The following is a 60,948-nucleotide window of genomic DNA, read 5'->3' as shown; positions in this document are numbered from 1 at the left end:
AAAATCACAAAGGTCATTGGAGAAAAGTTAATCATGAGCTAACCGTGAACTGGCTTATTGTGTTATATCGTGTCTTCCTCAGGCTGGCCTATCGTGCCGTGGCCGAGTGGTCTTAGGCGCCTGGCTCTACATGGAAAGTCCGGGGTTCGATCCCCGGCCGCGGCACCTATATATGCCCATGAGCAAGGCAATTTAATCTACAATGCTCTTTTATCCTGCTTTCAAATACATGGAAACGCTATATGCATTATTGGTAACTAGATGTGCACTTGTTAAAAAAAAACTTTATCAGATGAGATTCATACATACATAATATAATAGAAGTCTAATTAAGGTGATCTAGACCGCGCTTTCTGATACCACTCTTCATTCTTCCTTTATTTTTCTTCCTTAACCCCCCCCCCCTTTCTCATCACGGATCCCTCGCATTTAATTACCCCCCCCCCCCCCAAATGCAAATTTTTATGAAATAGTATACTTTCCCCGGATACTTACTCGCGCGCACACAACTGCTCTATTGGAGAGATTTTCTTCTGTTTTGTATCGTGATCAAAATTCTAATGAAGAGGGGGGAGGGGGGGGGGGGGAGGCACTTCCCATAATTCATACCCCTTCATTAAACCGGGCCCATTACTTGCCACTATCATCATCACCACCTTTTTTCACCGCAGTGAAAACCCTATCACTTCAGGGCATAACTAGAGCGCATTCCCATGCCGGAGCGTCCCGAGCCGGAGCCTGTCTCTTATCCGTCATTCTACTCCCTGGAGTCCCATTCATCTCCTTATAATTCTCCGCAGTATTAATGATTCAAATAACGATGACAGCAAAGATGTTTCCCTTGAGATATCATGATAGCCAGGGTATGTTGCTGGGGGTAGTGTCTGCCATTTTCCACAAGAAAGATTGGATTTATTCAATTTTTTATAACTGTATGATTGAGTATATGCATTCACGTGTGTGTAATGAGATTGTCTGTGTGTGTATCTTTCATAAAAATAATGATTTTAAGAAAAAATACATTATACATAAAAATTATGTAAAGCATAATCGGATTTTTTTCTAGTAAAATACTCAATTCTGACAACTAAAGAGAAAGCAAAATTTATTTTTTAGTATTATTTTCAACCCCGATAAATATTAATGAAAAAAGAAGGAACATTATGAACAATATATACATGCAATCATAATAACAATTATTCAATAAAAATATATTTGCAATATTCACGTAAATAACGAAACATATAGAAAATAGTACTCTCAGAAGAGTTAAAGTAGAATTGGGGAATGGTGATGATGGTCATGATGATGATGAGATAATGGAGATGATGATGGTGATGACGATGATGATTGTGATGGTGATGATTATAATGCTGATGGTTATGATGACGATTATCATTATCTTCATCATCATCATTATCATCATAATCATCATCTTCTTCATCATCATCTTCATTACCATCACCATCAACATCGTCGTCGTCGTCATCATCATCAATCTTGGTCATCACCATAACCACCACCACCATCATCATCATCATTACCATCATCATCATCATCATCATCATCATCATCATCATCATCATCATCATCATCACCATAATCGTCATCATCATCATCATCACCATCACCATCTTCATCATCATAATCATCATAATCATCATCACCATCATCATCATCATCATTATCATCATCACCATCATCATCATCACCATCGCCATCTTCATCATCCCCATCACCATCATCATCATCATCATTATCATCATCATCATCATTATGGTTTTTCACCGTACATCTATAGATTGCGATATATTTATCCCTTCAAGCTCACTTTACTTGACAAAGTTGAGGAAATAAAGTGCGCTCTCTATTGATTGAAACAGTGTGGTATATGCTGGGATCAAGAATATTGCATGGGAAGTTGTGTGATCGTACACCTCTGGATTAGAACTATATAGGAATACATTCGTCTTTACAGTTGTTACGAGTATGGTGATTTTATGATAATATTGACAAATAATTAGGTAAGTTATTGATTCTTTTGTGATTATAAATATATCATTAGTCGTTCTGGAGTCATACCGGCTTTATTAAGTGCATGACGTAGATGCTTCAAGTTGAAAAACATTTCATTATGAGAAACAAGGACAGACGTAACCATACTGTGTTTAGTTTATATAGATGTTATAGTAAATCTATTATGTTTATTAGCATACTGTGCTTGCATGTAATTCGTTTTCTTCTTGAGGCAATGTGATACATTTAGTAATTTTATGACCAATAGTTTCGTGACAAAATACGGGAATGATAACCTGATGGTAGTGTTTCCCCCAAACAAATATGGGCGGACACTATCTTTCTGTGATTAACAACGATGATTCGTGTCCGGTTCGTGTCCTATTTAAGCTTAATAGAAAACTGAATTAAAGAAAATATAAATATGCATACAGATACAGATATTATCATGTTCTTATTATTAATCTATTTCTTTATATCTGTGGAATATCATGAGAGAATTGGTTAATTATCACGCCGACAGGCAATAAAGGTGGTAGTCTCTTTCGTTCCCCTTTCTCCGTGCCGTTCTAATTAGTATCTTCCTTGATAGTAATGCCTCAGTTGTTTGACGCACGCTATACTCCCTGCAGACACAGAGAGAGAGAGACAAAGGGGGAGAGAGGGGGAGAGAGGGGGAGAGAGGGATGAGAAAGAGACAGACGTGGAGGGAGGGGGAGAGGGGAAGAGACATTGAGATAATTTAATTGTTTCATTGTCTATAGAATAACTCAGGAAGACTGTTGTTATTTTCCTCCTGCACACCAAGCTACAAACATGAGCAAATACACCCAGTTCTACAACAACAACAGCGATGTCGACGAGGGAACGGAGAGCGACCTCGGCATGCAAGGGAGTGCTGTACTCGTCCCTGATGAAATCAATATGAATGGTTATGAGAATCCTCGCTATGAAGACGACAACCAGCCAGATAATAACTCAAGTGTACACCAATGCAGCAATGGAAAGGTAAAATGACAGAGGAGGTTAAATTGATACCTCTATGAATATATATCTTCATTGTAAGCCAATTTGTACCAAAGAGTTTACTAAGTGGATTGAGAATGCAGCCTCGGTGGCGTATATCTAGACGTTATAGCGCCCGGAATGACCCTCCCCCCTCAATCCCAAGATGACCACTTAATCTAGGAGAGTGGATGAGAGAAGTGATCAAGTCATATTTTCAATCGATTTAATTCAGTTCAATTCAACTAAAAAAAATACATAAAATAAATAAGTACTTGCGAACTAACGATAATGGAACCAAATGAATAATTACTACAAATATTATGTAAACAGTAACATAGGTTGTCAGATGAAATACTGCACTTCAAATACTTATACATCAGAATTTACACGAATAATAAAATTGAAGGGAAATTTATTGTTAGTTATTAGTAAAAGGGAAAACAGAATAACCAATTTGACAGTATGCAAAACAACTACCCCCGTTTTTTGCCGGTCTTACCAAATTAATGACCTGCTCAGTACACAGTAACTTATCTTTGATTGTAAAAAAAATGACTGGAATTGTGTTTGAGGAGGAATGAAGCGAAAAGAGATGCACTCGCTTCTCTAATTGACTGTATCTCCATACTGTCCTCGTTGTCAGTGGATTGAAAACAGAGATAGAATAATAATTTCATATTTTAGAAATGAGAAAATAAACAATGCCTTGAACGGGGCCTTGAACACATTTACCTAAAGTAACAACACAACAGCAATTATAGCTTCTGTGCATGATTGATAATTAGGTTGAATATGAATTGTTATTATGAAATTAAAAAGCATGCAGACTTGAATGATATGAGAACATGTTATCAACAGTCTATATCCTGGACATCCTGCTCAATGCGAATCTTTCTCGATGCACTTTTGAAAGATTTTGATCCCTTAGTCTGATCAAATATCATGACTTTCACCCCACACTCTCTGAAAATATCAAAACCACATTATGAGAGAGCTCTTACATCGTCAACGCGTAGGCTCTCAATGTAGTTTACAGTTCTCTATTGCTGGTCACAATCATCGACGGCCAATGCATAGATAGATCTATTCATCTAAGACTTTGTGTGCTGTGGTGTTGTGCTGGTGCCTTTTAAAAACTATTCTGTTCTGCTTTTATCGGAGTAGAAAGATGTTATTGGCAAGTATATTTGATTGAGTATTTTATTCTGAAGTAATTCTGTGAACTATCCCTTCCATAAAAGAGCAAAACCTATATTGCCATGTTTGGAAATAGTTATTATAAGTTTTTTAAATTAAGTAACCTTTTCAATTTAAAACTCTTCACTTTTTGAAAATTAATATTTCTTATTTTTAAAATCATGATTATTTTATGTTCTTATGGGCATAATCTGATCACGTATGTGTAGTTCAGTGTGGTGATAAAACATACTGATCATTATTAATGGAAGAATGAATGATGAATGAATGGTACTTGTATATATCTTCTAAAACTCTTGTTCACATTTACAATTTGGTATGATTGACCTGTCAACTAAGTCATAGTTTTTTAGAAAAATTATATATAATTCAGTTGTGTACAAGTGGGCCTACATTCATATTCAGTGTACTTCAGAGTTATCGTGTTCATGATCACTATCATTGGTAGAGTAACTATAAAGAATTCCTGTCATTTATCTGTGTAATTAGTAAATGCCCTCTGACCGATGTTTCATTAATCTAATGGGTAACGTTTATTGATTTCCTGATAAAGATTTGTTTACCATCATTAAAACCGATCTTTGTATTTCCAATCCACTGTAAAAAATCAAGCTGGTCTAGAATCACGTCGTGGTATATATCGTGCAATATTGTTTTCTCTTATGTTGTAGCATGTCTTATGGTTATGTATTTTCGAACAACAAACGTACTGGTAGTTAAAATGAAATTTACCTCTCTACTTGAGAATTTTTAATCAGCTTTGCGCAGGGAAATACATCGATTATTAAGCCAGACAAATATTAAACATATTTTCGTAAGATTTTTTTTCTTACACTGGAGAGCTCATGACATTCAATTATCAAACATTTACTCATAATCGTTTTGAAACACTTCGATATAACACCCTCCTGTATTTTTATTTTATTGTTTTACTATACTAGTATATGTAGACCTAATAAATTTTCACCTGCTTTCAACAATGATAGACTAATCGATGCGTACAATTATTTAATTGTTCTTTGATTTTCCTTTTTCTTTGATAAATCTGCATATTGTAACAAAATTAGAATAAATACATATGCATTTATTCAAACTCTGACAGTTTCATGTTTATTAATGTATTCATAGAAAATAGCATTTTATACGCCACATGCTTACTGAAAAGAACGATTAAGACTCGAAGTTACTTTATTATCATGTCTTACTATACCCATCAATATACTGAAACATATCATTTCAATATCCCTGTACAGAATTCTGATGGATCTCCGATGGAAGTGGCTGGAGAGGAGACTAGATGGAAGAAATCTTCAGAGGAGTGCAAAGTACCAATCGTAGATACAAAGGGCAGTGTACAGGTCCTTAATAATGGAAACAAACAAATACCTCTGACAGATTTAGCGTGAGTATTCCCTTTTTGTTTTCGTAAGTTTTACTGTATGTTTATGTCAATGTTTATATTCCCATGTGTTTTTTAAATGTAATACAGGGACCCAAGTTAAAAACAGTATTACAATTAATTATGGGACTACCCTGCTGAAATAAAACGAAATAGATAAATTAATGAATAAATACTTTAAAACTTGAATCAGTAACTCATTAACAAATACCAAAGTGAAATCGGAATGACCCCATCAAAAAGAAAAAAAAATGTTGTAACCGTTGCATGTGTTGTAAGGAAGTTTTACTTAAAAAAGTTTAATAATCATACCTATCTCAGTGTAAGCAACCACTAATGATATAAATGCAAAATACAAAACAGTCAAATATCATGCAGACTCCTTATGACAATTATGTCACACGTTTATGAAACAATTGTGATGACCTATACTAATTCTACAGATATACTTCTACATCACTACTACTACTACTACTACTACTACTACTACTACTACTACTACTACTACTACTATTACTTATACTAGCTACTACTACTACTTCTACTACTACTACTACTATACTACTAGTGGTAGTAGTAGTACTATACTACTAATAATACTACTACTACCACCACCACCACCACCACCACCACTACTACTACTACTACTTCTAATTCTATCACCACCACCACCGCCGCTACGTATTAGGTGGTCATGAATATGACAGATCACCTATTATATTCGTCAGATTTTACTTTATTTATTTTTATTGCCAAATTTTGTTCCCACTTTATCTCAAAATCGGGCCTGTCAAATTTCTTGATTTTCATGTCATCTATGGAAATTATTATGGAATCGCGAAACGAAACTTTTCAAGGTTATCAAATCATGATGACGTCATCTAGGCGCCATTTTGTAAAAATGAATTATTGATCATATCACCGCAACTAATCATAAAAAATCATCCATATTTGCATCATATCAAGTTCAGGTGACAGGTCATCAGGACATGTCATCAGAGGTCATGCAAAGGTCACGACGCGCACGTACGCGCGCGTCAAAATTTAAAAATTCCCCAAATCAACCGTGGTCAAGTTTGGGTACGTTTCAGGTCATTTTGAGCATGTCAAGAATTTGCGCGCGCACAGGTATGCGTGCGCGTTCTTGCACCTACCATCGGTATGCATCTTCGAGTCATCATTTATTTTAGGTCTGTCCATTGTACATTATCTTCTGATTAATTTGGTACCTCATTCAGCCTCTTACGACCAATAATACGGGAATGCGCGTCCATTCAAATTTGCATTACACGCGCGTGCAAACTCGCAAAATAAGTCATAAGTGGGCAAAAATATGCCTATATAAAATTCACTGTAGCTCTTCAGGGAGTCCGTTGACCCCCTACTTTTCCTCACTCTAGGATATAGTCAAAATGTCATCTGGAGATTGCGTAATAACGTCAAAATTACGTTAGAAGTGAAAATTAAACTTTTTCGCAATTACGTCAACGTATTTATGCATATTTGACCGTATCTTCGTTATTACTAGTCAATCTTCTCTCAAATTTTGATATGATGTAGTGAAGACAATCTTCTACAAATAATGTGTGAATGATTTTCACTTTTAACCACAGCATTAGTGTGTTATGACCTGTTTAAGTTTTTGCAAATTTGTTCTGGACTTAATTTTTGAGAATTTTTTAAAAAAAATGCTTTATTAATCAATTGTACGGTCTTGCTGAAAATATCAAGCCCACTTGCTTTGCGGTTTTTTATGTAGGACATTTTTTTTAATATTGCCGGAACTTTTTAAGGGGTAGTTTTAACATTGTAAAACATCATTTATGCATTGAAACGCTATTTGGTTGATTAATTTCATTCTAGACATTTTGCGGAAAATCCTGGATTTTTTTTCTATTTGGTTATCTTCTCTAAATATAACATAAAAAAATTTCAGATACCTTCTGTGAAATTAAAAATAGTGCAATTCAGTAAAATACTAATTTTCCCGAAATTTTGCGGGAAAATTGCCAGTATTTGAATCTTTTACATGACTTTTTTTCAGTAAAATCATCAAGAAAGAATTTTCAAGTAAATGTTAAAGTCATACACAATTAATAAATGGATGTTGAAAATTCTTGACGGAAAATGTTATGTGAAATGTTTAGGAATTTGAAGAAATTTTGCAAATATTTCCCCTCAAAAAATTCTACTTAATTCTTTTATCAAATACACCACTGATGATGAGTTTTGAAGTGAATACTGTGAAAATGTATCATTGCGAAACTTCTCATTAAAAATAATTGAAATTTAGCAGAAATTTTGAATAAAAATATTTAAGATATTTTAGTTTTAAAAAAGTATCACCTAAGAATTTTCAAGCATTCTGTGAAATTGATACCCACTGACATTGTGGAAATTCTTGCTTGAAATCTTAAAAGAAAAATTGCTGACAGTAGAAAGAAATTTTAAAAAGATTTTGCATAAAAAACATGAAACTGTCCATTAAAAATTAGCTGCTCTGAAAATGAGGGCGCCTTTTATTGCGCAATTTTGGAAAGCCAATTTCGGTAAATCGTCTGAAATTTTTGAGGAGTTTTTAAGGCATTTTACGTGCTCCAAACTTAATTTTGTATTTACCGTATTGCATTATCACCACCATCATTATAATCATCATTGTTGTCATCACCACATTAATAATCACATTTAGCAATGGTCAAAATGTATTCCTATGATGTCTATGATCAAGATTATCAATCATATCTAAATGATTCATTTCATACAACATTAGCCGACACTGAATGAAAAATCATGACAGACCACCTAATTCGTCCTCATGACGAATTAAAATCTAGTTATTATTATCATTATATTAAAATTATTGCCATCATCGTTAATTTCATCATTATTTTGTTACTATATTATTATTCCTACAATGTTTCCTTTGTTTAATGTTTTCGTTATCATGATATGAAAGAATTTCGAAAACCTTGTATATTTATTAGATTGTATTTCGACAGGCGCGCATATCTGATATCCATAAAGATTGAACATCATTTAGGGGGGGGGGGGCTGAAGCCCAACCCACCCCCCAACCCACCCCCCCCCCCCCGCTTCCGCGGCCCCTGTAACTATCATGATTCATATAAGTATAAGCTAAGAACATATTGCTACATTGAATGTGTATCATAATGACTACATGATAATGTACTATACACGTTGAGCGTTGTATAAGAGATCTATACCCCCATTACAACACAGATCATGCAGTGATCAGCTCAGTTTAGTGAGTCATGGTTCTGAAAACAGCTGTGAGCAATGCGAATAAAGATCACTTAAGCTAAGAAATTAACCATGTACTTTGTACATCAATGTTTTTTACTGATATGTTCTTTAGTTAGTATACATCAGTCCTCGGTAGTCATCGGCCTTGCATTATGATCATCGACTTTTAATTTCCTCATTTTTCCTCAAATCTAATTCTAACTGAGGACCTTCATTGTTTGAAAAATAGATAGATATATCATAAACTAAAGGTATTAAGATTAAGAAGATGAACACAGGTGCAAATTCTCAAAAATTCAGTCAAAATATATAACTCTCTATAAAAACAAACAAACAGCGATATAAATAATAAACATACTTCAACTGCAATATATTTTGATTAACAAATAAATTTGGACCTTCGATCATGATCCTTTGCCCCCAAATACATTAGTCAACATTTGTCATACACGCCTGGTCATCATAAAGAAAGGACCCCAAGACTATATGAAATATTGTATATTAAGAATATAAAAAATGGAATTTAGAGGCTTTATAAATCTAGAGAGGAACCATTTGAATGAGGAACTTCCTTCGATATGACTTGCCACAGGTTAGCCCCATAGTGTATAAACGCAACTTCTGAGAGTTTATATAGTTTCCTGATATAATACAAACCGGGACATAAACCCCATCCACTCAGGAAGGAGAGCTATTTCCTTAAAGAAATAAAAAAAATCTCATCATTCGGTGATATTTCATGCATCTGCACTTTATCAGCTGTGAGTGCTAGAATCATACAGTATAGGCCTACGATGTTCCTAATATATCAACATTGGAAAACCCAAGAATATGACCTCCGTCATAAAGATACAAGATACAGTATATAACTGTGTTATGACTATAATTTGTGTCCTCTAATTTAGCTAATGTTGCCTCGAAAATATACATGCATTTAAAGACGATTTTACCCTATTTGAAATAAAACGGTTTATCATTATTTGTGACATTGTATAATGACGTCTTTCGAATGTACATGCAAACAAGGGGAGAATTATACACTTTGTTGATAATTGTTTGTTAAATTTAGATTATGAACATGCTTACAATATGAGTTAAATTAGTACAAATGTATTTATTGTAATGGTATGATTAAACTTGCTTGATTTTTATCAGCTTTTTTTCACAATATGATTTTTGTGTGATAATTATCAATTTGGATGGTAAAGTTATAGAAAAATTGGAAGGAAACCAATTAAATCATTAAAACACCGTGTGCTATTGTGCACATGTAGAAGATAATCTCTACAAATTGAACTGTATATCCAGAGCACGATAATCTCCGTAGTGATTTGGATATCATCCCTGGTTGGGATATAATTATCGGATCGTATTACCTCATCGTGTAGCTGCAATATGATATACCAATCAAGTGTCACTATCGTGATCATAATCATTGTTGGATGCTGATTGTTGCAATATATAATTTAATTTGCCAAAATGTGAAAATAATAATATTCATATGAGCCATTGAGCCCTTGTTATATGAATAACATTAATATAAAAGAGAGATTTTCTTACACTATCCATCTCATTGGCTAACAGTACTGGGTAAAACTTGACCAATAGTTGGTCAATTAAAATTGACAAATTACAGTATAAAAAATTAATTGCGGTAAATTTTCTCTTGATTCAAATTATACAAGCTTCTTGAATTTTGGTTTTTCTTACATGATTTGTAAATTTAAAACTAAATCCAAATTAAGTATTCAATAACTTTTCTTTACCTTGTATCCTATATTTTCCTATCCTAGCACGTCTTACCTTATGTCACTTTTATCAAAGCATGTGGCGTTTTTTTACACTCCCCATATAATCGTATGCATTTTGTGACAGTATATGTCAATATCAATGAGTAGGCTTTTATCAACAAAGAAATATAATTTTGCCAGTTTTCACATCGTTTATAATGTTTTTTTTTAAGAAAAGGGCACTTTGAAAGATTGCAGTGGCTAATTTTTTGTTTGTTTACAAATTATAATTTCCTCCTATTAAAGCCTCTTTATTAACTATTGCAGTGGCTAATTTTAAAATAAATCGCATAGTAATTATGACTTTGATTATTTATGATTGTTTTGTTGTATTGTTCTGTAAGAAAAGAATTATAAAAGTAAAATAAAAGGATATTGACCTAGAAAGCTTGCTACGGTTATGTAAATTAAATAACGAGATATAGACCTATTTGTAGTGGAAGATAAGATTATATTGACATTAGCAGTATTTGTTCACAAGGTAAGGAAACAACAATTTGAGTGTAGGCTAAGCTATATGTTACACTATCAACAAAACTGCGAGTGAGCAAAGCGTGCAAGGGAACCCTAAATTAATTATTTAGTGAGTACTCTCTGTATGCGTTGCTTGTAGAAACGCCAGTCGCCAAATAGTCCAGACATTCAGGAAAGTTCACTAAGATGTCAAAGATACAATTCTTGACTAGTTAGCTAGTGCTTTCCAGTGGAAAAGATAAATAATACTTTAATATACCTAATTTCAAATTATATTTACAATTCAGGGCCGAGAAAATAATGAAAAAAAAAAGCAAAACGACGTTTTTGTGTGAGTGTAGCACTCTATCCTCGAAGTTTAGTATCTCCCATTTATATGAAATAAAAACAAGACAATCGGATTTTTATGTTTAATAAGAAAAAAAGTTGGGATGCCTTTATCAATGCAGGTTATTTACGCTTCTGCAAGAATGTGCATGCCTAATATCGAATATACATCTATTTCAGGTCACATACCTTGATGACCATACTGAGAAAGGTTTTGACGTAAATATTTTATAGAATTATCTTAATTCGAAAGCGTCTTCATCTTGGATGTGTATTTGTCGGTTGTTGTGAATGAAAGGTCACAATATGGCCATAAAGAACGTTCAATCTGACCTAAATATATACAGCTTAGTGGTTTATAATCGCTCTGTTTTCATGGTCAGTTATAGTTTGTTATATTAGTGTAAATAAAACTATAGGCCTGATAACGTTAATCCAGATTTCAGAGGTATCATATCTAACGTAAATAAATTGCCTCATTTACCTAACTGAAGAAATTGTATGACTTTTTTGTTGCAATAATTTTTTTTTCATAATATCTATTGCTTAAAGAATGAAAATTACTTTATACACTAATGTGATAGACCTTTTAACCATTGTTTATATGAAGGAATGCAATTCTACACTTTAAATGTCATGGATTTAAAATGAATCCAGATCGACCGTATCTAGTAACCAATCGAACGTTTATTTTATGATTAAACACACAAGACTTGAATTAAGCCATTTAAGGTCTAAAAATGATTCTTTAGAGTATAAATCAAATGCGGAATTCGAGTGGTCTTTAATTACACTCCAACCGATTTGGATTTATTTTCAATCCTTGTGAGTCTTACTTGCAAAATGAAAATTTTTTATTTTTTTTAGAAAACGACTTGAATGAATCCAAGTGAATTTTAATAAGGAAAAATATCAAAGACTAATAATTTATTAACTCTTATAATATTGCAGAAATAATGTGTAGATGTAAACTTTTATTGATCTATGTCTATACGTAAAGTAATATAGACGTATAATCATATAACATTGTCTTTATCATATATATACATATATTTCAATATATGTAGTATATTACAAAGCGTCAACTTTTGCTGATGCCTACTCATAGTAAATGTACATGAATCTAAATAGAGGCCTGTGCTTATGTAGAAAGTATTTAATTATGTTTCAAAGTGAGTCATGAATTACATTTTTCACATGTTATTGGAAAACTATGTCTCCTAAGCCCGAAATAACTCAGGAGGATGAATCAGTTTTGGTTTTCTATTCCTTCTCAAACAGGAAAGCCCAGTTAAAAGTTAGGAGATTTGTAGAGCATTTAGCAGTGAGGTAAGTAAACCATAATGAATTTATTTGACAATAACTCGATAATTTTGTAACAGTAAATTTATATAATATATACCCGGTTTCTTCCTAGAACTATTTTAAACTTTAAAGAAAATGCAAACTGAATTATGTCTACTACAGCAATCTTATTTGATTATGATTATTTTTTTTCAGTAATAACTGTAAATGGGGATTATTAATGCTTATGGAATTTTCATCAACAAGATTGGTTTCTTAATCTACTTCATTTCACTTTACGTATGGTCCCTATGATCAGTTCACTCATAGTTTATTCGAGTTACATAACATTTCCTTTTCTTTTCTATTCTGTTTGAAGACATGCCGAACGTTAAATCTTTAGTGCTGAACATAGAAATCTTTTACCCATTCATTATCATCTGGGGACACTGCTTGCAATACTTTCAAAGGCTGAACTGTACTATCATATTTTTCATTATGATTCTATTTTGTCATCAGATTAATTGGAGTAGTATTAGTATTTGTGGATATCATCATCGTCATTGTTGATATCATCATCGACCCTAAACAAGAAGCACCTCTTGAGATTTATGATATCTTCTCACTATGTATCTGGTTCTACTTTTTCATTGAAATATGCCTAAGGATCTTTGCTAAAGGGTAAGTAACATGTTTAAGGGATAAATGAAATGAAACGCATGGTGGGAAAAGTAAAACAGAGAAAACAGTTGAACATTGATGCTGGTGATGACGACGATAATGATTGTAGTCCGGGAAGTAAGGATGGTGGTGGTGATGATGATGGTGACAAAGATCATGATAATGACGGCAACGGAAACGATGATGGTATGCTTTGTCATAAATAGTAATAGGAGAAGAAGGCAATAACAAAATGATTAGAATCAGTGGCATAATGAGCCAAAAACTTTGAGGGGGCTGGATGGCATATCACGTAAAATTTATACAAAGTTACGAGCGAGCGAAGCAAGAGCCCCCACGGATTAGAATTGCGATCATGGACGATGATCTAGGAGGACAGGCGAAAGAAATAAAAGATGAAGAGAATGAAGAAGAGGGGCGGGAGGAGTAGGAGAGGAGATGTCTATAACTAATGTATTAATTATCCTAAAAGAGATATTAATATAAAGTGCAGTTATTGAATTTTTAGATCATTTGGGGGTTGATTATGATTTTCTTAATTCACTAAATCACATTCTCCTTGTGAAATAATTGTTCTACAGGTCAGAATTTTTTCACAATAAACTGGACTTACTAGATCTAGCTATAGTAGTCATCACTGGATCAGTAACATGGACCTATGTCATAGCAGACTTCACAGGAGCTAACTCGGACGTAGGAAAGTAAGTATATTGTTATAAGTTTCTTGAAGTAGTGGGCGTAAGCCAGAGAGTGCTCTGCAGACATATCTAAAAGTAACTCAATTTGCTAGAATGTATGGGTTTCATTGGATTTTCAAGTCATATTCATCCACAGATCGCAGGAAATTATAATTTATATGTGTTCTTCAACCACAAATTATACAAACAATCATATTATTAGATTGGGTGTACTCCAATATGCATATCAACCCTGCTAGAATTAAAACATACGGTATCACACAGCTTTCACAAGTGTGTGTTCCCGACAGCTCGTCTATCTGATATCAAGTACGAAGTTCAGTATATAGTCAAAATGATTTATTTCTAACCCGACATCAAATAAGTCGTCCTGATGACTGGAAACTCCCGATGCTTGCATAAAGTTAACTTGTAATGATTTTATGAAATAGTTTAATGATTCAACTCATACTGTTTGAGGCTACCAGATAATAATTTTATTCTAAATAATCTACATGAAATTTCCATGCCAATCCACTTTGTTACGGTAGGAATCTTTGAGAGTACGTAGTTTCTGTAAAAGTGTATGACATTAATGATACAGTCACACCAACGAAACCGACTCCAGACCGACTCCAGACCGACCAATGGTATGCCATTGGTAATAACGTAATAGACTTGGTCTGTTCTGAGATGGTTGCAGCCAGTGTGACGGTGTCATACGCAATCACATGCATCTGAAGAAATGATGACAGTTTTTAAGTCACCTGTAAGACATTTTCAGCAAATCTTAAAACCAGACTTCCTGACTGCTACACTCCAGTGCATGGTTTCTTTCAAATCATTTCCTTCTTAGTAAATCCTGCAAGAATTGTCAACTCACTACCGCAATATATTGCTTTACCAACCTTGTATCTACATGTATATGATATCGACACAAGTAATTTTGATGTTTTCATGAATAAGAAAAAAAATGATGTGGTTTTATTTTATGTAATGTATCCTTAGTCATTATTAATGATCAGGTTAATGTGTAAAATGAAAGCATAAGAATGCAGAAGCATTATTATGTAGTTATTCATGTTCCAATATGTACGATGTATTGAAGTGTAAAACAAAGACGTGTAGAGGCAAACTCCACTATATGTATGGAAGTCATGTGACTCGTCAGAATTGATTAATGGTTTGTTGGAACATCACTCATATTTAGAGACCTCGAGAGGTTTATGCAAATATTAATGATTATATATTTCAATTTTATCAAGTGACTTAATCAAATTCATCCTGCAAAAATATCAGCTCGTATCAATCTTAAACAAGAAACCAGACATAAATCATCTTCTCTCATTTATCATAATGACCATTAACTCTTAATTTATTGTGTCCTTTATCAAGTGTTAGGCTATTATCAGACTACAGACAAGGAAAATTAATTATTTAGTGAAATACTTTAGCTTTGTTAATTACTTTCATTGTTGAATAAATCTTTAAAATGGGATTTCTATTCTGTCCCATCGTGTTCTATTTGTATTAGTGAAAAAAAGTCTAAATATTTTCAGATTTTAATCCAAGCTTCTACGGAATGCTAGGTAACATCTTCATCTTTAATATCCATGACAACAGTGGACCAACAATTAATTGATTTTTATTTCATCCTCATATTCTTCACATTTTATCAAAAAAATATTTTTATGGAAAATATTTTCATCGCATTATTAAGTTATTTCCTTTTAGAGAAGAGTTGGCAAGACACTCCATAAAATTCTTGTATACTGGGATACCTACAGAAAATATAATTTCTGTCGGTATAAACCACAAAAAGGGAACGTTTGGATTTTCGTGTTGATTAATATCAGCTGATTGCTTAGATAGAAAGTCATTTGAAACCATGATAGGACATATCATTTACAACTGTTTTATATATTCATTTCAACTACACATGTCTGTTTATATGCATGTGTATATCATCCCCAATCATACATGCGCCATTATATCTATTAATTCAATGATAATTTATACGTAATTTGTATAAAATACGACTGGAATAACTGTACATAATGCATAGGTTTATTATTCAACCATCAAAAATACATCTATTAATAATCAAAATCACGTTCTAAGAGATTTCCGTTTTCACAACTTGTGAATTCGAGGCACTATTTACAAATAATACACTCTAAAAATGTTGGGCAACAATACTGTCCACACAATTGGTTAACAAATCTATCCGACTCTGGGTAGTTTTTAACCAATACGGTGTAGTTTTCACCCAAAGCACACATTATTGTTTTAAAACTACCCAGAATTGGACAAAGTTTTAACCAATTGTTCTGTGGACAGTATGTTGCCCAACATTTTTAAGAGTGTATGATTCGCATTTGCTGTCATAATTCGATTAGGTCTTGTTTTCATAATTAATCTCCTAACTTAAAGCGTTTAAAACTTAACTGATGTTGTTTATATTTCTATTTACTTTTTTTAACAAATAATATATTTTTCTTGTTTATACCAGAATTATCATGGTGTGTCGTGTACTAAGAGTGGTGATGTTTGGCAGACTTATTAGTGAAAGAAGGCATGTTGCAAAAGCCTCGAGGAAGTTGGTAAGCTTGCAATCTAATTTACTCTCATTATTGTATGGAGAATCCGTGACGCAGCACAACTTCCAATGTTTTGTTGTAATCATATTATGATAATGCTTTTGCATGAGTAATCATTATTTGGATGTTACAAAGATGACACCATTAACAGATAGTGTATGTGATGTGAGGGCATAGATGATGTGACGATATACAATGTGGGGAGGTAAAAAAATTATTCTCCATCATCGTTTATGATAAAGGCATTGTGTGCGGCAATTTCGTGAGATTTTTGGTCCATCTATTGGGAAGAGATGACTCTCTCCCAAAAGCGTGTTAAGTTGTTGTACAAGATTGAGGGGAAACACCCCCCCCCCCAGATCACCACCCATGGCAAGCATGATTGTATTTGAATGGCCTAATATTTAGGTATACATGTATAAGGAATATTTATATTGATATTTATATTTTTATCATTCTTTATTGAAGTTATTACTAGCTACAAGAACAGGAATATGATTAATGATCCATTCTTTCAACTAAATGATCATTATAAAGTTATAATGGAATCTGTTTATATTGACTTGGTCTGACTAGGTTTACAAATTATTTTGATTACCTTTAAAAATTTCAGGTTTCTGAAAATAAAAGAAGATATTTGCAAGATGGCTTTGATCTCGATCTAACTTATGTAACTGGTAAGTTAAGAATCTTAATCATAACTGGTATACTGACTGAGAAAAACAAAATCCGGACAACGAATATTCGTTATTCCGAAACACACCAAGACTATATCGTTATATTGTTATATTCCTAAAATAAAACAAGGGGTCGTTAATCTGAACTTATGTGGCTCAGTTACGGTTAATCCGAAAAGAATATAAGGCTTATTATTTCTACGGTTCATAAGTCCGAAAATGAAATAAAAGATCGTAATTACGAAAATAACTAATGAACTATACAAACCTTGCTTCATTTTCGGCCTATATCAAACCTTCGAAATAGCGGACCTTATTCGCTTTCGGAGAAATGAACATCCGGAATAACGATTCTTTTTTTTCTTTTCCTGGATTATAAACCTATAGATAACTAAACCTTCGGAATATCGAAACTTTTGAATAACGAACCTTCGGGATATCGAACTTTCGGAATAGTGAGCTATATAAACCCTATTTAACCTATATACCTTGCACACTTGTTCTGAAAATTGTCGTTTTCCTGATTGCCGCAGGGAAGAAAATTTACTAGGATACGACATCTCAGATTTATTCTGATTTCGATTTGTACCCCCCCCCCCTCCCTCTCATATCCGATTTTCAGATTGTTTTATGCACAAAGGACGTATTAAACTCTAGTAGTCGGCTGTGCTCTGCTTTTGATGAACTTCAAAATTTTGTGTAGAGTTATTTTAAAGCAGATTCAGATTTCTCATCATTGTTCCATCTTTTGATGAATCACATCTTACCATTAAAGAGTAGATCTAGGACATTATAATATTTTGAAAGCACGCCACTATTTTGTTGCGTTGGTGTTAAAGTTGGCGCTAAAGTTGATGTACAATCAAACATTTTTCAGTTCCTATATTTTATCGATATATTTATTCTATTTTGTATACTTTGTTCCGTCTTTCAGATCGAATCATAGCATCATCGTTTCCTTCATCTGGAAAACAGTCAATCTATAGGAACCCAATATCTGAAGTATCACGATTTCTAAACACAAAGCATCCAGACCATTATAAAGTCTTCAATCTCTGTAGTAAGTTATTGAATAGGCATGATGCAAAATCAACGATGATGATGATCATGATGATGGTGGTTATGAATATACTGATGATGATGTTGTTGGCGGTGGTGATGATGATGATGATGTAAGTTAGTCGTACTAGTAAAGTTTATTATTATTATTATTATTATTATTAGTAGTAGTAGTAGTAGTAGTAGTAGTAGTAGTAGTAGACAGTAGTAGTAGCAGCAGCAGCAGCAGCAGTAGTAGAAAGTTGTTTGTTTCAGCTCTTTCAGCAACATAATGGTTAAAAATTAATGTGAAATATACATTATATTTACACAGGGCATAAAATAAAGAAATATATGCACAATACAGCATAAGAAAAAGAGTACAAATTGACAAAATACGAACGATCTAATTGTGTGTGTATTTATATGGATGTATATACGTTTGTGAGAGATGAAAGGGGTGAGGTAAAGTTCTGTCTCCTAATATAACATGAAATCATGTCAGTCTAAAATTGATACGTAATTTATACGTAATAAGATAGATAAAGCTATAGAGCTTTAGAGAGAGAGGAAAGAAAGAAAGCCACATGAATAATATATCGAAATACAGTATTGAAATAACATGAAGTGAAAACGGTTGACAAACAAAAAGCCCAACTATCATAACAATTTCCTTTATTAAAAGCTATACTAAATCCACGGTGCTCCAGTTCCCATTGTTTTGGGAAACAGGTGTTATACAATATCTCATGTCATTATTAGAATTTATTCATTATTAAAAAATATGTATGTTTAAAAGATTTATATCTTTTTCATCTTGAAAATTTAATCATTTTACAGGTGAGAGACATTATGATGAATCTTACTTCAATCATCAGGTCATCAGAGTTCAAACAGATGATCACAATGTACCTAAACTAGAGTGAGTGGATAATTCACAAGTTACATATTTTTTATCAATGATATCACTGTATGGTAAACTTTTACATGATGTGAGAGCTTGAGAAAGACTTTAATTTCAGTGTGTGCGGGTGTGTGTATGGGGTGCTTGTGCGTGCGCGTATTTGTGAGAGAGAGAGTGTGTGTGTTTGTGTCCCTTTTTTGTGTGTGAATGTGTGTGTGTGTGAGAGAAAGAGAGGGGTGAGCACGAGGGCGTAAGAGAGGTTTTGATTCAGGAAGAGAAATAGATGGTTATCTATGTTTTGGTTGGGTGTGTGTGCGTGTGAGAGGGTGTGCGACATTGTGAGATAGAGGGGGGGGGGGTGAGTTAGAAAATGATATAGAGAAAGACTGAAGGAGAGAAAGAAGGACGTAGCTAAAAGGAGAAATCCTGAAGTGGAGAATAAGTGTGAGAGTCAATTGAGCTGGCGGATATCCCACCGCTGCCACCCTGCTGATTTCTAGCGATCGGGTAAACGTTTCATGAAGCAATTTATCATTCATATTCAACGACAACCGTTTCAAGCTACTGAAATACTTGTATCTGATTGGTTGTGAGTAAATTTGTCACTGAGAGTCACTAATAAGACGTTTTTTTTAAACGCTCCCCAAGATCAACAAAGCATGAATAAGTTCACTATGCCCCATTTATAATTGGCAAAAATGGAAGCAACGAAGGAATAAATAACACATAAATACCGAAGGGGTATATGAATTAACAATGCTGTTTTAAATGTAGTCTGAACTCTGAATTTACTTTTTTTTCATTAGATTTTCTTCAAAGAACTTCAAAGTAAATGTGAACTGCTCAAAAATTACTTTATCCCTTTAGCAGATGACAAATAGAGTTTTGTTTTAGTATATTTAATTATTGTTAGACCCCTTTTCGTCTTTCCACTTTTTTGATAGATTGATTGACATTATACATATATTCATATTCTTTTTTTTTCTTAAACACAGAGAATTGTTAAGATTCAGTAAGATTGCTAAAGAATGGATGGAAGCAGATCCTAAGAATGTCATCTTTATTCACTGTAAAGGAGGAAAGGGTAAGTAAATGGAATTTATCATAATGGGAAAAGGAGTTCTACTTATTGTTAAAGGACAAGTCCACCCAACAAAAAGTTGATTTGAATAAAAAAAGAGAAAAATCCGACAACCGTAACACTGAAAATGTCATTAAAATCGGATGTAAAATAAGAAAGTTATGACATTTCAAAATTTTGCTTAATTTTACAAAATAGTTATATGCACATCCTGGTCGGTATGCAAATGAGGAGACTGATGACGTCATCCACTCACTATTTTTTTTGTATTTTATTATGTGAAATATGAAATATTCTAATTTTCTCCTCATTGTCAAGTGAAACAACGATCAATTCCTTGCGAACATGTGGAATTAGCATTGATTAATACTATCTATTTCAGTCAAGTTAGTCCTTGTTTTCAAATCTGTAAAAAATGAAATATTGTATAATTCAAACAATAAACAAATAAACAGTAAGTGAAGGAGATCATCGATTGTCTCATTTACATGTCACTGAATTGTGCATATCACTGTTTTGTGAAAAATAAACAACTTTAAAATAACTTTCTTATTTTACATCCGATTTTGATGAAATTTTCAGTGTTATGTTAGTTTGTTTTTTCTCTATTTATTCAAATCAAAATTTTTCTGGGGTGGACTTGACCTTAAACAACCGAACTCATTGAGACTGCGAATAAGATACTGAAATGAAACAGTCCTGGATCATTATCTTATGAACATTTTCAAATTATCATTTGAATTGTTACTGAAAAAATAATTTGGTATATAATTTATTAATAACGCAAAAAAATAGACACTTTCGTTGAAAACGTCCAGGAATAATCAGAATTCTGCAATCAAACACTAAGTGGAAATCAGAACAAAATTTAGAGACTACTGCCTTCACTCTTCAATGTTGTCATCCATTTTTTTAAATATCATTACATTATTTCTTTTAATTTTATTGTATTTCTGATTGCAGGTCGAACAGGAACGGCAGTGTGCACGTGGTTACTAGAGAGCGAGGCGTTTCATACAGCAAAGGTGTGATTGATTTTCAGTAGATATAGTGCTATGCATTATACTGCTGCTGCTGCTGCTGCTACTGTTACTGCTGCTGCTGCTGCTGCTGCTGCAACTACTTTTGCTACTTCTATAGTATTCAAATTTGCTGTTAAGTGCTTAAATCTTGTAAAGATTATCTCGGAAAATTATTTTAAACCAGAAAAATTCACATCCTTTTGTAAACAATTTTTTTTAAGGACCTTGGTTGATATCATATCGCTAATATGTTAGATAAGCATCGGGTAATGAAATAGATTGTTTGATTCCAAGTATTTAATTTGTAATTGCACACCTTAACGATCTAATGTGAATGATGTATATTCTCCAACTTTTGGTCCCTCCAGGAAAGCCTAGATTTCTTTGGAAGCAGAAGAACTGATTTAGATGAAGGAGATAAATTCCAAGGAGTTCAAACGCCAAGCCAGGTATAGAAACAAGATTCCATACGATCAATTTGTTTTAATATAGATCTTACGGAGAGGTGAATCACTTCCAAAAGTGCTAAAAAGTATATTTCAAGATAGAGTTTTTTTCTATGCAGATAAAAGTAATTAAATCAATTCTAAGTTATTTTTTAATGATTGATACTGTAGGAAGATCTAGAAAAATATTCTTTTGAACAAAATCTAAAAATGTTAACAGTGATGTAAAATTACAACTTCATAAAAACGTACTGCTTACATTTTGTAAGAATGTAATGATTTTCCAATATTATATTGCAATTATTCAAATTGGATGTCCCCTTAGTAGATGGGCCAAATCAGCTCATATTATTATTATGTCTTAAAATTAGAAAAAGATAAATGTATGGATTCGTCTCCTCATTACGATAAGTTCTGATGAAATGAATAGAATCAATTGTCACTGTATTTCTCTTGTTTGCTTTCTATTTTCAAGCACTGGAATAGAGCATTACTCAAAAATACTGTAATTTGTTATTAAGAAATATCTACTTTTTAATTTTTACAAGTTTCATTGACATATTCGTTTCTTCCTCTTCCTCTTACAGAGTCGCTATGTCCATTACTTTGAACAAGTAAAATTCAAATATGAAGGAAGAATCCCTGAACCAAAGGATCTTATTATAGAGAATATCAGGATAAGAAATCTAGCCGGTAAGATATTAAAATCTCGAAGATGTTTCATAAATTTGCTGGGACCATATTTGATAATGATTTGAAATACATAATGCCAATAAGAAATCTGATTTATTCAATATCAAATTAAAACCACTGATATGACAATTATTTCTAATGATTTTCGAAAAATGGTGGCAATAATAATTTTATTTATTGTTCAATTCATGCTCACGGAATGAAAACTGTTTTAAGAATCCCATTTACCAGGGGCGGTCCCAAACAGGGGATGTTATATTTTCTCTGTTTAGTAACAAGGGCTATATAGATTAACGCGTCCCATACCTCTCCTTTTTCCCCCTCAAAGTTTACTATCATCTTTTCTTCCGCTTTTTTCATCTTTTCACTGCTTGAAAACAAATGCACGCCGCTCCTGCTATTGACTATTCAGATTTAAGTCATTTGTAAAAATCAAAATCAATTTTGCCTAAATATTTTTTGTGAATATACAGGTCAACGGAATTTCAAAGTAAAGTATTATCATTTCATAGACAACGGACTGTATCCCGAGAAATATCTATGCAAATGGAATATAGGGTCTATTTATGAAATAACGCTATTTTAAAAATGAAACTTGCATGAGGTTATTTAATTTCTGGAAGGAATAAATCACAAATCTTGTTCCATCTATCGGGTTTCCTATTATCATATTGATTATATTTTTCATTCATGTACATGTTTTTGATTGCTTCATTAACAGAAAAATATATCAAATTGACATAAAAGGAATTACATTGAAGAAACTTGAATATCCGAAATTGGGGCTAATATTGTTCCTCTTTCCATTTTATGTACAGGTTTAGGTAAAGGAGATGGCAGGGATCTTTATTTTGAAATCATCACAAACAACATGAAGGTCTTTGATGGCAGATTTGAAAATGGACTCAATTGTCAGGTTAGTCTAAATAGACACATTAAGTTCCAATAATGTTATTCCGATTTCTTTACATCCCTACGGCAAAATACTATGTGCATATTAGTTTGGAAATCCCCGTTAAGATGACATATCAATATTGTCGATAACTTTACATCAGCTTGAAAACACTTTCCTAATAAGGCCTATATATTATATATATATATTATATTATAATGTTATCAAGTGGGGAGAAAGTAAAACGATTGAAGAACGAATCTTTCTTATTTATTTTAAATATTGGCTCACATTTTCACTATTAAAAGATATTTCAACATTTATCACAATTTGGCTTCAATTTCATGAATCACACACTGCAAAAACACTGGTGTTGATTTAACACCAACCTGGAATCATATATGTCCACACCAGAGAAGTGTTAAACAACACCAGTTTAGTTTATGTCTAACACCAGATTAGTATTAAAACCGCATCGGTTTGATTCCAAACTGGTGTTGTTTCAATACTTCTCTGGTGTGGACATATATAGATTCCGGGCTGGTGTTAAATCAACACCCGAGTTTTTGCAGTGCACCGGACCCTTTTATTTGTAAGAGAGTCTATTAAAGTTAAATTACCTGGACGGGCGCATGATAGATTGACAGCAAACACATTGACAAATAATCATGATGATATTTCGGCAAAGTATTTGAATTTGAAAACTTATTAGCACCCTTCCGTTGCATGATATCTATCATTGATGTAGGCTATTTTTATTAATATAAAAAACATTTAAAATACAAGCTCTGCTATTCAGTAGTTTTCTTTGAGTCATACTCTCATCTTGATCTTTATGTAATCTTTACCTCTTTATCATTATAAAATTTAAGTTTAGTTTGATTATTTTGCCGGTCCTGCCAACTTTTGTTTTCTTCATTTGAGACTATTTAAGCATGGACTGTTGTGCAAGGTTTATTGGTAAGGAGCCAAGTAGAAGACTTCAATGATATCATATTTTTTAAGAGTTATACATGTACATGACTCGTGTCTCTTTTCTGTTAGCTTTCTTTCTCCTTTCTTCTATTTCCTTCTATTATTCTTGTTTCCCCGTTTTTTTCACAACTTGTACTTGAAAAAAAAAAACATAGTGTGGCCGCCCCCTGCCCACCCTGTAGCGCTGCCACTGGATTTACAGGTGATTCTACATTTCCTCATATGTTTAAACGATACATCTGAGAATGTTTATTGTTTTTATGTATGTTTACCCCTCTCAGAGTATATATGATCATTCTTCTGACACGCTATCAGCTCGTATCACGCACTGTCCTCTACTTCATGGTGATGTCAAAATCAGATTCAAATCAACAAGCAGGGTTAGTATAGTAGAGTATATAGAAATATAGTTTGCCATGGGTAAAAACCAAACTCATGTTCTTTCATGATTTTTGTTTATATTCTTTTCACTTTTCAAATCAAGTATATTCATCTTGACATTTATATATAATATATTGGGTAAAGAGTTTAATCAATCATCTTTCTGTTTAACATTGATTTTGTTTTTTTTAAAAGGTTCAATTATCAATTTAAAACAGAAATACATTTTAATCTGCAATTCTGAGAAGTATAATACACTATTTCGTTTGTTTTATCTTATTAACATGTGCCTGCGAATGATATTAAATTTTTACAGAAGATCGTTGTTTCCATTATTTTTTAATCAGAATCTAATTATTTGCATATCCTAATTTCTTTGATTCTTACAGAAAGTACCTGAGGACTATGATAATTGTGCTTTCTTCTTCTGGTTCCATACAGCGTTCATCACAGATAACAGGTATGGGCAGAAAAAAAAATTAACGAGGGAAAAGGCCCCCGTATAAGTGAAAATTAGCCTCTATACATGAGAACGTACTATAAAAGTTCCTTTACCATGTTTAGTCTAACAATAGTGATTTCATCTGATAATAAGCCAAGAAATTATCATGCAAATGATTTCAATCCCCCATGATTTACCATTTATGATTGTGGGTTTACTTATATAAAAAGGAATAAGTGTCTTCTTTTAGTTTACTTAGAGTCAAGCTATGGTACTATCCATGGATGCCAGTTTTACTCACTGACACCGAAAAAGGCTGAAATTGTCATTACCTATATTCAGGTAAAAGCCTGGAGACTTGAACATCTGATTTTCACTTTTTATCTGAAATAGGATTAATGCAATCAATTATGGGTTTTCATAATTAATTATACCTTACAGGTCTTAGCAAATTACATTTATGGAAATCTAGGTTATCATATTCTTGCTCGTATATCTTCAATTATTTTAAACGTAAATTGAGAACGAAACCGAATGGAATGACTTGTATTGTTATTTTTTTATTTCCAGGTTTTTTCTACCCCGGGATGAGCTTGATAATCCTCACAAGAGTAAAGCAAAGAAGATATACAGCGATTTATTCAGTGTTGAACTACATTTCAGTGACATAAAGACAGAATCTATTGCATGAACAGTCATCATCATAGGTCTATAATTTTTTTCTGTAGATAGGATATAATCTTGTTTTGTTTACAACCATCTCCTGTTTTTTTATATATACTGGCCAAGGAAATATCAGGAGCTCAGTAAGGCTGGCTATCAATTAATAAAACTATCACTGTAAAAAGTCTAATCACATTCACTAGCTTATCCAGCATCAACTACATGTATGACTAAGAAATGTATGGGCCCATGCACAAGCATTATAGAGTCACTATTGTCCCCAGACAATTGGGCCCATGAAATGCTTTGTAGGATCTGATGCCTGACATTTATGAACACTTTTCTGAAAGAGTTTGCCATATTATAAAGGGCTAAGTCTTATTAACATGCTTAAAAACCTGTGGCTCACCAAGTTCCTAGGGAAAAATAACACTCTGAAATTGTTTTCTGACAGTATTGGCTATGTTATATAGCATATAATGGATGTATATTATTTGTAAAAAAAAGGGTATTACACACTATGCAAATTTGTACTCAATCAAAGATCACAGGGTGTATTAGGAAACAGATCTGGGTCCCGTTTCATAAAGCTTGTTATAATAACAAAATTGCAATATCAGTTTGAAGCTACTGAAATCCTGCAATTTGATTGGTTGATTCAAAATTTGTCATAGAAATTTTTCATGTATTACTGTAACAATCATTTATGAAACGGGACCCAGGAGGATCAGAGTGATATCAATCTGCACTAGGAATTAAACCTCAAACGATGTCTGACCAAAGAGAAAATGAACCTTTTAATATTCATTCAATTGCTAAAGTATAGGGATTTTACAAGTTTGAAATTTAAATTTTGAGTTATCATATGTTTAGTAATTAGGTAAAAGTAACTTTGATATTCCTTTTCAACAATAATGAAAGGTTTTGTATGATAGGAATTTTGGGTAGCATTTCATGAAGAGTTTAGTCAGTGATTTGCACTGATTAACGTACTCTCAGCTAATCAGATGCAAGGATTTCCAGTAGCTTATAACACCTGTCAGTTCAATATTACCAACAAAACTCTTCATGAAACACTACCAAAGGTGATGTTTCAGAAAAAAACTTGTTATATAATAATAACAAATCAACAATTTATATTACAACTTTAACATCAGCAAATTAAATTGAAAGATTTCAGTAGCTTTAAACTGATATTGCAAATTTGTTATAACAAGTTTTATGAAACACTGCCCCCCATCAAGTATATTTCAAAGAAAATTCAAAAATATGATTTTATATGAGAAAAGTTTATGTCAATGTGACAGAATACCATGTATGTACTGAAATACGTAAAATTAAATGGCATAACATGGGGTAAGCATTGCTATGATTATAGTGACAAGTGTTTTAAGATAGATCATTATAACAGTTCTTATATTTTTTAGAAGTATGATAAACGTAAGTTATATTATTTGTGTATATGACATTCAACAGGACCATTGTGAATATGTATTATAGATAGAAGAGTTTTTATCAATGAATTTGAAGTGTGTGCTTAATTATAAGCTTGATCAAGAATTATTTTAATTGTGCAATAAATGTTATTTTCATATTTTCAATGGATAATAGTATTCTAACTGAAAGATACAAATTAATTCTTATTTATTGTATCATCCAAATACATTCACTTATATCTAAATACCTAATATATTTTTTAAAAATATGGTTTGTGTCAATTAATATTACAATATATGTGATTTTTACAAGTGAAAATTAAGTCCATTAATCTAGTTGTATATACATCTATTTATCAAATTTGTACAATTGGCAGAATTAAAAACTGTGTCACATTCAGCAACTCATCACACAGATAATTAGATTAAATGCAGCTAACTCTAAGAAATGATGAAAAGAAAACGGAAAACCAAGCTTCTGCCAGCAATTTATATCTTGTTTAAGCTATGAAAAAACAAAAAGTAATAATAATGTGCACTTATTGGTTAGATAAATATATCTCAGAAATCTTATGTTGAGATCACATGTTTAATTGTAAGCAAACGTGTAAAAGATTCATTTGAAGAAAAAATCTTGAATTATTAAAATAAAACTGATATGAATAAAACAAATTAAAGTAGGCATGTAACAGCCAAATAAATCTTACTGCTGCCAATGCTGCTATTCTTTGTCATGAAAGTTATCACTCCTTCAGCAATGTTATTATTGAAGTTCTGAATGAATCAATTAACTAATATGAAATGAAACTTTAAAAATTATTTTAAAATTCCTGAAATCTTGCCAATACTTCCATTATATTTGTCACAAGAGAATTGCACATGTTGAATTATATTTGAAAATGTAACTTGTAATTGTCTTCCCATTTGTATTAATAATTGTATTAAATTTCCAACTTTCAGATAAGAAAACTGGAGAAACTTTTCAATGGTTTGAATGATTTGTGTACTGGTTTACTTTTCAAAATGACAATGCTATAAAATTGTTTAGTATTTGGGTGTGCTAAGAACTCTCAAACTTGTCTCATGCCATAGCAATGTAAATTGAGATATACTTCTGGAAATGTACTTGACCAATCACAAATATGTAACATTGAATCACACATCCTTCTTTTAGACGGAGAGCCCCTATGAATGGCTTACGATCACTGCATCATTCGTATCAATATCTTTTTTATATTTGCTGGGAAGCATCATTAGGTGTTTTCAGACCACCTCAAAGATTGTCAGCTCCAGGTATTTTCTAATTGGGAAAATTTGCCCTGTTCTACCCCGATCAGAAAATACCAGGTAGTTTTGCCAGTGTGAAAGCAAATTATGCATTTCCCCTTAAGAAAATACCCACTAAATAGTAGGTACTTGTCAAAATTATGAGAACTTTCGTGGGGATTTTTCCAAGGTCGCAGGTATTTGGCCATGTGAAAGCACATAACGGGAACTTTCTTAGCCAAGCATGTATTTAGGCAGGTGCGCCATGGGTGGTTGCTGAGCTAGCGATTGAATCTCACGCCTTGCCTGCCTATCAGACCATACTGCGCATGCTTGCAACCTCAAGAACTTTCTTAGCCCAGCATGTATTTAGGCAGGTGCGCCGTGGGTGGCTGCTTAGCTAGCGATTGAATCTCTCGCCTTGCCTGCCTATCAGACCATACTGCGTATGCTCGTAATTTCAGGAACTTGCCCCAAAAGGGTCTGCTTCAGGTCAGTTTGGATACAGAAAATAATTATTGGGTATTTTAAGGCCTGAACAATTTCTTGTAATTCAATTGGTACTCTGACGATTGAGGCGATCTGAAAACACCTATTGAATAATCATTTGTCACAACATCTTTCATGAATGGTGAATATATATAAAATATGAATGGGTCTCCAGCTACTAGATCATGAAATATAATCTCCATGGTTACATGCAGTACCCAATGCAAAAATTCATAATGAAATTTGTCTTTTTGTAATTAAAACCAGTTCTCCACGATTCAGGAACACTAACTTGAATTGAACCTTATAACAAAAGGATATTGCTAGTACACACCTTGTCATAATCTTCAAGTCGTATCATCTTTAATCTTGAGATAACATGATTTGCTGATACTCATGGCTCATTGATGACAAGGTTCAAGTCCAGTACAACCAAGATGATTACAGCAAAAGTAAAAACAATTACAAACAAAGCTTAAATTTTCATTTCATTTTATTTTTAATGAAATGCGTCTCAGACACAGCACAGCATTCTTCGACAATCATAAAATTAGACTTATTTCCTCTCAAAATTATATATTTTGCAGCCTCAATATAAACAATACCAATATCATATTTCTATCAGATAATTACATCCAGAAAACCAAAACATGATCTCACTTCATAGATATGCTCTATGTCAATTCATGTCAGAATACCATAAAATCAATACAAAATACTTATTCCATAATAATATATTACCACTATATCACCAATAATGGTGGTAGTAGTAGTAGTAGTACACTGTTTAAAAAAACCTGATTTTACAGGGGAAAAAATAAGATTTTGCAGAAAGCAATAACAGAATCGTTCTGTAAATTCATAAAACAGGAATTTTTCTGCAATTTAAAAGAACAGGTCTGTTTAAAAAGGGGAAAAGGGTGTTTTCTTAAAGTAAATTTGTAAGGTTCCATACACCACATACCAATTTCCTGTAAGATTACGCAATCTGGTAAGATTACAGGTGTTATCGTGACTCTGCTGCAGGAACTTCTTTTATTTTAAGGATAAATTTCTAACAGTGTAGTAGTAGTAGTAGCAGCAGCAGCAGCAGTAGTAGTAGTGGTCAGAGTAGTTGTTGCAGTCGTAGTAGTCACAGGTAGTTGTGAGCATTGTGGTAGCAGTGGTGGTAGAAGTAGAATTAGTATTTTCAGCTGGTGTGAATTTGTTTTTAAAATTATCTGCAAACCTTCATGAACAGTTGTGCAAAATAAATCAAAAAATTTAAGAACATTATTATCATAAATAGTAAGTAAAATAATATACTTTAAAAAGGAAACCCTTTGCATACAAAAATGCAATTTCGCACATTCATTAAACACCTTCATAACATTCAATTTTCTATCACCCTTGTATGGTAGAATAACAAATGACTAGTAGTATTATGTTTAAGTAGAATCTATAGAAAATCATCTGTCTTAAAGGTGAAATGAGGAAAGCAAGATAAAAAAGAAATATCAAACAACAAACATCAGCATTATCCCCTAAAATGAATTCAGCACATAGTAAATTAACAGCCTCTAAACAATTTGAGAACATAGTCAGAAAAGACTAAGGGGGTGTTGCAAGAAATGTAAATTTACAAGTAATAGATCAATTTAAATACAGAAGCAAATCAATTTGTACTTGTTGATGCAAGAAGCAGACCACCCATCAACTGCAAATTTGCAATAAAATGTGTGATTTTCAATTGATTTGGTGACCTGAAATTGGCTTGCATTCAATTGCAAGTAAGTTACAACACCCCATAAGATTTATTTTGAGAGTCAAGCAGTTCACGCAGGACTACTGCAATATGTTTACAGGATGCGTTGAGTGATATTCAAGAGCAATCACGTAGGAATCATTAAGTGGTCAAGTTGTTCTTCCAAAAGATGAAAAATTAGATTGCATGTTAAGTCTCATGTGCGCATTAGCACTCAATAATGAATTTTAGTCAGACCTCATTCTTTACAACACTCACCCCCAGGCACAGGGTTCGTGGTCAGTATCACATTCCCTAATAAATTCTCTTCATTGAAGTCATCTTTAGGTACCTTGTCTGTGCCATGTCTGTTAGCAGGAATCCCGCTTTAAAGACACCATGTGTCCTGTTTATAGTGGCTTTCCTGCACTCACCATTGTTTTGTCTATAATGAAGTACAAGAATTGAGAATCAAAGCAAGATTCCAGCGCAAAAGATGCATCACTTACTTTGACAAGGTGCCTCATCTTACTGCCAAATGATACATGTACAAATGTCTATGAGCATATCCCAAGAAGATAGTATAAATGTTCAAATTGATCACTCTTTTCCTTGGTGTACCTACAATGTACTGTAACACAAGACTTCTATTTCATTGGAACACAACTGCAAAATATTGCACTTTTGCTCTATGCAATATATACAATATATGATTCTTATAATGATGAAAGTAGATATCTTTCAATTCTATTTCTATGAGAGTTATACATACTGTAAATCAATCAATCAATCAATCCTAACAAATCCGATCTGAATGTTTATGTGGAATAACCCTGTGTACAACAATAATTGGCAAACTTCGGAACAGTTGCAAACTTGCATTTCGGTAGATTCACGATACGGACAAACCAATATACACAATGCCTCATGGTAAAAAGTCAATCTTATTGTTACATGCTAGTGCATGCATGCAATTATGCTTTGCTGGCCGTAGCAGTTCGGCCGGCTTGCATGAAATAATGCTGTTTACCAGGGTCCAGGAGGTGGGAGAGAAATTTGCTGCATATTTATTTGCGAAATTTAGACCCTTCTCGGTGATTTCTTCCTCGCTTTTGCCATATGGTTTTCATTTCTTAAGCATCACAGTCACAGTACACTAGCAGTGTGAGCTGCCAGCGCTTGAGAATAATGACAACGACCCCCAAGTTAGAAATTTGCCTGTCTGCTGCAAGTGATAGATGGTGCGCCGTATTGTGAGTCCATTGTATTAGCTCTAAAGCACTTCAAAACAATCATTGCTAGCAACTATTTTGTTCATTAAGGACATTGCATTACTGTAGAAGTGAGTTTCACATATTTCAGGAGTAAAGTTACATTCAAAACTATAATAGGATCTTTCCCAAGATGATCGCTCTGTCAATTCATTAAAAAACTTCTCAACTAGTTTTTAAATCATTTACAACAATGGATAAAGTCTCTACTTTTTTACTGCAGTATCAAAATAGATATCATAAATACATGTATACATTGTGGCTAGTAACATGACTATTACTGTTCAGCAGAGTCAAGGTGCAAGAAGGTGCTTCAGTTCTATGACAAATATATAAAATACATGTACATTGAGTCTGAATACTAGACTCTGATACCTGAATGTGATTTCTAAATAGTGCAACAAGACTTTAGGTCCTACACCCCTTTTTGAAACACCCCTTAGATCTGTTATACATCATTCATTTTAGGCTATGAATTAAAGATCTAAAGATTTTCAAATCAATCAAGGAAAACAAATCATGGAATATGCCGTCAGCATATAAGTTTTGGGTCTCCTCTTTTGGTTTTTGTTTCATTAAAAAAAAAATTATAATAAATTTTGCATTATAGCATGACATCTTTTATATATAAATTTAACTGGAAATCATTTTATTTCATGGGAACAAATTATTTCTTTTCGCTATTTTCGACTACAAATCATGTACATTATGTAAACAAAATATAAACATTTCTTAAATTCAATTCAATTAATGTACAGTTTCATTATGGCCCCTGAATATTACATATATTAAATCAAAACTATAGCATAATTTCATGCAAATAATATCAAAAGAAATGGTCAAATTTCAAATAAAATGATAAATAGCAGGATAAAATGACCAAAACCAAAGGATGAGTTCTAAAATATGACTGAATTTTATCAAATTTACAGCCAACTAGTCTTAGACCCCTGCTATAGCAACAGGCCAGGCTAGGCCAGTCCTGGTCGAGCAGTGAATACGCAGAGTGGACCCCAGCAGGACCGTTTTGTAGTGATGTCGGAGACAGGACGTCAGATCTGTTACCAAAGGAGTGAAAAAAGTTTGGAACCCGGTGTGTGTTTCCACCGCTCGATCAGGACCAACCTGGTCCAGCCTGGTCTAGCAGTAAGAGAGATTTTAAAGTAAAGTAAAACCACTCTTCACCTTCTTTTCCTTCATTAATTGTGATATTATTCTTTTCATTGTGTAATAACATACAAAAATATAAGATAAAAATTAGAAAATTTCTTCAATATAAATAAGTACCATGAATAATTTTCAAGATTTCTATTGACAAGAGAAAGGACAAAATTGTAGAGAGGGGACCCAACCTAGTCTTCAAATTCAATTTCCACTATAACATTTGTCCAATGAGGCAGTGGTATAAATTTCAATTTTCAAAACATACTGGTATTGCTTGATAAGTTAAACATACATACATTTTGTGCACTTATGACATGATAAGAGTTTACTCTTTATGTCCGCTATAAACGTTATATCAGAAAAAGATTGATAAACTTTGTTCACACTGCACATTGTGGATAACTATGATTCAGTCTGTAGCATATAAAAATAGTCAATTTTACTTTGAGAAATATGACCCTTGTCTCTATGATATGATGATTGGGTAACAGGCTCTGGGTTATCTTCAATAGTCAGTGATAAAATAAATCTACTCAGTGTCTGTTTTGATCAGATGATATGACCAAGCCTATATTTTGTACTGTATATGAATGCAAGTATCATTTATTTTAGTTTCTTTATGATAGGACGAGGTAGGTGTTTCAAACAGCGGCTTGTAAGTTATGAGCAAGTTTACAAAAATCTGGTGATCCTTTCTTAGGGACTATATTAAAGCCAATAGAAATCTGTGTGTATCACTTACGGTACACAATAAAGGATCACCAGACGTTTGTAAAGTCGCTCGTAACTTAAGAACGGCTTTACGAAACGCCCATCAGGTTTACCCAGTGTTACCAACTTTGAAAACAGGACCTGGTCTACAACATGCATTGCATAAGTCAATTTATTGTGACCTATAACTGGAAGACAAGACCAGGTCTATCTGTACTTGAGCTGTTTACACCAGTCTAATGAATGTGGTCTAGGATGACAGTATGACAGAAGCCAATCTTTACTTTGCAATGTCATACCTGTCCTGGTAACTATGCTGGTCCATCAATCATGGTATGGGAGTGGATGATAGGACCTGGTCTATCCCAGATACTAATATCGGTCTAACCAGCCTGGTCTATGGTTCCTCATCCATGATCTACTTGCTTCATAGGCAAGTAGCATAGCAGCATTGGCAGGGAATGCTCGTAAAATACAGGGATAAACACCACTGAATAGTGACGACACACCTGCAACCAGTAAACAAAATATATGGTGAGCAATGTATGATGAGGATATCTAAAGGGACAGTTGCCTCTATCCCATTGCCTTGAAAGTGTTTATTATGATCTACTTTTATATTTGAATATTTATGTTTGAAACCAAGAAATAGGTTTTACTGATGTTCTGTATAAAATTTGTGCAAGCATTTGATGAAAATTTAAAACATTTAAATTTGAAATAAAATACTGTTCGATTTGACTGAGAACGCCTATTTAAAGGGTTAAAACACTTCAGGAATTGACTTCCTAATGAAACATAATGCTACAGAGTCTTTAACATTTGGTCTTCTTTAGATGTACTGCAAGGTCAGAGGCTAAGGAAGAACACATCATCAAAGGAGAAGTTAGAAAGTGAAGAAGGCAAAGAAAAAGCCCTGGGAATTGAAAAATATACATGTGGGTAATATTTTCACATATAATCTTGGGTTAGGGTCTCATCTATCCAATGAAAGTAAAAGTTTTGACAGAATGTTACACTTGAGAGAGCACCGTCCATTTTTCTAAAGCTCGCAGAAATTTGTTTGCGCAGAAATGCTTGTTTTCACACTGTGTCAAGGGGAAGGGGCGAAATCAAACTTACCCTGCGAAACATTTCTCATACATTTCCCTTGCACTTTTAGTCTATTGAAATAAAACGGATACATTCAAGCATTTTGTAACAATTTTGCCACCCAAATTGAAATTTTAACACTTAGTAAGCACAATCTTAACGCCTTTTGTGCCAGCTCGATCTGAGGACATAACTGAATCTGAACCAAAGTTTATATCAGACAGATCCAGCAATTTTTCAATAAGTTTTTATCATTTAAAGTGGGTTTACATTTCATTTTTCATTTTAATACTTGTCTCTCCACACTTTTCCCAAGCTTGACAATGATTAACAAAATAAAAATCAAGCCTGAGCCATTTCATGTAAATCACAGCTCAGTGTAAAGCAAATATCGTCACGATGGCCTCGGTGTTTGGGGGAGTGGGGTGGGGCACAATGCACTCTTCAAAGTGTTTTGGGCAAGGAAACAAGTTTTAAAAAGGTAAAAGGTCAAATCAATTTTACTAGCTAAATTCCATGTGTTCTTCATGATTAAGGTCTACTTTTATTCGCATAACTATTTCAAAATTCTGCGCAATCATTTTTCACTAACTTTTCAAAAGTAAGTGGTGCTCACTCAAGCGGAAATATTTTTCAACAGTTATATTGTCATTTGCTCAGATGGATCTGTACCAATGTCAAAATGTGAAAAAATCTTCAGGATATTACAAATGTATAATTTTACAGGATTTTTTCTAAGTGTAAACTTTTTTTGATACGCACTGTATATAGAAATGCTCCCCCCACCCCATTGCAAATCTTCGACAAATTTTAATCTTAGAGTTTGCACATTATATGCATCTAGGTTACATTCCCATTCTTTTAAAATATATATTTTCAAATCTGAGTCAACATGTGTTTACAATTTGTGTGAAGACAATTGCTATGAAAATTGGCTGACATTGAACAAAGATCTTGTGAAAATTTACAATCAAACTCAAGAACTCACCTTCAACCTTGAGCATTTTTGTGAAAGTTGGCAGGAATCCGGGCATCTTGCCTACTAGTGACTGGACTTGAATTCTGGATTTGACAACATCAATGGGGTAGATGGCTATCCATAGAGATGAACCAGCTACGCCACCTGCTATAGTTAACCTTGTAAAACCTTTTAGAATAGAAAGATAACACATACATGATAATCAATGGGGCTATTTCATCAAGTGGTTCATAATGTTACACATGACCTTGGAATCAACGTGAACTACAGCAGAGTAAAAATATTTAACCCTTGTTTAAAAAATTGTTAAAAATACATGCATTCTCCCATTTTGAGGAAAGAAAAAAACCATTCCCATAAGTTGCTAAAAATTCACATCTTATCCATCATGATCTTATTATGATGATAGTGCCTCTTGGGCCCTCTTATTTCATAAAACAGGATGGTGAATGAACGGTGAATGAAGTTTGCTCCATTAAATAACCACTTACTTCCATCACCCGATTTCGAATTTTGTACTCAATCTCAATGGTGTTGATCCGCAAAAAGTTCTATTCATCTGGGGGGATATTACATAATACAAAGCGACATCCCCCCTAAATTAATAGAAAACGCGAGCAGATAGTATACAAATAGCGAATAGGCATGAGTGCGATGGTGCGATATTTCGCATGAGGTGAAAGAAAGATGCTCTATTTAACGAGGCATTAGCTGACATGAATGGAGCGTCTCTTTCTTTCACCTAATGCGAAATCTTGCACCGTTGTACGAATAAGAATATTCGCTATTTGTGTTGTACAACGTCTCAGAATTTAGCGAAAATATGAAAAAACCAAGAGTTTGTCCCTGCAGTAATCTATGAAAAGGGAGCAAAAAAATGGAAAGCGAAAACAAAATCCCACGAGCACACATGACCTTGGGCAGCATTGCGCATTTAGCCAGCAGGCTTATACGCGTATTCAGTTCAGTTTCAGTTTAGTTTATTTCACTTCCATTTTCTGATAATAAACATAACAAACATATATATACATATGTATGAAGGTACAAAACAGAATAAGTGTCATAAGAATACTTCAATAATCAATTAACAGATTCGTAGGAAATAGATGGAATGTATACAATTTTTTGTTCAAGATACATTTTGATTAGACAAATTATAGATTACAGTTAGCATGTGAAAATGAAAATGAGGGACTTATTAAAAAGCAAAGCTTGTAATTGTAAGTCCCTTAGGATAAATTTATAGTAATCTTAATCGTATGTAATTAAAAGTAAAGTAAGACAATCTAGACCATATATGAAGAACGGCAAAATAGGTTTGAATAACAAGAAAAGAAAAGGGGGGCAGTAACTACATAGGTTAGGGGATAAGGGAATATTAAAAAACTGGGGGAAAAAACAAAACAAAAAGAAACGATTATGTGTCCAGCAGAAAAGGAAAGGGGAGGAGAAAGAGAAATAGGGTCGAGAGGCAAGTATCGTGGAAAAGATTAAACAGTTCATGTGTGTCATACATTGTACTCATTAAGGAATGAGAGTTTTAGGTGTTTTTTTAAGGTGTTTATATTTCTATTTTGTTTAAGGCTTTGGTGAAGACCATTCCAGTATTTGGGACCTGTGTAAATGATGGTTTTTTGTGCGAGTGTGGTTCTAGTCAGAGGGGGGGTGATATTGATGTTGTATACATGTAACTTGTCTTGTAGGGTATGTATGGATGTCAGTGTTTTTGGTAAAGAGTGAAGTAATTGCGGTGGGTAATTTGTTTTTTGATAGCTGGAACATAAAAGTTCCAAGGTTCAGGAGATAGAGATCGTGGATTTTTAGTATTCTATTTTTTTTTTTATATCGGGCTTGCACCTTTACTGAGCACAATGAATTAAATCGTATTGTGACGTCACCTCCTAAGGCCGTGCAACGGTACATTTTGGATGGTACGTCTTTGTGAGCAACGGTACGAATGTTTGACATTCAGCCTCCCATTTGCTCACATACAACAAGCTAAGTAGGTGTTGTACAAACGCCCATGCTCAATCTGATGCTTATACCTGAACAGAATTGATGATCTGTTGTGAATACCATTTTGGAAAAGTGTGCATTATGCTTCAAATTGTGTGTGTACATGTATGTGTTTGATTTGGAGGATACATCAAATTTTGACATAAGTCCCATATATATTCTTTTTTACAGCTGTATATACACAGCATGTCTCTGAAATGTGGCTGTGAACTACTTGGTAATAATGCCGCTTTCTCGTGAAAGATACTAATTTTAATACTCTTCATTACAGATATACATGAAGCTGCATGAATCACGGTGCTATTAAAAAATAATACATGTCAAATATGTCACCAACAAAAGCTTGAAATCAGCTAAACATCATCTGGGCATTTTCACGGTAACTGACATTACACGGCACAATGTTTTCACACCTTCCATTGTGTGTATCTCTAAAACAACAAATGATGGGAGCTTGCTTTTGATAGAGTTAATAAAGTGAACCTTGCTGTATACTCTGATACTAAGTTTTCCTATGTAACCACATTTTTTTACGCATCAGCAAGCAAAAATGTGTCGGTAACTGACATTACGCAAAAGGACATGCAATTTCAGGGTGTTCATTAAAATTGAAATATCTCATGTCCCTGAGTAGATAGAGAAATAATTTGAATATGTAAATATACCTCCGTTACTAGGTTAAGATGTGTCAAAATATTAAACAATTCGTTTTTGTCTTTTGGGGACTATGATAATTTTTCCACAACCATGCTGGTAACTGACATTACGGTAACTGACATTACACTTAATTTGCCATTGAGATAACACATGGAAGTCAAATGTGTGGAATCATTGCATTTTATCTTCTGTGCAGGGCTTCACATGAAAGTGAGCTTGATGTGGAAGTATACCCGAGTTTTAGGAACATTTCAATGAAAAAACTTTTTCTTTTTCTTAATTCCTTTCTTTGATTTGAACATTTTTATCATTACTTGTCGGTAACTGACAATACACATTAACATTACCCAGTGCTATATGATTTTCAGAGGCATAATTTTCTTGGTACTTATATGTAAGGCTTTTTAAAATCATAAGAGTTTCATAATACTTCACATTTTTAATAATCAAAAGATAAGAAATGTATGTTTTACTTACCCGGGGGGGGGGGGGGGGGGGTGGGTCATAGCAGCTACATGTTTTCCTATAGTAATTTAATATTGCATTGACTGTACTACATGGATTTTTCTGACTATACACCCATAATATATTCATCAGTTTTATATTGACTTTTTAAACCTTTTCCTTCTCCAACCTCCCCCTCTCCTCAAAAAAGGCAAAATTAATAAGGGTCTCCTCCCCTAGGCTACATGTACCCCTCCCCCGAATCTCATGCAGCCATGTAGTTTTAGTGATTTCTATTCTGGTCAGTGCAAGCAATGCTTGTTCATATCTGTCGGATTTCAATTCTCTTCATAATTTGTTTAATCATTTTCTTTGCTAATTTCTTTTATAAGCTGTCAACAAAAAATAAACTCCAGCTTCTAAACTGAAACTGAACTATTTGTAAATTAGAAAAAACACCACAGTTTTAGTAGATCCATGCAACATTGATCAGAACTGTCAAATTTCACTTTTCATCTATACTTATAAACCAAAAACAAAATTGTATCACACATCCACACTACTAACAGGTATAAAATCCAGGAATTTACTTTTAGCGAGGCAATGCTCAAAAGAATCCTAGAAACTAAAAAAGGGACCCTGGAAATCCCCTTCATCACAATGTTAAGCTTAAAAAATGTTGCAGATTTAGGCAATAGGTTGGGAAAAGTACCACCTACCCCCCCCCCCCCCGAAAACCAAACAAAAAATTGTCTGATACAAACAATTAGGTACTAGGTAAAGTGCATGTACAAAACAATTTCATAGTATTTTTTTTTGCACGATGGGAATGCAACTGATTCAGCCCCCCTTTATGATCTTGGCCGTCGATCGCGCGATCGCAACGAAAATTGGCACGCGCTTTACCCATGGCATTATCTACAAAACTATAAAATCAAATTGTGCAGAAAATCTCATTGCTGATTAATTATGCTAATTTATGCATAAAATCATAAGTTTGATCTAATTAATAAAATAATGACCCTAAAATGCTAATTTTTGTTTCACATACTCTAGATAGGCATCTGATCAAATTTATTTTTCAAAAATTTCAACATCACATTTATTTTCTTATGTATTCTATTGATTTTTAAATTTCTGATGTATTTCTTTGTTTTTTGGACTTTGTTTTTTATTGTTTTTTCAATGGATATTGTCAGGGACTTTATTTTGGCACTATACAAGATAAAATTAATTGATTTTAAAAGTAAAAGGAAAAATAATGATACATTTTATGAATTTTGGCTGAAAACACTACAGTATTTGCATTGAATTTGTACACAAATTCACGTTTTTTAGTAATTTTGGGTCTGCATGCACTTACAAAATGTTGCGTAATTTCGGAACCGTGTACCCGGGGGTCACAATTTTGGTCTCAGAAGTTGCTCGAGACTTGAAGGTAAAAAGTCAGCTAGCGACGCGGTCAAAAACATTCGAGCAGTGGATTTATCGCGAAAAATGTCGAGGAGGGGGGGGGGGGCTGAATCAGCCCCCCCCCCCAGTCTTCTTAGGGTTAGATAATAAGTATACAATATTTCTTCACCATAAAATTGACCACATATTTGCATTTCAATATTGGTAACCAACGTTTTATCATGGTAACTGACATTACATCTCGGTAACTGACATTACATTTTCCACTTGGTAACTGACATTACATATATTTAATGGTACCCTATTGCTTCATTGTTAATTGGTAATCTTTAATTTTGGTGTAGAAGGGAGGGGTGTTACCTAGAGAGGAAATCTACCAAGTTTCATATAATATATCCTCTTTTCCAGGAAATGAGAAAAAAAAGTTCATGTTTTCGGTAACTGACATTACATACCATATCACATACTTCATCAATGTTTTTTTATCAGATGAATGAATTACTGGTGTTTCTTTCTGTGGGATTTTAAAAAGTGATATAATAGCGAGCTAAATCAAAGGCAAAAACATCATGATCAAACCTGTTCTTTAAAAATCTGTCAAAACAAAACATGTATCAATATACTATTTTCAACACTAATTTGTATCCATACTTTGGCAGCCATTTTGAAATAAAAAATGGCTGCCAGAGTCGGAAAAAATGTTGTCTCAGAAACTTCAGGTCTTGTTTTATTAAAAAACATAAAGCATTTGACATGAATATCAACTTTATTTTTTTGCCTCTGTGTCCATCTGTGGTGAAAATGCCCATCTGATCAACTCATATGAAAGAGACAGTAAAGATTTGGAGAGAGCAAACTTCTTCACTGAGTTATCATCAATATTCCTTCATTTAAATGGGGATATATGCAAACATTTCTGCCTAATTAATGGTTCTGCTTCAGAGAATTGGCAAGCGAGTGAAGAAGACGCCAAATGCCATTTTCATGATTTTCATGAATGCAAGATGCCGAAGACCAGTGTACACTGGATGGTCCCATTTTCAGCAAGGATGGATCATGTTGACGATGAATAGTGACGATTGCAGTAGTGGAAAATGCATTTGGTGGATCTACGGTTGACGAAAACCAAGATTGTGCTTTGTGTGAAAACAGCTACTGAAAACAGAATAAACGTCATTGAGCAATCACAAACAAACAGGGGTAATGGTCTACATGCAGCTCTTGATCCCACCTTACACCATTCAGCCATTTTATGTTTAAACCACTGTCGTGTCCACTAAATTTGAATATTCCACAAGCAAAAGCTTGAATGGTAAGAGAACTTTCATGTTCAGGGGGCTTCATGCTGGAACTCACCCCCAATTCAACTGCAACAATGTTATACTACTACCAGCTTCAAAAATGCTTTTAGTTAATGATTTTAGTTAATGAATGGCAATGGAGACAGGGAGGGGTTTCTTACCATAAGTTTGCAATTTCTTTTGTTTTTGTAAGCATTGTTAATTTTACTTGATTTATTATCTGATATGCTTGTGTGCATTATATTTGTGCATGAGAGAGTGTGTGGGTGTGGAGTGTGGTTATGTAGAGATTATTTAAGTGTGATCAAATGAATTCAGGACAATTACATAAAATAAACAGAGTTGAAAGAGGGCAAAGAATACTATTCCTATTTGATTACAGGAAAGAATATTGGTTGCAACTTCTAACAGACACATAAAAAAAATTGTTTTCCAAAAAGAGAAAATTTAGGATGAACATTCTACTTACTTAAATCTTCTTTAGTTTTTCCTGGCGGTGTAAGTAATGTCTTGCTTAACTCATACCCAAAGAAGAATGCAAAGTACCCCGGCATCTCTCTTAACCATGTACTAGTGAGACCTTGGAACAAGCCTAATGGTCCATCTGAACGTAGAAGATCTTTGGTGACTTGCCATGGTCCTCTGCATGGATATAAACATAAAATGACAAAAAATATATATAATTACAAAGAGAAAACTTTTGATGTTCACTTTGTTACCTAAATAGATAGAACTACATGTACATCAAAGAACTTTTCGTCAATTTGAAACAGAACCGGTCTGAATAACCATCATTCAACTAATATTGACTTTGGTATCATAATTCATTACAGATAATATTTAACTATTACATTTCAGACAAATCCATATTTATTACTCAATTTAATTTCAGTTAATCTGCAGTCTTATTAAAGACTTTGGAAATGTAGGAGCACAGCTTCATTACACTAATCCATACAATGAGAAAGAATGAAAATATTTACACACTCAAGTAACACAATACTAAAAAATAGTAAAAATAGTCAAATCATTCTTTGTTCATTGAGAGGTTAAGGCTTGATGGTGGTGCTTGTAAATGTAGACTCAAATGTAAAGACAGTTTTATAACTAGTGCCCAATATTTAAAGATTGCTTAAAGCGACCTTCCATTGACAAATCATGGGAAAATCAAGGCTAATCTCAGAACAGAGAAGGAATTCAAGCCTTTCACTCGGACTGGGGGTGTTATGCAATAGACGCTGGCATGTCTGGGAGATCGACTATAATAGGAGAGCAATTCTTAGTAGACTAACCAACCAGAAGTAAACTGCGCGTTTTCACTTTGAAACAGGTAACTTCACAGAGGTTATTTATTTTGGTTTAGCAATCAAGAGACCTGCTAAGAGTCTAAGAATAGGATTGTTGGAAACTAGAACTGCGACGACCTGAAGAAACGATCGCGAGTTCGGTCAAATTTGTGCTGTCTGAACTTTTATCGCATTAGTCCAGCAGGCTCTCATGAAGGACGAATTATATTATGCGATTCAATTGGCCTTTTGCAAATTTCGTACTGATTCAATTTTCCCACGATTTATCAATGGCGGGGCGCTTTAATTCAAAAGTAATTGTGTAAATATATTAATGATACACAATGTGATATAAATATATGACCTTACACTTTCTTTCGTAGAGAGTCTGACGTTGACATGACCTCACTCATAGCCTGCATACGGCATTTGATGAGCTCTGTCGGACATAGCACCAATGATGAGAAGAAAGCTGCACATGACCCACTGAAAGCCTTTTGAATGTTTGTCAAGTCTTTTTCATCCTTTGTTCCTACTGCCTGACAGACAGCTTTCTGGCAGAGTCCATAACACATGAATAAAACAGCTGTTTCACCAACGATAGCTGCTAGAGCAGGGGTGGTGCCTTCAAACAATCCTCTTACCCCTTCCCGTCCCACTGTGTCCTTCAAACAATGCATTGATCCCCTATATAGCTGGGGGTATGTCTGCATTTTCACCTTGATTGTGTCAAATGGCTGACCGACAAAAGTGCAGGCTACTCCACCTGTAATGAACAAACAAAAAAAGAAAATATGTATGTCATATATCTTTATATCCTGCACAGGGGGCATGAAATGAACCCCTAAAAAAGTTCTGAAACTAAAGTTTGAGGGATGATAAATTTTGCTGTTACTGAACTGTGAATGAAACCAAAATCAGAGGATAAAAATTGCACTTTTCCTCTTTACAAGGCTGCACCATCTGTTGCGATTATGAAATAATGGAAATTGTAGTTACCTTTAGGATAAAGCCACAAGTGAAAATGTTGCAAAATAGGTTCTCCACTTTGTTTTAAATATGCAACACGTTTTAATTTTTTTGGCTTTAGAGGTTACAGTGAACATTTTGCAAACATGTCCTAGGTGTAATGCCAGTGTTTTTTTTAGTTTTTTTTAAATCAATGAAATTTGGTTTAAATGTTGTTCAGGTGGTCATTTGTGAAGTGTAGGGACATTTATTGTGCTCTACCCTTTCTTTGGGAGATGGACTTTGCCTTCATTAATACAGTGTAGTAGTGTGAGGGAAAAGCTCTGAATTTCTGAATGATCCTTTGTAACATTATTCCAAAATAATAACATCAATCCATTATGCAAATGAGAATACATCATGAGTGGGCACGATAAAAACAATTGAGAATTCAATACTGAAAACTACAAAGCTTGCAACATCCTATTTTGACAATGCTTCATATTTATCATAAAGGTGCATTCCATGATTACATAAGCATAACAAAATAAACATCACTATACAGAGGAATAATCATATTTTACAATTCACATGTAATGATTGAGCAAGAAGAAATTACACCTTCTATTTCAGTTGCATTTTTTTTTAGAGGATTACAACCTCCAAATAGATAACTAAAATAAGATAATACGTTGCGAGTGCATTCAAATATTAGGACAATTTTGGTGCACTAGGCTGCCACTTGTCTTTGAACAATGTACGTTTTCCATATATATGAGGATATTAGGTGTGAGACAAACCCTCATACTGGTGATGAATTCACCATTTGTGTTATATTAGTCTTACACTGTTACATTCATTATCATCATCATATTCGTCATCCCCTTAAACCACTCATACCTATAGCACCAGCTGTAAAATCTACCGATGCCTCGTACAATTCTAACATCCTCTTTGAAGGAGTCATGGGAGAAGGTTGACCAGAACTTGGTGATGAGGACATTCCCTCCATGTTGAGCTGAAAAAGAAACAAGACATCAAAGAACATTTTGAACACATTCAGACAGGGTTGATGTAAAGGCATTATTAATGGGGGGGGGGGGCACCAAAATGTTAAATTTAGATTTTAGGTTTTAAAAATATGGTTGTTTTATAGTTACAGGAAATACATGTGTATCTCTTTTCCATATCCTGGCTTTATTTTTCTCATCTTTCCATTAACGCCCACAATCATTATGTTGCATATTACGCCAGTTTAACTTAAAGATTGACTTGATCTTATAACTAAAGATTTTAGCCATGAACCAGCAGGTGCAATACACATACTCTTTGACAAATAGTGAATTGATTTTAACATGCATAGGTTGTGGCTCTCCTATACAAAAAATACTTCAATCGGCCGATAAATATCATGAATTGTAAAATACTTGCATTAGCCAATAAATATAATAATATTTTATAATATCTATTGGCTAATGCAAGTATTTTACAATTCACGATATTCATCGGCCAATGGAAGTATTTTTTTTTTAATTTAAATTGGCACTGCTCACGATATCGTCGCCCTCTCTTATACGCGTCTTGTAACTAGGCTACGAACAAAGACGGAAATATGGCGACAAGATCATCTGTGAGTATCTGCTCATCTTCTTACATGATTTTTCTTAATATTTGTATCATTTTTCGTGTAAAAATAGGGTTATAAGTGCCTAATGGGGGGAAATCAACTTCTTTTCCATTTACAAAATTGTGTCATAAGTAAGTTAAACAAATCAAGTATTTTGGAGCAACATTGTTGTCTCCAAAATATTCGCCTGTGTGTGCACAGTGGCAAATTGTCCATAGACTGTGTACAACGGATAGACCGTCTCCGCTCAGCGAATCGGAGACCACTGATTGGCCAATCGCGCAGATCACGTCATGACTACGTGGTCGCCATAATAATTGCTTCGGACTGCGTGCGAAAGTATCAATAGTGATAACAATATCCGGTCACATTGTCTACGCGGGAAATGGTCTTGGTTCGTGATCGGATCGCTCCAGTATCGATCGAAAATTATCGAGACGCTGCAATTTCATGCATATTCACACGACGCTCCGAAACCCGGAAATCAATTGACTTTGTGCACGTTGCGATAGACTCTACAAACTCCAACGAACACGATGCCATATCGACGCTAATTCGTAAGATTTTGACGGAAAAGCAAAAAGTAATCGAAATTTGCTTACCTGTGCGGTATCGGTGAGAAAATAGATCCTCTGAGAATACCTTTCATCATTCATATAAAATATAGGAAAGTGAAATTCTAGGTCGATTTTGGTACGAGGTGATAGAGAATGGCACACTTGTTTTGGTGGAATACTGTGTGGGGCAATGGAAGGCGTGCACTGCGCTAGATAGCTGGCAGCCGTCTAGGAGTTTTTTAACATTAAAAAAAAAATTCTCCTCGTACACAGACGGCTCGCTATCGTGCAGCCACCATTAGGGGGTTAACAATGCAAAATCCCCCCGACGGGGCTTATTGATTTTTGTCTTTATTTCATAAAAATATATAAAAATAACTGTACCAAAATAAAGATTATGATTCCGTTTTGGCCTGAAAAGCACCAAAACAGAGAAAAATAAACTTAAAAGGGAAAAAAAAGTGACTTACTTCGGTTGTCGCGCAACTTCACTTCCCCATTTTATCCGAACTTAATACATAAACATATGGCTATTGAGTCCCTGTACAGATTGCACTAGAACTTCGGTCTCTGTATTTGGTGAGTGGAGCCAACGGAGTTCAGCGGAACAACCAACATAACAGAGACCGAAGCTTTTGGTCTAGCACTGCGCATGCTTACTATATTTTCATTCATAAATTGGCTCTCGGCAGTGGCTGGACAGTAGAGGCGCACGGCCAATATGGGAGACTCTCTCCAATAGGGGAGACAATCTCCCACATTGGAGACTTGCTTTGCAAAAGGACAAAAGAAACAAGACCAACAAAAGCATGATTTTTTCCACCCAAAATTTTGTCTCACTGAGGTCAGAAGCCCATTTGTTTTGTGTGTGATTGACAACAAAAATCCTTATCAAAACAAAAGTAGTCGGTGAATATTTAAAGTAGACGGTGAAAAGGGGTAATTTTTCATGAGGAATCTGCTTATCACATTCTTATTTGCCGCCAAGGTAATCCTTTTGCAGCAAATGTAAACAAAGGAAATTGGACTCCAAAACTGGAGACTGTCTCTGAAATTGGATACCCAAATTCTTTACAAAAGTCTCTGATATTGGAGATAATCTCCCACATTGGAGACAGTCTCCAATATTGGCCGTGCGCCTCTACTGCTGGATGACGTCATGTAATAAGCAAAATGTACACGCCCGCTAGCGTTGAATGCACCGCTATCCGTTCTATAATAGTATACAATTTGCCACTGTGGTGTGGGCCTATGCTTTGCCGACCCAGGCTTCATGGGGAGTAAGCCTACGTATAGTAGAAATAATTTTACTCCCCAGAAGCCTCCAGGCTAGCTATTGTGCAGCCACCATTAGGGGGTTAACAATGCAAAATCCCCCCGACGGGGCTCATCGATTTTTGTCTTTATTTCATAAAAATATATAAAAAGAACCGTACCAAAATAAAGATTATTATTCCGTTTTGGCCTGAAAAGCACCAAAACAGAGAAAAATTCACTTAAAACTAAAACTTTAAAAGGGGAAAAAACAGTGACTTGTCTTACTTCGGCTGTCGCGCAACTTCACTTCCCCGTTTTATCCGAACTTAATACATAAACATATGGCCATTGAGTCCCTGTACAGATCGCACTAGAAATAGAACTTCGGTCTCTGTATTTGGTGAGTGGAGCCAACGGAGTTCAGCGGAACAACCAACATAACAGAGACCGAAACTTTTGGTCTAGCCCGCGTCACGCCCGGGGCAGGGCAGGGATGTCACTGCCCGAGCTTCACTGGCTTTGCCTTTGCCTGCACTGCAGTCGTCATTCTCAACCTAACTTAGTAAAAGTGACTGTGAGTCTCATTCAGTCTCTGACCTTACTCAGTCAGCTAAGCTAAAAAATGGCTAGTGTGCTAATGATTACATCTTCAATACATAATGCACCATAAACCAAATTACTAATAATACTATTTTAACTTACCAATGTTCAAGGAATCTCACTCAAGAAAGAGTTTCAGGCGCGCGATAGATAGGGTACTTGTCCCATAAATTCGACTGTGAATGATAGAATGGTATCTTGGAGTAAGTAAATAAAATGGAAAAATGCTTTTCGATCAGGAGCAATAAGTGAGAAAGAGCGGGGAAGAAGATGCAGAAAGTGACCATCCAGGTCTTTAACAAAACAAAATAGTAATGAACCTTTTATAGATAATTTTAAGGCTTGCGAATGTATCAATAGCTCTTTTGCGATTTTTCTTGACGGTGCAACTGTCATCTTTCCTTTAAAAAAAAATATTTTGGAAGTTCAATGTCACATTTAGCCGGGCATTTAGCATGACCCTATAGTTTGTAACAATACTTTCGGAGATAAACAACAACAAAAAACAAACAAACACAAAAACGCTCAGTAATATTCTACAGGTGGTTGCATGGAGTGAAGTATTCTGGGAGAATATGCAGAGTTTGATAATTTTTTTCAATGTGATACCATGCCTATTTTCTGTTCATTTATATGCAAATCAGTTCAGTCAAAATAATTATCACAAGGGCCTATATAGATTATAGTTTATAAAATCAAATCAATTCTCATTTGCTGTTACATACAATAATGTAATACATTCAAAATGACCCTATAGATTGTAGTGACCAGATGGATCAGACCCTAGTGGGCAATGCGAAATTAGAGAGAGAGATTGATGGTATGCCTAAACAAAATTGAGTGACGTGATACCTGTTCAAACCAGGAGCGGATCCAGGATTTTCCAAAGGGGGGGGGGGGGGCAAATTTTTTGGAGGAAAATTTTGACATGCAAAAAAAAAAAAAAAAAGGTTTTCAACCACAAATTAAGGATATTTCGTACATTCAATTTCAAAAAGGGGGCACACCTCTGTTTTAATGCCATTTTTGTCTCACCTGCATAGCAGAGTGAGACTATAGGCGCCGCTTTTCCGACGGCGGCGGCGGCGGCGTTAACACCAAATCTTAACCTGAGGTTAAGTTTTTGAAATGACAGCATAACTTAGAAAGTATATAGACCTAGTTCATGAAACTTGGCCATAAGGTTAATCAAGTATTACTGAACATCCTGCCTGAGTTTCATGTCACATGACCATGGTCAATGGTCATTTAGGGTCAATGAACTTAGACCATGTTGGGGGAATCAACATCAAAATCTTAACCTAAGGTTAAGTTTTTGAAATGTCATCATAACTTAGAAAATATATGGACCTAGTTCATGAAACTTATACATAAGGTTAATCAAGTATCACTAAACATCCTGCATGAGTTTCACGTCACATGACCAAGGTCAATGGTCATTTAGGGTCAATGAACTTTGGCCGAATTGGGGGTATCTGTAGATTTACCATCATAACTTTAAAAGTTTATGGATCTGATTCATGAAACTTGGACATAATAGTAATCAAGTATTACTGAACATCCTGTGCAAGTTTCAGGTCACATGATCAAGGTCAAAGGTCATTTAGGGTCAATGAACTTTGGTCAAATTGGGGTATTTGTTGAATTACCGCCATAACTTTGAAAGTGTGTTGGTCTAGTTCATAAAACTTGGACATAAGAGTAATGAAGTATCACTGAACATCCTTTGCGCATTTTAGGTCACATGAACAAGGTCAAAGGTCATGTAAGGTCAATGAACTTTGGCCACGTTGGGGGTATTTGTTGAATTACCATCATATCTCTATAAGTGTATGGTAGACAAGACCAATATGGGGAGAACTTGAGTTCAAGGAGCATTTTGGGGTAAAAGTTGGGAACCGGTCTATTTCACCTAATTTGAATGTGCTGAATCTGATAAGACCGGTTCCCAAGCCAATTTTTCATGTTTTGACCACCTAATTTGCATAAACAAAATGGCTGCCAAATTGATAATTTATAATCTTATTTCTACACTATTCTTTTATAAGAATCGCTTTCACCGATATGGATACTGCAAAATCCTGCATACTGAACATGTACCATTCGGGAAAATTTGTTATGTCTGTTTCCAGCTAATTATTTATGCAAATTTATGCATATTTTGCAATATTATGCTATAATTTGATAATTACACTTAATTTTTTTATAGTTTTGTGTACAAATAGCATTTGTATCATTGTGATAATTGTTTGGCCCTTAAATATATAATACTCAGTCAATTTTATATGTATTTTATTGTTCTTTGATATTTCTTTTGTGTTCTTGTATTTTCTGCCATTTGCTTTGTATATGTTTGATATGAGATCTTTAAAAAATAACATCAATGGCAGACAAATTTTAAGCTTCAATGATAGAATCATTTGATAAACTTCTTTTGCCACAACTGTTAATTGTACTCAGGAACAAATACACACACATGCTCACACACCCACACCTGTATATAGAAAGTAATATACTTGCAAGGTATATTAGACATGCCCAATATAAAAACATTGATGCTGATCCTAGATCCTAGATAATCATAACAATTACCAAATTCAATGAACCCGTAAGAAAAGAAGAGTTAGAAGTTGGAAAACCTGTAATCATGCTGAACTTAAATTTCTTGAAATTTAAGTTATTTAGTTTTTTATAACAGATCTAATAATCAATTTAACGTATGATTTACGCAGTGCAGTTTATTAATCGGATATAAGTAGCAGTACATCCTTGTAGCAAAATTATATCTTTGATTCAGCTCCATCAGAACTGCAACTATGGCAGTTAATCAAAGAACAATTTGTAATAAATGCAAAGGGTCTGTATTACTGGATAGCTTACAAATGTTTTTGGTCATTACTGATTTATTTGTTTATTTATTTGGCAACGATACATTTCCCCCCAGTCAACCATCAAAGTGATAACTGAAAACCACAGCTTCTAACCAGTCCTTGCCTTGGAAGATTCTTTGACGAACGATACTGAATACAGAAGAGGAAATGATAAAAAAAACATGGGGCTAAACACAGATTCCATGGTAAAAACATGGGAAAAACAAGGTTTCCAGCCCAGTCCCTGCCCAATGCAGAACAAATTTTCACAGTGTGTCCTATGGTTAAAAAGTGCTAGAAATGCCTGTTGAAGGTAAACCAACATGGAGACAGTTGCAGAAGTCCGGTCTAGAGGTTATCCGGTCATGGATGATATTTTCCGCACCACCGCATGTAAGACAATGTCTGATCTCAGCAATTCTGTGGAGGAGGTAAATATGCAGATTGGCAGACATGTGATGTGTGTTTCTTCATGCTCATTGTTCTATCAAAGACTACGCCAAGAGATCTAGCCTTGCATACTAAGATATGTAGCTTCCTCGCCTATTAATACTGGAGTTGTAGTCATAATAATTACGCATATATGGAGCTGACAAAACAAGATACTTCGCTTTTTACTGTTAAGCTCCAGGAAGTTGACCTTCATCCAACATCGAATCCTCAATGGCAGCACCAACAACAGCAGCTGCACGAACCTCTGTATCTTTAACTTTTAGATCAAAAGTGAGGTATACAGCTGGATGCCATCAGCATAGAAGTGTATACCAAGACCATGTTGCCACATTATAGAGCCAAGAGGAGTGATGTACAGTTTGAAGAACAAGGGACAAGGACAGACTCCCAAGGAACTCCATATCAAAGGGTAGTCACAGGAGACTGCATGCCAGTGATGAATACAGCTTCATACAGCTCTATTGGCAAGGTAAGAGGAAACCTGCAATTGGAGTGCAGAATCATCAATTCCAAAACAGACTGTCAGTCTCCCAAGAAGAATGACATATTCACTGGTATCAAAACCGGTTGACAAGTCAAACATATTAACTTAGGCAACTGCTTTCCTCATAGAAAGAGAAATCCTGGCTCTACAATCGAAGAAATTCTCGACCTAGACTTTGATGGTGATATCTCAGACTCGCATGCAGCCTATCAGAGCTGTGTAAGCTATTGGATGCTGTTGGATTTAATACCGATCAAAAGAAGTGGATTAATAATCACCTGAAGGAACGCCAAACATGCCAGGAACCCACCATCCTCTGAAATATATCTTCGCTATCAATTTGAAATAGTCTATCTTATGAAGATATGAAGATGTGTGAATATTAGAAGTTCGATAAATGGACTAGAAGACATTAGGCAATTCACTGCGGTATTGAAAAGGTGCACTTCGAGCATTTTAACACCTGGAACTACATCTGGTTAGACAGCAGATTCTCTCTCAAGACAAAAATTTAGGTTTTGTTTATGGATTTGTGACATGAGAATCGGACATATCTCATGAACACAAACACGATGACTTCGATACGAACTGCCTCCGCAGAATACTTGTACTAAATTGGTTTGATTCAACAATTAGAGATGACTTTTATAATATGAGGCTGCCCTATCAATCAAGTCATCCAATGGAACACCAAATCGATGATAACTGACATTGATCATTCAACACCCGCCGCCGAAGGTAAAGGTGTATATCAAGCTGGGGGGAGGCTGGATGCCTCTAAGTTGGATGAAGCGGCAATCCTAGATAGGTAAGGTGCAGTACTGCATTGGAAAAGATATATTATGGAGATGCACATGTAATCCGTTAATGAAGTCCAATGATAGAAAAATTGTTATTAAAAGGATATCCACTGACTTATTCGTTGTGGAACTTTAGAACATCACAGTATGGCTTTTATAACACGGAAAACGGTCTAATTGGTAGGCAAAATGAAAAATTAGATGAATTATATGTGGGTTCAGTTCTGATTTTTTTTCAAAATTGGGACAATTTGACAAGCGTAATGGAGAGAAACACAGGACATCTCATTTTCAGCAGACTGTTTTCACTTCATTTTGCTGAAGAAAAACACTAAATATATATACATGTATGTGTGATCAGATTCTGTTGGTCAGGAACATAACTACTCCAAAGGATATTAAATGCAACTGATTGACTATTAGAAGTTGAGAATTACAGTACTGTTATGATTCAAATTTAATAATTCATCATCTAAAATTGTAAATATACGTGCAGGAGTTTACCTTTGTATGCAGATGTGGGTTTGGGAGTGGGTGCATCTGTTTATGCCCATGGATATATACGAATAAAAAATTTAGAAGTTAATTAAAAATTAAAAGTGATTACATAATTAAATCATTGAAGATTATTATTTTCTGCCATTGATAATCAATAATTTGGCAGATCCCATAACAAAACATGTACAAAACAAAAGGTACAAAATACAAAGAAATACATAAGAAATTCAAAAACAATAAAATACATTATTATTCACTGTGATATCATATTCTAAGGGCCGTACAATTATTTATAATGATTTAAATCTCTATTTGTACCAAAAATATAAAAATTCGAGCTGAAATTATCAAATTATAGCATAATGATCCAAAATATGCATAAATTTGCATAATTAATTAGCCGCAAACAAAAATAACAAGTTTTCCCGAAAGGTACACGTGCGTATGCAGGATTTTGCAGTATTCATGTCTGTGAAAGCGAATATAATTAAAGAACATTGTCGAAATAATATTCTGAATTGTCAATTTGGCAGCCATTTTGTTTATGCAAATTAGGTGGTCAAAACATGAGAAATTAGTTTGGGAACCGATCTTATCAGATTCAGCATATATGAATTGTGTGAAATAGTCCAGTTCCCAACTTTTACCCCAAAATGCTTCTTAAAATTTATATAGGCCTCTTTTTCCAGAATGGGTCTAGTCTATGGGTCTAGTTCATAAAACGTGGAAATAAGAGTAACCAAGTATCACTGAACATCTTGTGCGAGTTATAGTAGTTTTCAAAATCAGCACTGCTGCTATATTGAATCGCGTGATGCAGGTGAGACGGCCAGAGGCATTCCACTTGTTACATTACAAATTTTAATTTTGCTTCTCCAAGGGGGTGGGGCACGTGCCCGCTGTGCCCCCCCCCCCCAGTGGTCCAAACTATAATTCGAACGTGAAATGGCAGTTCTTAGCCTTTGAATACATTTGAACCAAGGGGTCAATCTATATCAACGGGAAAATATTTTACAAATGATGTAGGCCTAATTTATTAAATTAAGTTAACTATAGGTGAAAAAACCGTTAGAATTGGTTATTGTTTTTTCTAATTCTATCAGTCATCAATATATCAGTCAACAAATTTAGTACTTAACAGAGCAGTCATCAAAACATGCAAAGTGTAGATTTCAATAATTAAAAAAGGTCCAGTGAGATATAAATCAGTGGGTTAATTAGAAGCTCAAGTCTCTGAAATCCGGAGAGTGATTCGTTGCCTTGGTGGATGAATGCCACGGATCTTTAGATAATCTACTTACCGATTATGGCGCATATTGTTGAAGAGGGCGCCTTACTGCCAAAGTCACTTCATCGTAATTGGAGGGCAAAACGACCATTGTATGATTAGGTTAGAGATGTAAGATCTCAGATGAAAATATCTGCGTTTTTTTTTTTTCATTTTGAGATAGGACTAATTCTAAAAAATGAAATGGGCTGAAGATTTTGGGATATAATATAACTTATATGCAAATAAGAGAATGAATAATCGTGTAGTCTATATAGCCAATAACTTAGCGAATATTTTTCATTTATTTATTTGATAATCTCAACTTATTATGTAGACGTGTAAGTCTAAAATGAGTCGAATTATGGATTCCCTGCAACTTGAAAAATAATTATTTAGATTTGGTGTTCACACAGAATTTTAAGAATTAGATGAGGATTTGAGACACAGAAATCATGAACAGACCGAAGAAAAAAAGAAAATTAATCAAGACATGGGACATGCAGAGGAAACTAGTCCACGTTGGGCTTTTGCGATGAGGCGATGAAAATGACAGGTTTGCTGATGTTTGGTATGTAGAGTAACGGAAGAGCATTAAACCACTCGGTTAAATCATGGAGGATTTAGTAGCATTTAAATGATGATCGACCGTCTGAATTCTCGAGAAGTTAGAACAATGCCATGTTATATCTAGACTAAGAGGCTCATAACCATGGAAACGAAGATTATTGTGTATAGCATGATCGCACATAATCTTGGTTTGGCATTTTGCAATAATTATTGTAGTTGTTTCAAAATAGAACAATACATTTTGAATGAATTTGTAAATTGATTTGGATTTCCAGGATCTTCATTGGACAATATGCTTCCTGCATTGGGTAAATACTGCCCCAATTCGTTGGACACATAATTACCCTCGTGCTGGTTAAAATTTTATCCAATATATTTTTACAGTGTAGATAGGAGAAACTGCCCTGGATCATCAGGTATCTTTGCGCAAGTACTGCAAATTGATACCATTTGCCTTACAATTTCAGCGTCGAATATAAGACGATCATAATCAACTTGTCCGCCAAGCTGAAGATCTGTCAGTTTTCATATAAATATAAAATTAGTCGCCTAGATTAATTAATGGTCTTAATGTGAGCTTAAAAGTCAAATCAGCGATATTAGATCTTGATCACGTCTAAACAATTGCTATGCAACGGTAGCGGAAGTACATACAAGCTTCTATTTCACGTTATCTTGCTGATTTCTCTTCAATCTTTTTCGTCTGGTTTGTTAACCGGTTTGTTGGCTTAGTTGGTAGAGCTATCGTCTCACAACCGGGAGGTCAGGAGTTCAAAACCCGGCTGCGTCAGACTGAAAGACGTTAAAAGATGGGAGTTGATGCTACCCTGTTTGCTGTTCAACAATTCAACGGATAGATCTATGTCGATCTGCAAAGTGATTGCTGGGCCCACGATCAATTGGGCAAATATAATATTCGGAGTGTTTTTCCTTTCAGGTTTCAGTTCGAACAATGACATATGGATGGATTTTTTTTAGTTCACCTCTACAACCTTTTAGATAACAAGTAATCTTACCCAAGAATTCTTTGATGAAGCTACTAACGAACAACAAAGTGCTAAAACAACATTTTATAGTAGGATATATAGTTTGAAACCACTTAGATTACTCCGATCTTGAAATAAAAATTTTGATAAGTTTAGTTTATTACGTAAAGCCAAACGGATTATCTTATTCCATCCTCAAAGTAATTTCTTTTTATCATACTTTAAGTTCCCAATGCCGAACCAAGCGTTTTTCCTGATGAAGGCAGAAAAAAAATCTTGTTTCAAAAATTTTGTTTCACAAAAACAAAATCCAACAGAGAATTGAAAACGTTATACTAGCTATTTTTGTGTAATAAGTGCTATAATTCCATACATTGTACTTTATTTTGTTTGTGACGATTTGATATTTCCAAAGGTGAGTATGAGATAAGGTTTCTGACAAGAAATGTCATACTACTATACTACTACTAATAATAATACATGTATACATGTAATGTACACTCATAATCTTGTTTTGTCATCACTTACTGGTCTGACTGGCTTCCTAATGGGGGGTGGTGCCCTTATATGTAAGTGTAAGTGTCAAATTCCAGTTATGTAACAAGGAAATTGAACTACTCAGCATTGGAGTTAGGCCCCATTATTTACCGAGAGAGTTTACACAAATTTTCTTCACCATTATCTATGTTCACCCTAGATCCGATGTCGCAGAAGCAGCAAGGAAAATTCTAGAGGTGGTGCAACAACTAGAGACAAAATCTCCAGATGCAGTTCAGCTTGTTTTAGGGGATATGAATAATTGTGGATTGGAAATGGTTCTACCGCAATATTTCCAGTATGTGAATACACCAACTAGAGGTAACCCGAGGTAACCGTATATTAGATAAGTGCTACGGTAACATTGCTAATGCATATAAAGTAGTTTCAAAACCAGCAATTGGCAGTTCTGATCACAATGTCATCCAACTCGTTCCCAAGTACAGGCAGAAACTAAAAAGGTTTAAACCAGTGTTGAAGAACGTTAAGGAGTGGAATGAGAACAATATGATGGCCTTGCAGAGTTGCCTGGAATGTACGGACTGGGACACTTTAGTTAATGAATCATCTTTGAATGAAACAGTAACTGTAATTAACGATTAATACATTAAGTTTTGCGAAGATATGGCTTTTCCCACAAAACAGATTAAGATATATCCAAACAGCAAGCCATGGATGGACAAAACCAGTAGAATGTTATTAATGGAAAAACAAAATGCATACAGTGATAATGATAACAATAAAGTGAAAGAAATTATGAAAGAATTCAAGAAGTATGTTGTTCGTAGGAAGAAAGATTTTGGATCTAAAATGGAGAATAACTTGAAAACTGGAAATTCAAAGAAAGCCTGGGAAAGTCTAAGAAGAATTATTGGGTATGAGATAAAGAAACCCACTTATATTGATAACCCAAATGTCTTTGTTGGAAATCTGAATGCCTTTTTCTCAAGTTTTGATGTTAACGTAGATAGGAACAAGATAGAATTAGGAAACATTCAGAGGGTTCTATTAGGTCATGTAACAGAGCAAGACAGGAATGTTATTACTGAAGAGGTTGTTAGGAAGGTGCTTAAGTCAATAAAGAGTAGTAAAGCAACAGGCCCAGATGGGTTAGGCAGAAGAATGTTAAAATCATGTAGTCAACAGTTGTGTGGCATTTTTAGTCGATTATTCCAATGGTCATTAGACTCGCACACAATTCCATTGTTGTGGAAATCTGCCATTATATCCCCTGTACCCAAAGTTGCCAAACCAAGGCAGTTAAATGATTTCAGACCTATAGCTTTAACACCTGTGATTATGAAATGTTTTGAAAAGGTTGTTAGAGATATTTTAAAGGAAGAAACAAAGAACATTGTAGACCCACTTCAGTTTGCATATCAAGATAACAGGGGTGTTGAAGATGCATGTGCTTTTTTGACTCACACTGTATTAGGTCATCTTGACAAACCACTTACATATGTTAGAATTTTGTTTGCAGATTTCACGTCGGCTTTCAACACTATTGTACCTCACATGTTGATCAGAAAGCTGTATGACATGAATGTCAACCCACGGCTTTTACTATGGATAGGAGATTTCATGACAAATAGGCCCCAAAGAGTAAGAATGGGGGATGTGCTCTCTGAAGAAAAATTTCTCAACACAGGCACTCCGCAAGGTTGTGTATTGTCGCCAATGTTGTATACTCTTTTTACAAGCGATTCAGATAATCAGTCTAATACAGAACACTGTAAGGTAGTTAAATATGCAAATGACACATGTATAATTGCACTAGTTACAGACAATAATGATGTTGATTACAGGAATAAGGTAGCTGATTTTGTTGCAAGTTGCAAACATATGTCATTGTTGTTAAACACTAAGAAAACAAAAGAAATGATAGTGGATTTTCGGAAAAAGAATTATGACCCTTGCCCAATTGTCATTGATCAAGATGAAATTGAGATAGTGTCAGAATACAAATATCTTGGCACCCACATAGATAAGGATCTGAACTGGAATGTTAACACTCAAAAAATTGTCTCAAAGGCGAACCAGAGAGTATACTTTCTGAGGAAGTTGAAATCTTTCAGCGTCAAAAGAGAGACTCTTCTGTTCTGTTTTGAAAGTTTGATCAAACCTATCATTTCTTTTTCCTGTGCTATCTGGTTTTTTGGTCTAACTTCCCAGAATAAGGATAGGCTGAGCAAGGCAATAAAAAATGCCAGTAAAGTGATAGGTTTGCCAATACCCCAGTTGGAAGACATAGCTTACAAAGCAGTCTTGGATAAGCTACATAGTATCATCAGAGACGATACCCATCCCCTCCATGACTTTGTAGTTTTTAATAGGTCTGGGCGGATCCGGTTACCAAGAATAAGGACTAGTAGGTTTAGATGTTCTTTCCTCACAAATGCAATGGTTCTGCACAATGCAGAGCTTAGACGATGACCCCCCCCCCCCTTAAATTTATATCATGTGCAATATTGTTTAATTAGTGGGCAATACCCTTCAAACTGAAACCGAAATACCGCCAAGTACTTACTCCAACATGTATTTCAATCCAATTGATTTCTTGTATTGTACTTAATTGTCATGCTATTACTTTTATACGTTGCGGGGGCGGCTGTGCTGAGGCAATGCTGCTTGGTCCTGAGGGGGGACCGCCGGGCGTGGTGGTGGTTTCCAGCACTGGATGGGTGCCGTTTCGACATCATTGTTATCGATGACTTGTAGTGTGTAGTGTGGGTTGGTATGGTGTGTTGTGGGTTGTGTTGTGGTGTGAGGTGTTTCTGTGGTGTGTGGTGTGTTTTTGGTGTGGAGTTTTGGGGGTGTGTTTATCGGTATGGTGTGGTGTGGATGGGTTTTTTGTGTTTTTGTAGTGTGATGTGTTGTGATTGTTTCAATGTCGAACCGGGGCCCATGGATGTGTTGGACTGGTACCGTGCTTGAGACATTTCCCCCCTCGGCACCAGGTAAAGTTTTTAGTGCAGCTGCCCTTGCAGGGTATCATATTGTTCTGGGTTAGTATTAGGTCTTTGTGTAATTTTTGCTTTGTATATTATTTAATGCCATTATTTTTGTAATTATTTATTATATGTTATATATTGTTCTTTGTATACCAACAGCCGGAATATGATTTTTGTGCCAATGTAATTTTTATTTTGAGCATGACAATAAATTTTGAATATCTGAATATCTGAATAATGTTAGAGCTCCTGTGAGTACTGAGCTGACCGGGCTTGCCCCTTAAATTATCGGTGAACGGAGCAGCAAGTGGGAGGCACCATCCCCTACCATGATCTATTAGCTAGGAATTCCGGTGGGTGATGCAAAACTGTTCTTTTCAAAATTATGTACTCGGTTTTATTTGTTAAGATCTCTTTTTTTAATAAATTTGTTGTTTGTATATATATAAACCCCTAAAAAAAGTTTGGAAATCTAAGTATGGCCATTAACGTCTCCCAACTCCCAATTTTACACAATGCATATTTGACATCATTCAAAATATCATTTAATTATCTTTAACATGATACCATGCTTGTTATGATCATGCCATCACGAAAAGAGCAGGATTCAAAAGTGTTGGATGAGGTCTGAATTGAAAAGCTGCAAAACGAGCAGAAATAGTCATGAAGTCTTTTGTCTGTGTCAATAGAGATGTAAATCAAGCCCCTGGTTCTTCATTTTTTAATTCAATTTTTTTCAAATCAATTTATTTCTCATTCTTCAACATAATACAAATAATAAATAGTAACGTTTTGTTGTGGTTTATGTAGTGATGGTTCTGTGAGATAACATGGTTTGAGTCGTGGTTTAACATACCCATGCATTTTTTTGTTATGTGTTTGCTTGTGCAGAGGTGTGTTTGATTCCATGTTAATGTTGATGTTAAGGTGCATGAAAACAAACGAAATCACTGAGAAACTCACTCATCACCACGGAAAAAATATTTTGCGACTTTTGAATTTTGACCTTGCCCCACATTTCAAGGCACTGTACCTCCATGTGAACCATAATCATATTATGTAGGGTATCATTTTAAAGAGAATTAAAATGATCTATTCATTGATATTAATTACACATTGATATTTACTAAATACAAGGAGGGGTTATCGATCAAAGTTGGATTTCAAAACTTTTTTGAGGAGTTTATATATACTTATATAATTATGTGCTATGTGTGCTCCTGTGAATGTGCTCTTCTTGTGCTCATGGAAAATCTTGTTATAACCTAGCCTAAGCCTTGTCTTATTGCAACTCACGACTGATATGGTTTGCATGATGGACTAACCTAAACCAGGGGATGACTTTGGAGTGAAGTTTCACACTT

The 60,948-nt window shown here is 34.4% G+C and overlaps 2 protein-coding genes across 6 annotated transcripts; one reads left to right on the top strand and one right to left on the bottom strand.

The window, feature by feature from the left end:
• Positions 1-1,881: 1,881 nt before the first annotated feature.
• Positions 1,882-28,342, top strand: LOC129260788 (phosphatidylinositol 3,4,5-trisphosphate 3-phosphatase TPTE2-like). 5 transcript variants are annotated; one of them, XM_064114339.1, is made up of 18 exons: positions 1,882-2,024; positions 2,781-3,024; positions 5,475-5,623; positions 12,757-12,804; positions 13,279-13,440; positions 14,022-14,141; positions 16,630-16,720; positions 17,331-17,394; positions 18,329-18,454; positions 19,273-19,354; positions 20,332-20,420; positions 21,381-21,442; positions 21,808-21,888; positions 22,473-22,578; positions 23,397-23,494; positions 24,727-24,825; positions 25,216-25,286; positions 25,839-28,342. In XM_064114339.1, the coding sequence occupies exons 2-18, from the start codon at positions 2,833-2,835 to the stop codon at positions 25,957-25,959; spliced, it is 1,761 nt and encodes a 586-aa protein (XP_063970409.1). In that variant the 5' UTR covers positions 1,882-2,024; positions 2,781-2,832; the 3' UTR covers positions 25,960-28,342. The 5 variants fall into 5 exon arrangements, 3 of the variants coding, with proteins under 3 accessions (XP_063970409.1, XP_054754734.2, XP_063970410.1); XM_054898759.2 differs by having other exon boundaries at positions 1,914-2,024; positions 2,825-3,024; XR_010296667.1 differs by having other exon boundaries at positions 1,932-2,024; positions 2,791-3,024; positions 24,727-24,839; positions 25,174-25,286; positions 25,839-28,339.
• Positions 28,343-29,597: 1,255 nt separating this feature from the next.
• LOC129259919 (mitochondrial ornithine transporter 1-like) lies at positions 29,598-48,375 on the bottom strand. Its single transcript, XM_064114231.1, has 6 exons — positions 48,271-48,375; positions 45,028-45,145; positions 43,549-43,945; positions 42,363-42,535; positions 36,072-36,230; positions 29,598-34,500 (listed from the first exon to the last, which is right to left on the bottom strand). The coding sequence occupies exons 2-6, from the start codon at positions 45,137-45,139 to the stop codon at positions 34,364-34,366; spliced, it is 978 nt and encodes a 325-aa protein (XP_063970301.1). The 5' UTR covers positions 45,140-45,145; positions 48,271-48,375; the 3' UTR covers positions 29,598-34,363.
• Positions 48,376-60,948: the final 12,573 nt, after the last annotated feature.

This window comes from Lytechinus pictus, unplaced genomic scaffold (genome assembly GCF_037042905.1).
Source record: "Lytechinus pictus isolate F3 Inbred unplaced genomic scaffold, Lp3.0 scaffold_19, whole genome shotgun sequence".
Taxonomy (NCBI): Eukaryota; Metazoa; Echinodermata; class Echinoidea; order Temnopleuroida; family Toxopneustidae; genus Lytechinus; species Lytechinus pictus.
The sequence above is the reverse complement of the archived record's forward strand: the minus strand, read 5'-3'. Positions and strand labels throughout refer to the sequence as shown.

Bases quoted from the DNA above. Each gene is read 5' to 3' on its own strand.
- LOC129260788 (XM_064114339.1), top strand. From the start codon at position 2,833: ATGAGCAAATACACCCAGTTCTACAACAACAACAGCGATGTCGACGAG. The intron at 3,025-5,474 runs GTAAAATGACAG...ATCCCTGTACAG, and splicing joins ACCAATGCAGCAATGGAAAG to AATTCTGATGGATCTCCGAT. The intron at 25,287-25,838 runs GTATGGGCAGAA...TTTTATTTCCAG, and splicing joins GCGTTCATCACAGATAACAG to GTTTTTTCTACCCCGGGATG.
- LOC129259919 (XM_064114231.1), bottom strand. From the start codon at position 45,139: ATGGAGGGAATGTCCTCATCACCAAGTTCTGGTCAACCTTCTCCCATG. The intron at 43,946-45,027 runs GTATGAGTGGTT...TGTTCATTACAG, and splicing joins TTTTACAGCTGGTGCTATAG to GTGGAGTAGCCTGCACTTTT. The intron at 36,231-42,362 runs GTAAGTAGAATG...CTATTCTAAAAG, and splicing joins AAAAACTAAAGAAGATTTAA to GTTTTACAAGGTTAACTATA.